Source organism: Hordeum vulgare, chromosome 3H (genome assembly GCF_904849725.1).
Source record: "Hordeum vulgare subsp. vulgare chromosome 3H, MorexV3_pseudomolecules_assembly, whole genome shotgun sequence".
Taxonomy (NCBI): domain Eukaryota; kingdom Viridiplantae; phylum Streptophyta; class Magnoliopsida; order Poales; family Poaceae; genus Hordeum; species Hordeum vulgare.
In genome coordinates this window covers 596,487,026-596,559,114 of record NC_058520.1, presented here as the reverse complement: position 1 = coordinate 596,559,114, position 72,089 = coordinate 596,487,026, and the positions used below count along the sequence as shown (strand labels likewise).

General features: G+C 45.6%; 1 protein-coding gene and 1 pseudogene across 5 annotated transcripts; both read left to right on the top strand.

Moving 5' to 3' along the window:
* Positions 1-29,492: 29,492 nt before the first annotated feature.
* Positions 29,493-36,288, top strand: LOC123445490 (7-dehydrocholesterol reductase). 5 transcript variants are annotated; one of them, XM_045122480.1, is made up of 14 exons: positions 29,493-29,748; positions 29,921-30,146; positions 30,243-30,298; positions 31,539-31,641; positions 31,726-31,791; positions 31,968-32,081; positions 32,259-32,385; positions 33,740-33,840; positions 33,965-34,090; positions 34,175-34,239; positions 34,356-34,437; positions 34,521-34,603; positions 34,748-34,848; positions 35,999-36,288. In XM_045122480.1, exons 1-13 carry the CDS (start codon positions 29,609-29,611, stop codon positions 34,812-34,814), a joined length of 1,356 nt encoding a protein of 451 aa, XP_044978415.1. In that variant the 5' UTR covers positions 29,493-29,608; the 3' UTR covers positions 34,815-34,848; positions 35,999-36,288. The 5 variants fall into 5 exon arrangements, with proteins under 5 accessions (XP_044978415.1, XP_044978417.1, XP_044978414.1 ...); XM_045122482.1 differs by having other exon boundaries at positions 35,947-36,288; XM_045122479.1 differs by having other exon boundaries at positions 35,943-36,288.
* A 597-nt stretch (positions 36,289-36,885) lies between these two features.
* LOC123442176 lies at positions 36,886-63,805 on the top strand (annotated as a pseudogene).
* Positions 63,806-72,089: the final 8,284 nt, after the last annotated feature.

Below are 72,089 nucleotides of genomic sequence, written 5' to 3'. Positions count from 1 at the left end.
TGATCTCGGCCTTCTTGATCCAGCAAGAGAGACGGAGAGGTAGATGAGTTCTCCGGCAGCGTGACGGCGCTCCGGAGGTTGGTGGTGATCTGATCTCGGCAGGGCTCCGCCCGAGCTCCGCGGAAACGCGATCTAGAGGTAAAACCGTGGAGGTATGTGGTCGGGCTGCCTTTGAAAAGTTGTCTAAAATCAGCCCTAATTGCTCCATATATATAGGAGGAGGGAGGGGAGGCTTGCCTTGAGGCTCAAGGAGCCCCAAGGGCTGCGCACCAAGGGGAGGAGGAGTCCTCCTCCAATCCTAGTCCAACTAGGATTGGAAAGTGGAGTCCTTCTCTCCTTTCCCACCTCCTTTTTTTTCTTTCTCTTTGATTTTCTATCCTTGGCGCATAGGGCCCTCTTGGGCTGTCCCACCAACCCACCAAGGGCTGGTGCGCCACCCCCAAGGCCTATGGGCTTCCCCGGGGTGGGTTGCCCCCCCCCCCCCGGTGAACACCCGGAACCCATTCGTCATTCCCGGTACATTCCCGGTAACTCCGAAAACCTTCCGGTAATCAAATGAGGTCATCCTATATATCAATCTTCGTTTCTAGACCATTCCGGAAACCCTCGCAACGTCCGTGATCTCATCCGGGACTCCGAACAACATTCGGTAACCAACCATATAACTCAAATACGCATAAAACAACGTTGAACCTTAAGTGTGCTGACCCCGCGGGTTCGAGAACTATGTAGACATGACCCGAGTGACTCCTTGGTCAATATCCAATAGCGGGACCTGGATGCCCATATTGGATCCCACATATTCTACGAAGATCTTATCGTTTGAACCTCGGTGCCAAGGATTCATATAATCCCGTATGTCATTCCCTTTGTCCTTCGGTATGTTACTCGCCCGAGATTCGATCGTGAGTATTCGCATACCTATTTCAATCTCGTTTACCGGCAAGTCTCTTTACTCGTTCCGTAATACAAGATCCCGCAACTTACACTAAGTAACATTGCTTGCAAGGCTTGTGTGTGATGTTGTATTACCGAGTGGGCCCCGAGATACCTCTCCGTCACACGGAGTGACAAATCCCAATCTCGATCCATACTAACTCAACGAACACCTTCGGAGATACCTGTAGAGCATCTTTATAGTCACCCAGTTACGTTGCGACGTTTGATACACACAAAGCATTCCTCCAGTGTCAGTGAGTTATATGATCTCATGGTCATAGGAACAAATACTTGACACGCAGAAAACAGTAGCAACAAAATGACACGATCAACATGCTACGTCTATTAGTTTGGGTCTAGTCCATCACGTGATTCTTCTAATGACGTGATCCAGTTATCAAGCAACAACACCTTGTATATAATCAGAAGACCCTGACTATCTTTGATCAACTGGCTAGCTAACTAGAGGCTTGCTAGGGACAGCGTTTTGTCTATGTATCCACACATGTATATAAGTCTTCATTCAATACAATTATAGCATGGATAATAAACGATTATCTTGATACAGGAATTATAATAATAACTATATTTATTATTGCCTCTAGGGCATAATTCGAACAGTGAGGAGGTAAAAGACTACGTCCTGCTTTGTGTTGTATTGATGGAGTTTCGATTACAAGGAGGGCGTAACTCGCCAGACCTAGCACTCGATGATTTCTAACCTGCCCTCTTCTTCCCTGGGACTCATCTTTATATATAGGTCGAGTCCCTAGGGTTTACAAGGGTCCTTTCCTTTATACAAACCGTGATTCTTACGATCTCTAAGTCGCCACCTTTCCAAGGTTTGGAGGCCTTCTCTGTCATGGACTCCTTCCGGAAGTCGTAAACCGCCATACAACCTTCGGTCCTACCAGGCCAAGGCCCGAACCATATTTTAGATGAATCGCCAGATTTGGTGACCCGGCCCAACTAGGGCGGGTTATCAACAGATAATATCCCCAACAATAGTCTTCGAGGGGTGCTTGGATCTGGTAATTTTCCCAGACTCACAAGCACCGCAGAGGTGGTCCTTGAGGAATTTGACTGATTCGATGCCAATGACATGCTTCTTCTTCGCCAGTGTGTGCAAGTTCCTCATGCCTGCCATGACCAAGTCTTCGATGCCATAGCCACTCTTCTGAGGTTTTTGCTAGTAAGCAAGTGGCTGGTTGAGGACCTGTAGAGAAATCAACAATGTACAAATCCCCTCTTCTAACACCTTCGAAGACTTTGGATCTGTCAAATTCCATGATGACAACATATCTATATTTTCCAAAGATAACAACCATATCAAGATCACAAAGCATTGAGACTCACATGAGGTTAAACCCAAGCGATTCAACAAGCATCACTTTGTCCATGTGCCTGTCCTTGGAAATACACACTTTGCCAAGTCCCAATACCTTGCTTTGTCAGCATAAGTGATTTGCTTCAGGGGTGATGGAGTTAGTGGCATATTCATGAGCAAGCTTTTGTCACCAGTCATGTGATGTGTGCAGCCACTATCAAGAACCCACTCAGTACTCTTGGGTTTTTTATCCTGCAGATGAATTAGTACAACTTACCATCTCATATGCTTCAGACTTGAAGAATATGATATCTATTTCATCAGATAGGAATATCATTATAAACGGAAATTATGAGGACGTGTGAAATGTTTTTCATTTCATCAGTGTTAGCTTGCGTCCTATCAAGCATTTTCCTCGGGTCTCCAGCAAATTCTTCAGATGATGATTTTCATCTAGAGACCTGAGGTGCAGAAGTGATTAGTTCAATTTCTTCACCACCCACATCTGAAGGGGTGGTAAAGAGTTCATCATCCTGAGCACCATATGAGAAAGGGGCATTGAAGCTAATGCACTTCTCTTTACAGTATGGGGGTTAAAGTACTCAAACGAATATGCAGAGAATTTATTTGAGGATTTATGAACATAATGATTTGAAGAATAATGCTCATATGCATATTCCTTGTACTTTTCCTGCATGTTAGAAGCATTAGCACGGGTACGAGCATAATTTTTACCAGTTGAGGATTTTGATCCTCTTGAAGACTTTTGTCCTCCTGAGAAATTTGATCTGGGGTTCAAATCTTCACAGGTGGTGTCATGAAGACATTCACCTGAAGATTTTTAAGGCAACTTTTGGGGACCCAGATTTTCCTCACGGGTGGTCCATTCCTGCAGTTAGTTCCAAGATATCGAGCAAATACTTCACCAGATTGATTTTTGAACAATTTATAGTTGGAGTCAAATGACTCATCTGAGGAATAGGATAATTCACATGCAAAGCCTGTTAGATTGGATGGATCAACAGGAGGCCCTTTAACAGCAACCCATGAGGTTTTGGGATATTGCTCAGGTTTCCAGTATGATCCATCAGCATTCAATTTCCTCTCAAAGGCAATTCCTTCTTTCCTCGGGTTCCTGTTCAAAATCTGCTTTTTGAGCACATCGCAAAGGGTTTGGTGCCCTTTGAGACTTTTGTACATGCCTGTCACATACAATTCCTTCAGTCCTGCATTTTCATCAATGACATTTGTGGTTTCCTCAAGTGAGGAATTTGATACCACGGGAGCAGTTGAAGAATTTGTAGCAATAGAAGCATTTGATGATTCTGGTGAAGAATTAGCAGTTTCACGTTCGATGCATTTCAGACATGGAGGAATGAATTCAGCCTGAGCGGCACTGATCTGTTGAGCGAGTAATGAATCATTTTCCATATGAAGATCATCATGAGAAATCCTCAGCTTCTCAAGATCAAGTTTCCTTTGAACAAATTCATAGGAAAGTTTCTCATGATCAGCGAGGAGTGTGACATGACGATCTTGAAGATTATCAAATCTGGACTGAAGACTTTTCATATCTTCAGTGAGGATTTGGGTAAGATTCATTTCATCATTCAACAGATCATCGCTTCTGTCTAGCAGTTTCTGAAGCTTTTCTAGGGCAGTTTGTTGTTTAGTAGTAATGATAGCAAGTTTACTGTAACTGGGTTTTTTATAATCATCAGGTTCACAGTCACTTGAATCAGAAGAGGAAGCATCATTCGGTACCTTTGAACCTTTTGCCATGAAGCAATAGGTTGGAGCGAAGTCATCAGCATAGTCATCAGTGTGGATGGTGTTATCATTTCTTCAAGGTTGAAGATTGACTTGCTGACAAATGTGGTTGCAAGTGCAAGACTAGCCTGTCCAGATTCTAAGTCTTCATCGGAACCCTCCTCTTCATCACATTCCTCGGATTCTGCCTCAGAATCCATTTCTTTGCCAATAAGTGCCCGAGCTTTTCTGAAACTAGTCTTCTTGTGCGATTAGGACTTTGAGGATGTGGATTTTGAAGATTTCTTCTTTTTCTTCGAGTCATCAGAACTTTCATCCTTGTATTTCTTCTTCTTTGATTCCTTCACCCAACGAGGACAATCAGCAATGTAGTGACCTGATTTCTTGCATTTGTGGCAGGTTCGTTTCTTGTAGTCCTCAGATGAAGATTCTGATTTCCTCATATCTCTTCTTGAAGATTTACCAAACTGACCACGTCTTGTAAACTTCTGGAATTTCCTCACGAGCATTGCAAGCTCCTGTCCAAATTCTTCAGGATCACCAATGCTGCCATCCGAGTCTTCTTCTTCGGATGAGGAAATTGCTTTGGCCTTCAGTGCACGAGGTCTATAATAGTTTGGTCCATACAGATCTCTCTTTTCTTCTTGTTGGAATTCATGAGTATTGAGTCTTTCGAGTATATCAACAGGATCAAGCATCTTGTAGTCTGGTCTTTCTTGAATCATCAGAACCAAAGTATCAAATGAAGAATCCAAAGATATTAGCAGTTTCTTCACAACTTCATGGTCAGTAATGTCTCGAGCTCCTAGTGCTTGCAGTTCATTTGATATGTCATTGAGCCGATCAAAGGTATCTTGGCAGCTTTCATTGTCAAGCCTCTTGAAGCAATTGAAGAGATTGCGAAGAACATCAACTCGAGAATCACGCTGGCTTGATACTCCTTCATTTACTTTGGACAACCTTTCCCAGATTAGTTTTGCTGAGCCCAAAGCACTCACTCTACCATATTGACCTTTGCTCAGATGGCCACAAATGATATTCTTCGCTTGAGAATCAAGTTGCTTGAATTTCTTCACATCAGCGGCAGGGACAGTAGCAGTGATGATAGGGACACCATGTTCCACAATATACCAGAGATCATTGTCAATAGCTTGTAGATGCATCTGCATCTTGGTCTTCGAGAAGGGAAAATCCTTTCCTTCGAAAGTAGGACATCCTGCTGTAACCTTGATCATGCCTGCAGTCGACATAACTAAAACTCCAGGTGGTCAAACCAAAATCACACAGAACAAGGGAGTACCTCGCTCTGATACCAATTGAAAGTGTGTTATATCGACTAGAGGGGGTGAATAGGATATTTTTAGAATCTCATCACTGAGGAAATTCCTTTTGAGGAAATTCCTCACTGATGACTAACTTGTAGCGGAAACAGCAAAGGATCAGGGGTGCAAAGTATCACTAGAGCAGTTTTCACAATGAAGAATATGAAAAGCAATTTGCACAGTATGCAGGCACAGAGAAAGCAGGCGAGGATTAACTCGCGTTAAGAATTTGGGGTTGAGGAATTTCAGAGAAAGTCTTTAGCAAATTCTTCAAACAGTGACAATGAAAATCTTCAACATACAATATTGAGGAATTGAAAGAGTTGAAGAAATAGAACTCGTATCACAATGAAAACATTGGTTGATGACCCAGTTCCAACTGTTGTGTCAGTTGTACGTCTGGTTTGGAGTTTCTTGGTATTGAAACCAAAAGACAGACAGTCCCGGGACACATAGTCCCTACCATATTCTCCTTGAGCTAAGGACACACAGTCCTCGCCCAACACTCGTGGTAAGTCTTCAGGGCAGACTTCCAAACCCTCACAAACTTGGTCACCCGACGATCCACAATTGACTGCTGGATTGCTCTAGACCATGACACCTAACCATCTGGAGGATGCACAGTCCTCAAAGGTAAAAGGCTTCGGTTCCACACAGGAACTACTTCTTCAGTGATGCTCAATCACTTGGTTTTTGGTTTGTGGTTTGGTGTTTGGGGTATTTCCTCACTGATGATTTACTCTCGAAGACTCTGAGGAATTTGGGTTGCTCTTATGACAAGTGTCAGTTTCTAACGGAGCAGCCAACCAGCTAATGGTTGTGGGGGGCTATTTATAGCCTAGGATCATCCCAACATGATTTGACATTAATGCCCTTAAATAATATGACCGTTGGTGTGGATAAGATCAGTGATGTGGCACGAATTGCGGTAACGGTCGGGACCCTCAACTGTGAGAGTCCTCATGTCTCTCATATTCCTCACTTGAGGCTTTTGGTAGGATTAGGCTTGGGTTGAGCATCATGAGGAAATTCATTCCGAAGTGTTACCTCGACCCCCTTTAACAGTACGGTGTTCCTATGACTCAAGAGTGAAGAAAATAAAATAGAAAGAATAAATATTCATGCTTCAAAGTGTTCAGATTGATTTTCCTCAGGACACACCGAATTCCTCATCTTCAATATCTTCATGAGGAATATCAATTTCATCGCAATTTCTTCACGATTCAATTCTTCAACAGAAGACCAATTTCTTCAGCCAAAGATATACATTTTTAGGGGTCGATATTCATCGAATATTTCAAACTTCTTAGCGACTTGTAGATCCTGTGTACACTCATGAACACATTAGATACTTAACCTATAAGTCTTCAAACCACCAAAATCACTAAGGGGCACTAGATGCACTTACAAGTTGTGAAGCAATTTCTACATTGTCTTAAATGTGTACCAAACTCGCAACTCAGATATTCATCTCTACGGTCATATCATAGACATTTCATCCTCTTGTAATGACGATCTTCAACTTCACTCTAAATTACTTGAACCTTTCAATAATTCAGACTTGTCTTTCATCAAGTAAATATACTAGTATATACTCAAATCATGTGTGAAGTAAGAACATAACGATATCCAACGCGTGCCTCGGCACTCATTGGACTACATACATCAAAATGTATTACTTCAAATAAGTTACTTTCTTGTTCCATCTCACTACAAAACGAGGCCTTCAGTCATCTTGCCCATGTGGCATGATTTGCATGTCTCAAGTGATTCAAAATCAAGTGAGTCCAAACGATCCATCTGCATGGAGTTTCTTCATGCGTTTACACCAATAAGCATGGTTCGCATGTCTCAAACGATTCAAAAATGAGTGAGTCCAAAGATCCATTAGTATGGAGCTTCTTCGTGCGTTTTACACCAATATGACTCAAGCGGCAGTGCCACAAGTAAGTGGTACTATCATTACTATTTTGTATCTTTTGGCAACAATATCATGAACATGTGTATCACTACGATCGAGATTCAATAAACCATTGAAGGTATTAATTCAAGCAAATAGAATAACCATTATTCTCTTTAAATGAATAATCGTATTGCAAAAACACGATCTAATCATGTTCATGCTCAACGCAAACACCAAATAAAATTTATTTAGGTTCAACACTAATCCCAATGATAGAGGGACTGTGTGATGTTTTGATCACACCAACCTTGAAATTTCTTCCAACACATCATCACCTCGCCTTTGCTAGCATTCGTTTATTCCGTAGCTTTTATTTTGAGTTACTAACACTTAGCAACCGAACCGGTATCTAATACCCTGGTGCTACTAGTAGTACTAGTAAAGTGCACATCAATATCATGTATATCCAATATACTTTTGTCGACTTTGCCAGCCTTCTCATCTACCAAGTAACTAGGGTAGTTCCACTCCAGTGATTGTTCCCCTCATAATAGAAGCACTTAGCCTCGGGTTTGGGTTTAACCTTGGGTTTCTTCACTAGTGCGGCAACTGGTTTGCCTTTCATGAATTATCCCTCCTTACCCTGGTCCTTCTCGAAACCAGTGGTTTTACTAACCATCAACACTTGATGCTCCTACTTGATTTCTACCTTCGCGGTGTCAAACATCGTGAATAGCTCAAGGATCATCAACTCTATCCCTGATATGTTATAGTTCATCACGAAGCTCTGTAGCTTGGTGGTAGTGACTTTGGAGAACTATGTCAATCACTATCTTATCTGGAATATCAACTCCCACTCGATTCAAGTGATTGTAGTACTCATACAATCTGAGCACATGCTCAACGATTGAGCTTTTCTCCCTTACTTTGTAGACAAAGAATCTTGTCGGAGGTCCCATACCTCTCAACACGGACACGAGCCTGAAATCTCAGTTTCATCTCTTGGAACATCTCGTATGTCCCACGACATTCGAAACGTCTTCAGCGCCTCAATTCTAAGCCGTTTAAGCATTATGCATTGAACTATCATGTAGTGATCAAAAACGTGTATGTCAGATGTTCGCAATATCCACAGACGACGCTCGGGGTTCAGCACACCGAGCGGTGCATTAAGGACATCAGCCTTCTGTGCAGCAATGAGAACAATCTTCAGTTTACGAACCCAGTCCGCATAATTGCTACTATCATCTTTCAACAAAGTTTTCTCTAGGAACATATTAAAAACATTAGAGCTACAACGCAAGAAACAACATAATTTGCAAAGAACTTTTGACTATGTTCATGATAATGAGTTCAATTAATCATATTACTTAAGAACTCCCACTCAAATTGACATCCCTCTAGTCATTCGCGTGTCGCATGATCCAAATTCACTAATTCAAGTCCAATCATCACGTGAGTTGAGTTTAGTTTCAATGGTGAACATCTCCATGTTGATCATATCAACTATATGATTCCTGCTCGACCTTTTGGTCTCTTGTGTTCTGAGGCCATGTCTGTACATGCTAGGCTCGTCAAGTTTAACCCGAGTGTTCCGCGTGTGCAACTGTTTTGCACCCGTTGTATGTGAACGTTGAGTCTATCACACCCGATCATCACGTAGTGTCTCGAAATGACGAACTGTCGCAACGGTGCACAGTCGGGGAGAACACAATTTTATCTTGAAATTTTAGTGAGGGATCACCTTATAATGCTACCGTCGTCCTAAGCAAAACAAGCTGCATAAAAGGATTAACATCACATGCAAATCACAAGTGACATGATATGGCCATGAACTTGTGCTTCTTGATCTCCATCATCAAAGTACCAGCATGATCTCCATCGCCACCGGCACCACACCATGATCTCCATCATTGTGCTGCCATCGAGGTTATCGCACTAACTATGTTGTTACTACTAAAGCTACAACTAGCGATCACTAGTAGAAAATGGGTCTTTCGGTCGAAGCCCAAAACCATATTAGCCCCGGTTCAAACTAAAACCGGGACCAATGCCACGCATTGGTCCCGGTTCGAGCCGCCAGGCCCTAGCGGGGCAATAGCACCGGTTCGGTTCGACGCATTAGCCCCGGTTCGCGCCAAAAACCGGGGCTAAAGATCCAGCGACTGACACGTGGTGTTCCTCGGTGGTGGCAACCGTTCATATCCCCCTTTAGTCCCAGTTGGTGGCTCAACCCGGGACTAAAGGTCTGACACATGGCCTGCCGTAGTGGTGGCAACCATTGGTATCCTGCCCTATGGCTCATGCCGGTTGCCGTAGCATCGACGTGCAAGTCGATATTTAACTATTACAACACGATCATCTCATACATCCAACATATCATATCATGTCTTTGGCCATATCACATCACATGCATACCCTACAAAAACAAGTTAGACGTCCTCTAATTTGTTGTTGCAAGTTTTGCGTGGCTGTTATGGATATCTAGTATGATCGCATCTTACTTACGCAAAGCCACAATGGTGATATGCAAGTTGCTATTTAACCTTCTCCAAGGACTGCCTTAGTTAAATCCGATTCAACTAAAGTTGAAGAAACATGCACCTGCCAGTCATCTTTATGCAACAAGTTGCATGTTAGTCGAGTACGTGCATGAAAAACACTAGGTTTCTTGGTCTGAGAGTGGGGCAATGAAGCTAACCCAGAGAAGATTAAGGCTATTACTTCCTTATCTAAGCCAGTATGCATCAGCGCTTAGCGGGATGCATCGCAGCCCTGAGCCAGTTTATATGCCGGCTAGGCGAAAACGCGATTCCGCTTTACCATATGATGAAAAAGACTGACAACTTCGTGTGGAGTGATGCTGCTAATGAGGCTTTCGAAGCGCTTAAGAGGTAGTTGGCCGAGGTGCCGGTCTTGGCGGCACCGATCGACAAAGAGCCTATGCTCCTGTACGCGGGGGCTAATAATCGGGCCGTCAACATGGTAGTGTCGTGGAACACAAGAAGGCATGGAAGGAGTACCCAGTCTAATGACCTATTTTATTATGTTAGTGAAATCTTATCAGAGTCCAAGCACAGGTACCCACATTGGCAGAAATTAGTGTTTGGAGTGTTCATGGCTGGGAGATATCATCCAGAACAGAGAAGCTACATGCTGGATTGCTAAGTGGGCAATTGATCTTGGGCCTCATTATTTGAAATGCATGCCCCTGTCTGCTATCAAGTCTCATGCATTGGTTGATTTCATCAATGACTAGACAGAGTTACAAGCACCTGAGGAGAGGCTAGATAATACATACTGGACAATACACTTTGATGGATCCAGTCAATTGGAAGGCTTGGGGGCTAGAGTTATCTTATCTTTCCCACGAGGTGACAAATTTTGCTACGACCTACGACTTATGTTTCCCTGTACTAACAATACAGATGAATATGAGGCTTTATTACATGGGCTCTGCATAGCTAAGAAATGAACTTAAGCCTAGTGAGATGTTTGGGCGACTCACACCTTGTTACACATTGCTGCGGCAACAGACAACAGTGCCAGAGATTGACACGTTGACAGAGGCTGGGCTTGCGTTGGTTTTTCCCTTGAAGAGGAAAGGGTGGTGCAGCACAGGAGCAGTAAGTATTTCCCTCAGTTTGAGAACCAAGGTATCAATCCAGTAGGAGAATCTCGTCAAGTCCAGAGTACCTGCGCAAACACAAACGAGTTTGCACCCAACGCTATAAAGGGGTTGTCAATCCCTTCAAGATTGATTGCAAAGTGAGATCTGAAGACGAAAAGTGCAACAAAGTAAAAGAGTAAGGCTGAAAATATGGTGTGGAGTAGACTTGGGGGCCATAGTGTTCACTAGAGGCTTCTCTCAAAATAGCAAATATTACGGTGGGTGAACAAATTACTGTCGAGCAATTGATAGAACCGCGCAAAGTCATGACGATATCTAAGGCAATGATCATACATATAGGCATCACGTCCGAGACAAGTAGACCGATACTTTCTGCATCTACTACTATTACTCCACACATCGACCGCTATCCAGCATGCATCTAGTGTATTGAGTTCATGACGAACAGAGTAACGCCTTAAGCAAGATGACATGATGTAGAGGGATAAACTCAAACCAATGATGAAAAACCCATCTTTTTACCCTTGATGGCAACAACACGATGCATGCCTCGCTACCCCTTCTGTCACTGGGTGAGGTCACTGCACGGTATGAACCCAAAACCAAGCACTTCTCCCATTGCAAGAATCATAGATCAAGTTGGCCAAACAAAACCCACAACTCGAAGAGAATTACAAGGATATGAAATCATGCATAAGAGAGATCAGAAGAAACTCAAATAAGATTCATAGATAATCTGATCATAAATCCACAATTCATCGGATCTCGACAAACACACCGCAAAAGAAGATTACATCGAATAGATCTCCATGAAGATCATGGATAACTTTGTATTGAAGATCCAAGAGAGAGAAGAAGCCATCTAGCTACTAGCTATGGACCCGTAGGTCTATGGTGAACTACTCACGCATCATCGGAGAGGTCATGGTGTTGATGAAGAAGCCCTCCATATCCGAATCTCCCTCCGGCAGGGCACCAGAACGTGCCCCAGATGGGATCTTGCGGAGACAGAAGCTTGCGGCGGCGAAAAAGTACTTTCGATGATCTCCTGATTTTTTCTGGAATTTATGGGAATATATAGGCAAAAGACCTAAGGCAGGGGAAGCTCAGGGAGCCACAAGCCTGGGAGGCGCGGGCCCCCCTGGCCGCGGCTAGGGGGCTTGTGGGGTCCCTGGAGGCCCCCTGACTTGGTTCTCAAGCTTCCCGATCTTCTTCTGTTTCGGAAAAAATCTTTTTGGAAGTTTAGTTCCGTTTGGACTCGGTTTAAAATCCTCCTCCGAAAAGGGTCAAAAACATGGAAAAAACAGGAACTGGCACTTGGCACTGAGTTAATAAGTTAGTCCCAAAAAAGATATAAAAGGCATACAAGACATCCAAAGTTTGACAAGATAATAGCATGAAACCATCAAAAATTATAGATACGTTGGAGACGTATCAAGCATCCCCAAGCTTAACTCCTGCTCGTCCTCGAGTAGGGAAGTGATAAAGACTGAATTTTTGATATGGAATGCTACCTAGCATAGTTGTCCTTTGTAACTTCTTTCATGTGACATGAATGTTCAGATCCGTAAGATTCAAAACAATAGTTTGCTATTGACATGAAAACAATAATACTTCAAGCAAACTAGCAAGGCAATCATGAACTTTCAAAATAACAAGGCCAAAGAAAGTTATCCCTACAAAATCATATAGTCTGGCTATGCTCCATCATCCTCACACAACTAATTTAAATCATGCACAACCCCGGTATTGGCCAAGTAATTGTTTTTGCACTCTTACTTTCTCAAACTTTTTATAACTATCACGCAATACATGAGCGTGAGCCATGGATATAGCACTATAGGTGGAATAGAGTGTGGTGGTGGTCGTGAGACAAAAAGGAGGAGATGGTCACATTGACTCGGCATATCAAAGGGCTATGGAGATGCACATTAATAGATATCAATGTGAATGAGTAGGGATTGCCATACAAAGGATGCACTAGAGCTATAAGTATGTGAAATCTCAAAAGGAGAACTGGTGGGTGTGCATCCAACTTGCTTTCTCACGAAGACCTAGGACAATTTTGAGGAAGCCCGTCATTGGAATATACAAGCCAAGTTATATAATAAAGACTCCCACTAGTATATGGTGGTGACAAAACTAGAGGCTCTCAATCATGAAGAACATGGTGCTATTATGAAGCACAAGTATGGAAAAAGATAGTAGCATTGTCCCTTCTCTCTTTTTCTCTTTTTTTATTTGGGCTCTTTGGCCTCCTTTTTTTATTTCCTCACACGGGACAATGCTCTAATAATTATGATCATCACACTTTTATTTACTCATAGCTCAAAGCTTAGAACGATGATGACTCTATAGGAAATGCCTCCTGCAGTGTACCGGGATGTGCAACGATCTAGCTTGGCGTATGACGTTGAAACATCTTGCTAGCTATCTTACGATCATGCAATGGCAATATGAGAGTGACGGCACAAGTCATGAGACGGAACGGTGGGAGTTGCATGGCAATATATCTCGGAATGGCTATGAAAATGCCATAGTAGGTAGGTATGGTGGCTGTTTTGAGGAAGGCATATGGTGGGTTTGTGTACCGGCGAAAATTGCGCGGAACTAGAGAGGTTAGCAATGGTGGAAGGTGAAAGTGCATCTATACCATGGACTCACATTAGTCATGAAGAACTCACATACTTGTTGCGAAAGTTTTTTTAGTAATCGAAACAAAGTGCTAAACGCATACTCCTAGGGGAAGGGTTGGTAGGTGTTAACCATCGCGCGATCCCGACCTCAGCACAAAGGATGACAATCAATAGATCAATTATGCTCCGACTTCATAACATAGAGGTTCACCATACGTGCATGCTACGGGAATCACTAACTTCAACACAAGTATTTCAAGATTCACAACACCCTACTAACATAACTCTTAATATTACCAAATCCATGTCTCAAAACTAATTGAGAGGAATCAAGACATCTCTTTCTACTCAATGCACATGAGGATGGAGGTTTTTGTATCCTCTCTGGGTACCTATCACCTTTGGGACTATTTTCATAGCATAAGCCAACTACCAAGTCACGCACCGTCGTGCTCTAAAAGATCTAAGTGAAGCACATAGAGCAAAATTATCTAACTCAAAAGATATAAGTGAAGCACGATGAGCATTCTAGCAAAATCACGATGAGTGCATGTATCTCTCAAAAGGTGTGCAGCAAGGATGATTGTGACACAACAAAAAGAAAATACTCCTACGATACAATACGCTCCAAGCAAAACACATATCATGTGGTGAATAAAAATATAGCTCCAAGTAATGTTACCGATGGATTGAAGACGAAAGAGAGGATGCCTTCCCGGGGCATCCCCAAGCTTAGGCTTTTTGGTGTCCTTGAATTTGGCTTGGGATGCCTTGGGAATCCCCAAGCTTGAGCTCTTTCCACTCCTTATCTCTTTGTCCATGAGAACATCACCCAAAACTTGAAAACTTCACAACACAAAACTTACACAGAAACTCGTGATAACATTAGCACAAGAAAACAAACTACCACCTCTTTAGGTACTGTAGCAATCTTGATTTCTATTTATATTGGTGTTGGGCTACTGCATTGTCACTTTTCCATGGCTGGTACCCCCAATACTATCCATAGTTTCATCAAAACAAGCAACCAACTCAACAAAAACAGAATATGTCAAAAACAGACCAGTCTGTCGCAATCTGTATACTTCATATACTTCTGGTACCTAAATTTTTTTGAAAAATTACGAATGCCTGGGAAAAAGGCATATCAACCAGCAGCAAAAAGAATCAACTCAAAATATCTTTCTGAATAAAAATGAAAAATCATCTCGTGAGCGAAACGTTTCTGTCTTTTTCCAGCAGGATCAAACAACCATCACCAAGACTAGTCATAAAGGTTTTGCTTGGCTCAAACACAAAAAGAAACACAAAATACACAATCATAAAAGAATTATGATGGTGTAGACGCAACAAAACAGAAAGAAAAAATATAAATTCATTGGGTTGCCTCCCAACAAGCGCTATTGTTTAACGCCCTTAGCTAGGCATATGGCGATAAAATCACGTACTGTCGTCTTTAGTGCTCAAACCATAAGTAGCCCTCATCATGGATTCATAAGGCAATCTTATTTTCTTTCTAGGAAAGTGCTCCATGCCCTTCTTTAAAGGAAATTGAAATCTAATATTCCCTTCCTTCATATCGATGATAGCACCGATAGTCCTTAGGAAAGGTCTACCAAGAATAATAGGGCATGTAGGATTGCAATCAATGTCAAGCACAATGAAATCCACGGGTAAATAGTTCCTATTTGCAATAATAAGAACATCATTGATCCTTCCCATGGGTTTCTTGACAGTAGAATCCGCAAGATGCAAATGAAGAGAACACTCCTCAATCTCATTAAAACCCAGAATATCACATAAAGACTTTGGAATCACAGAAACACTAGCACCCAAATCACACAGAGCATTGCATTCATAGTTTTTGATTTTGATTTTGATAGTAGGTTCCCACTCATCATGAAGCTTTCTAGGGATAGATACTTCCAATTCAAGTTTCTCTCCAAGAGATTTTATCATAGCTTCGACGATACGATCGGTAAAGGCCTTGTTTTGGCTATAAGCGTGTGGAGAGTTTATCATGGATTGCATCAAGGAAATGCATTCAATCAAGGAGCAACTATCATAATTTAATTCCTTGAAATCCAAAGTAGTAATTTCATTACTGCTCAAAGTTTTAATATCTTCTACTCCACTTTCAATGCTTTTAGCATCAAGATAGATGGACTCTGAATCATTGGGGCGTTTTTCAACCAAGGTGGATTCATATCCAGCCCCATCATCATTAGGTTTGACACAAGAAAACAAAGATTCAATGGGAGTCACACCAAGCACTTTAAGATCTTCGTGATTCTTATCACGAGAACACGCCTTTTTAAGCCATTCATGTCTAGCACGTATTTGGGCGGTTCTTTCTTTGCTCTCACTCATGGAAACACGCATAGCTTTCAAAATTTCATCCATATTGATATTGGGAGGAGCACATCTAACTTTCAAAGCATCAATATCACTAGACATTCTATCAACGCTCTTAGCCAAATCGTCAATTTTGAGTAGTTTTTCCTCTATGGACGCATTGAAAATCTTTTGCGAGTTCATAAACTCTTTGATATTACTCTCTATATCAGAGGTAATCTATTGTAATTTCCATGAGTATTGTTGTAGGAGTTGCCAAAGTTACTAGAGGGGTTACTAGGAAAAGGCCTAGGAACATGGTTTCCTCTAAAAGCATTGTTGTTGCCAAAATTATTCATACCAACAAAATTAACGTCCAAGCTAGCGTTGCTACTCTTAATCAAGGAAGACAAGGGCATATCGTTAGGATCTAAAGGAGCACTTCTACTAGCAACCAAATTCATTAACTCATCCATCTTAGCACTCAACGAGTTAATTTCTTCTATAGCGTGTACCTTCTTACTAGTAGGTGACCTTTCAGTATGCCACTGAGAATAGTTCGTCATGATATCGTCTAGGAGTTTTGTGGCTTCTCCTAACGTGATTTCCATGAACGTTCCACCTGAGGCGGAGTCCAAGATATTTCTAGAAGCGAAATTCAAGCCAGCGTAGAAGATTTGTATAATCATCCAAAGACTCAAGCCATGAGCGGGACAATTTCTAATCATCAATTTCATTCTCTCCCAAGATTGTGCAACATGTTCATGATCAAGTTGCTTAAAATTAATGATATCATTATGAAGAGAGATAATCTTAGTCGGCGGAAAATACTTGGATATATAAGCATCTTCGCACTTATCCCAAGAATCGGTACTATTTTTGGGCAAAGACGAAAACCAAGTTTTTGCTCGATCTCGCAACGAGAAAGGAAAAAAGCTTCAATTTAATCACATCATTATCCACATCTTTCTTCTTTTGTATATCGCAAAGCTCTATGAAGGTATTAAGATGGGATGCAGCATCTTCACTAGGAAGGTCGGAGAATTGCTCTTTCATAACAAGATTCAGCAAAGCGGCATTGATTTCGTATGACTCCGCACTAGTGGCGGGAGCAATCGGAGTACTAATAAAATCATTATTATTAGTATTTGAGAAGTCATAAAGTTTGGTGTTTTCAGTCATGGTGACTTCAGCAAGCAAGCAAGCACACAAGCGAACAAAGAGCAAGCGAGAGAAAAGGAGAACAAAAAAGCAAACGAAAAAGGCAAAAAAAATTGTAAATTTTTGTTTTTCAGAAGCGGGGGAGAGGAAAACGAGAGGAAAAAAGTAAATGCAAGAGATGAGTTTGCGACACTTACTTGGATGAGTTCTTGACTTGATCCTCCCGGGCAACGGCGCCAGAAATTCTTCTGCTGCGGCAACAGACAACAGTGCCAGAGATTGACATGTTGACGGAGGCTGGGCTTGCATTGGTTTTTCTCTTGAAGAGGAAAGGGTGGTGCCGCACAAGAGCAGTAAGTATTTCCCTCAGTTTGAGAACCAAGGTATCAATCCAGTAGGAGAATCTCATCAAGTCCAGAGTACCTGCGCAAACACAAACGAGCTTGCACCCAACGCTATAAAGGGGTTGTCAATCCCTTCAAGATTGATTGCAAAGTGAGATCTGAAGGCGGAAAGTGCAATGAAGTAAAAGAGTAAGGCTGAAAATATGGTGTGGAGTAGACCCGGGGGCCATAGTGTTCACTAGAGTCTTCTCTCAAAATAGCAAATATTACGGTGGATGAACAAATTACTGTCGAGCAATTGATGGAACGGCGCAAAGTCATGACGATATCTAAGGCAATGATCATACATATAGGCATCACGTCCGAGACAAGTAGACCGATACTTTCTGCATCTACTACTATTACTCCACACATCGACCGCTATCCAGCATGCATCTAGTGTATTGAGTTCATGACGAATAGAGTAACGCCTTAAGCAAGATGACATGATGTAGAGGGATAAACTCAAACCAATGATGAAAACCCCATCTTTTTACCCTTGATGGCAACAACACAATGCGTGCCTCGCTACCCCTTCTGTCACTGGGTGAGGTCACCGCATGATATGAACCCAAAACCAAGCACTTCTCCCATTGCAAGAATCATAGATCAAGTTGAGCAAACAAAACCCACAACTCGAAGAGAATTACAAGGATATGAAATCATGCATAAGAGAGATCAGAAGAAACTCAAATAAGATTCATAGATAATCTGATCATAAATCCACAATTCATCGGATCTCGACAAACACACCGCAAAAGAAGATTACTTCGGATAGATCTCCATGAAGATCATGGAGAACTTTGTATTGAAGATCCAAGAGAGAGAAGAAGCCATCTAGCTACTAGCTATGGACCCGTAGGTCTATGGTGAACTACTCACGCATCATCAGAGAGGTCATGGTGTTGATGAAGAAGCCCTCCATATCCGAATCCCCTCTCCGGCAGGGCACCAGAACGTGCCCCAGATGGGATCTTGCGGAGACAGAAGCTTGCAACGGCGGAAAAGTACTTTCGATGATCTCTTGATTTTTTCTTGGATTTATGGGAATATATAGGCGAAAGACCTAGGGCAGGGGAGGCCTAGGGATCCCACAAGCCTGGGAGGCGCGGGCCCCCCTGGCCGCGGCTAGGGGTCTTGTGGGGTCCCTGGAGGCCCCCTGACTTGGTTCTCAAGCTTCCTGATCTTCTTCTGTTTCGAAAAAAATCTTTTTGGAAGTTTCATTCCGTTTGGAATCCGTTTAAAATCCTCCTATGAAAAGGGTCAAAACATGGAAAAAACAGGAACTGGCACTTGGCACTGAGTTAATAAGTTAGTCCCAAAAAAGATATAAAAGGCATACAAGACATCCAAAGTTTGACAAGATAATAGCATGAAACCATCAAAAATTATAGATACGTTGGAGACGTATCACACATCAGGTTTTGGGGACATCGGATTCTAAAGACTCGCTCATGGCGGTTATCGACAAGCAGTGACTAAAATTGTTGGTCACTTTAAAGGATATCAAGTGGATCACATTGACCGACGACTTAATGAGGCGACGGGTGAATTGTCCCGGCTAGGTTCTCAGCGTAAGCCGGTTCCTCCTAATCTGTTCCTAGATGTGTTGCATAATCCTTCTGTCAAAATTCCTTCAGAAGAGGGTCTGGCTATTCCAGACCCAGAAGAGCAGTTGGTGGCGTCTCCACGAGCAACTCCACATTGGACATTGCCTTATCTGGTATATTTAACTGGAGGTGAGCTCCGAGAGGAAGAGCTACTCGCCCGACAAATCATCTGACACTCTAAGTCCATGACTATCATGAATGGCGTGTTACATCGGTGCAGTGTAATTGGTGTGTTCCAACGTTGTGTTTCCCTTGATGAGGGCAGGGAGATTTTGCACAAATTTCATGCAGGAGATTGTGGTCATCACGTCGGGTCAAGATCTTTGGTGGCCAAGGCTTTTCGACATGGTTTCTACTGGCTGTTGGCTCATGCTGATGCAGAGGACATTGTTCCCAAGTGCGAGGGTTGTCAGAATTTTGCATGACAAGCTCACGTGCCAACTCAAGAGTTATGGATGATTCCAATAACTTGGTCGTTTGCGGTTTGGGGGCTTGATATGGTTGGGCGGTTCAAGAGGTCCAAAGTTAAAAAGACTCACCTTTTGGTAGCAGTTGATAAATTCATCGAGTGGGTTGAGGCAGAGCCATAAGAAACTGTGAGGCGGCAACTATTGTTCAGTTTGTGAAAAAGCTGATATTTCATTTTGGTTATCCTCATAGTATCATCACTGATAATGGGACAAATCTGTCTAAGGTTGATATGAAGAAGTTCTGTCAACATGAGCATATCTAGGTTGATTCTGTTGGGGAACGTCGCATGGGAAACAAAAAATTTCCTACGCACACGAAGACCTATCATGGTGATGTCCATCTACGAGAGGGGATGAGTGATCTACGTACCCTTGTAGACCGTACAACAGAAGCATTAGTGAACGCGGTTGATGTAGTGGAACGTCCTCACGTCCCTCGATCCGCCCCGCGAACAATCCCGCGATCAGTCCCACGATCTAGTACCGAACGGACGGCACCTCCGCGTTCAGCACACGTACAGCTCGACGATGATCTCGGCCTTCTTGATCCAGCAAGAGAGACGGAGAGGTAGAAGAGTTCTCCGGCAGCGTGACGGTGCTCCGGAGGTTGGTGATGACCTTGTCTCAGCAGGGCTCCGCCCGAGCTCCGCAGAAACGCGATCTAGAGGAAAAACCGTGGAGGTATGTGGTCGGGCTGCCGTGGAGAAGTCGTCTCAAATCAGCCCTAAAACCTCCGTATATATAGGTGGGAGAGAGGGGACCTTGCCTTGGGGCTCAAGGAGCCCCAAGGGGGTCGGCCGAGCCAAGGGGGGGAAGGTCTCCCCCCCCCCCAAACCGAGTTGGACTTGGTTTGGTGGGTGGGAGTCCTTCCTTCCCTTCCCACCTCCTCTTTTTTTTCTCTTTGATTTTTCTTCCAATGCGCATAGGGACCTTTTGGGCTGTCCCACCAGCCCACTAAGGGCTGGTGCGCCACCCTCAAGGCCTATGGGCTTCCCCGGGGTGGGTTCCCCCCCCCCCCCCGGTGAACTCCCGGAACCCATTCGTCATTCCCGGTACATTCCCGGTAACTCCGAAAACCTTCCGGTAATCAAATGAGGTCATCCTATATATCAATCTTCGTTTCCGGACCATTCCGGAAACCCTCGTGACGTTCGTGATCTCATCCGGGACTCCGAACAACATTCGGTAACCAACCATATAACTCAAATACGCATAAAACAACGTCGAACCTTAAGTGTGCAGACCCTGCGGGTTCGAGAACTATGTAGACATGACCCGAGAGACTCCTCGGTCAATATCCAATAGCGGGACCTGGATGCCCATATTGGATCCTACATATTCTACGAAGAACTTATCGTTTGAACCTTAGTGTCAAGGATTCATATAATCCCGTATGTCATTCCCTTTGTCCTTCGGTATGTTACTTGCCCGTGATTCGATCGTTAGTATCCGCATACCTATTTCAATCTCGTTTACCGGCAAGTCTCTTTACTCGTTCCGTAATACAAGATCCCGTAACTTACACTAAGTCACATTGCTTGCAAGGCTTGTGTGTGATGTTGTATTACCGAGTGGGCCCCGAGATACCTCTCCGTCACACGGAGTGACAAATCCCAGTCTTGATCCATACTAACTCAACGAACACCTTCGGAGATACCTGTAGAGCATCTTTATAGTCACCCAGTTACGTTACGAAGTTTGATACACACAAAGCATTCCTCCGGTGTCAGTGATTTATATGATCTCATGGTCATAGGAACAAATACTTGACACGCAGAAAACAGTAGCAACAAAATGACACGATCAACATGCTACGTCTATTAGTTTGGGTCTAGTCCATCACGTGATTCTCCTAATGACATGATCCAGTTATCAAGCAACAACACCTTGTTCATAATCAGAAGACACTAACTATCTTTAATCAACTGGCTAGCCAACTAGAGGCTTGCTAGGGACAGTGTTTTGTCTATGTATCCACACATGTAAATGAGTCTTCATTCAATACAATTATGGCATGGATAATAAACGATTATCTTGATACAGGAATTATAATAATAACTATATTTATTATTGCCTCTAGGGCATAATTCCAACAGATTCTTGATAAGTTTTTATATTTACAAGACCAGACTCAACACATAGACATGAGCTGGCCCTTGGGGGCTACAGGGATATATACAAGACAAAGTAAAAAAAGTCGACTATACCTCGTATTTTCTCTTCATCATGTTAACCAAACTGGCTTCCATATCCCGGCTTGTAGTGAGGCGGCTAAAATAACCGGCGTGCAATTCCTCAGCACCGAAATCTTCATAATTGGGCAGTTCAAGTTTGCCTTTCCCTTTATCAAGCAATGGCGTCTCATTTTTGGCGGCAAGTTTGGTCAGCATAGTGGAGTATTCCGGAGCTGTGTAACCCATCCCACTAATGTTAATGTGATCTTCATTCCTCCCATGAAAAGGAGCATCTTCAGTTGCAACACGAGGACTAGGAAGGTTAAGCTTCAGCATCCATGGCTTCAGAGCTTGCCATACTCGGCTTCAGGGTTAAGCTCAACATACTTGGTTGTATCTTCTTGGTCGTCCGGTTGGTCTTCAGGGTGTTAAGTATGAACTTTAGGAGTCACCAAAAGCGGGTCTTCCATCTCAGGGATTTCAGGGTTCATGGATGAATCGCCAATCTTCCTTTTCTTAGCCTTGGCCCTCCAAAATAAGACAACAGAAATGAAGCATGTGTAAAGACGGGTATGGATAAGCAATATGTGATACAAAGCAAATATTTACCCATGATTGATAACAAGGGGTGACAACTTTATGACAGTTGAGTCGCCTGACAACGGCGGCGACTCCTGATAATTGGAATTAGAAGGTGTAAGAGGTTGCCGGATAAGGACAACTTTTGGAAGAAAAGAAGTTGGACTGTGAGGCACCTCATTCTGTCGCTTGCGGGCGGTTGACTTGTTGGATAAGCCGGTAACTAAGTCACCAGAGCTGCTCCAAGTATGGTGCCTTGTTTCATGCGAGTTTTCTTCAAAATAAAATTGGGATCCAAGTAAGCATCTGGGTGAGAAAATTTTACTTTCCGAATGACCCGCCTTGTTTTCCTTTGAGACAAGGATTCCGAGCTGAATGAAACGGTAATTACCTCAACATCTTCAGCCCATCTTGATTCATCATCGCCCTGGAAATCAGAGGCATCAACAAGTATAATAAAAAGATGAATAGAGGAGCCAAGTTTTAACCTCTGATAGTATGTTAGTGGTTGGTGATTTGCTTCTAGTTGGCGGGGTTTCTGCACCCACCTTGTTTTTCTTCTTGCTGGGGGCGGGTTATGGCTTAGTTGCCGAAAGTTTCCTTTTCTTGCTCCAGAATGGAGATTCTGCCTGCAAAGTCAACGATAAGAACAACGAATAAGCTTGGGAGTAAAAGAATTCTGTAAATCAGATACAATTGTCAAAGATTTTTACCGGAGGTGCCGGGTTAAGAGCATAGAAGGGTCTCAATCCAGTTTTATTGCAAACTTCTTATTTTTCTCCCAATAGCTTCTTTACAATTCGGTTGACATCATCATGTTCCAAGGTTTCATTGATGTATCTTTGGGCGTCATTTAAATTGCTAGAATATTTATACATTAAGTCGTCTCGTCAACTCAATGGAAAAATCCACCAAGACACCCAGCATCAGGTTAAATCAACCCTAGTCAATCGGCTGGAGAGTAAGGCCCTCACTTTTGGGTATATGGGGGCGAGTTGAGCACGTTCTTCTGTAGAAGCCTAGCCTGAAACTTCAAAGGTCATGGGGAGACGGTGAGGTCTATAACCCGGTAGAGGATTTTCATCAGTCGGGGTCGTGTTCCGACAGTAGAACCAAGTTTTAACCCATCCTTTGGGGTGGCTTGGCAAGTTAGCTGCAGGAAGGGACAATCTCTTCGCCTTTGAATGGAGATTCCATAGAGTTCTAGACAAAGGCCATCGGGACATTCCGTTTGGCGGTTGAGACAGAAGAATTCTCTAAAGAGAAGGATGATAGGTTCCATTTGCAAGTACACTTCGCAGAACACTTGGAATTAACATAGGTTGGATATGGAATTGAGAGCTAAAATCTTGCGCGTGAAGATTGAAAAAATTCAAAACACCCTAGAAGAATTTTGAGCCGGGGAGAGAAAACCCCCAGTAAAGGTGATCGATGAATACCGCTACTTCTCCTTCGCCAGGTTGAGGAATGTCTTCTCCTACGACAGCCCACCAACCAATTATTTTTTAGGAAGCAGAAGGCCTTGGTCTACATAATCTTTAAGTATAAAGATAAGGAACTTGAGAAGGAACCCTGTTGCATGTGTTGGGTTTTGACATGATGAGTCGCCTGAATAAAAGGAAGAAGATGAGGAAGCATAAATGACGGGTTATTTAAGGAATCAGTAACTCGCTTAAAAGAGTTGTCTAGTAATACAACAATGATGAAGGGCAAGCCGGATTAAATGTTTTTGGAAAGTAAGCCATTTTCCCTGACCAGTCGACTCCTAAGTGAAATAGTTTTCATATATATGGCAAGTCTCAGCCACAAGATAAGCCGGCAAGTCATAAGGGTGTCTTATAATATGAGGGCTTTCTGGTTTTCGCTAAGTGTGAAAATAACAAGTTTCTACCAAGATAGCTATAATTACAGATCTACAAATGGTTGAAAATGAAAGGTAATTACTAAACCTAACGGAGAGGTATTGAAGCACCAGCAACCTAAGTTTGCATATTACCAAGGAAGATCTAAATTTTGCTATGTATAAAATGGTTTTGCTGGTCATACCGCCCTATTTCTGCGGGAAAGAGTATCAAAACTATGGTCGAATGAGGGATGAGGTTAAGGGGGTGATAAACTCCGACGAACAAATGTAGATCTAAGAAGGAAAAGATGATTTACTTGACAGTTGCAGGGAGCGGCGGAGATGCTTGGTTGGGCCCTGACAGAAAAGGGGCGACGCCGTGGTCCAGGAAGGGGTGGTCGGTGATTGAAGAACTGCAGCGGCAGCATGGCCAAGTTATGAGCTCGAGGAATAAGAAAGGGGCAGACGAAGTTAAAAAGAAATGGGAGCCCCCCACATGTATTTATAATGAAAGGACCGAAGTCTAACAGGTAGGCGCATGAATTAAGGAGGCACACTTAAATTTTGGAGCTCGCAACACCTCAATTTTTTTGGTCAAATGGGTATCCACAAAAGATCTGTTGTGATGTCATCATTAGTTTCCTAGATGATATAGGAGTGATGTCATGGATCAAACAAATAAAAGCATATGTCTAGAAGCATCAATAGCAAGTGTTTTGTAACCCGGAGAAGAGGCACATGTGATCAGAAGGTAAGCCACCAAATTAAGGTGGTGGAGATTGACATGGATAAATTCAAATCAATTTGGGGGTTAATGTTGGGGATAAAACCCACCGATACAACCCGCCCTACTGGGTCGGGTCACGAGATGGCGGGTCACAGGCGGAACGTCGTATAGACAAAGGCGTGAGGAGACCAGGACGGAAAGACGGCTTATCCATTAAGCTGCCCGGTGGCCCAATATTCAAGACGGCGACTCAAGGCCCAAGAGGTGGAAGGTCGCCTAGAGTTTCCTTGCTCGGGAGGCAATGCGAGTTAGAAGCATATCCGGTCATGAACCGTATCACACCTCAGACCCTTGTAAGCCCAGGGCCTCGACCTGTATGTAAAGGCGAGTCCGTGAGGTCAATAGGCTTAAGTTACAATCAGTCAATAGCTAGGTCAAGCGAATCCGCTCCCTTGTAATTGATCTCCAAGCAATACACACAAAGCAAGATGTAGGCTTTTACCTCGATCTTGAGGGGCCGAACCTGGGTAAATTGTGTCTCTCGATTCCGATCAACCCCGACAAGCTAATCACCTCGTTGCGATGGAATCACGTCTAAGCCCACACTCTAGGACATCTGTCGTGACAAAACCACGACATTAACGATCAGACAGACGTAGGCCCAAAACTAAAATATGCACACTAGTACATGAATTTGGACCCAAATTGGGGCCCTGACTTTTTGGGGGCCATGTGCGAGCGCATAGCTCGCACATGCGTGTCAACGGCCGTGAACCTATGCACTTTGCACATTCGGTTCAGGTGCACGTACAGAAGAAGACAGAGCATTGTGAGAAAGACAATTGAGGCTATCTCATTATAAGAGTAGATGGCATCACATGCATCCCCTTAGCATGGCAGCTAGAAAGAGCTTAATTCACCTAAATACCTAATAATTTTTGCCGCCTTTGTTCAATATAACATGAGGCTCTAACTGTTGGCAGAATCCTTTGCCTGCGATGTTAAATTGTCTTCACAAATATGACCATGGGGAGAACATATGGCATCTTCAAGGTAGTAGTCTATGTTGTACCGAGGGTCATTGACAACATGTTGAAAGGAAAAGTTTGATTGACAACAAGCCTTCAATATGAATGCCAAATTCACAAATCCTCCTTTTGACACTTTCGAGCACCTCTCGATGAGCTTGAGCCTGACATTTTAGTACAATTCGCATACTTTCGAGCACCGTTCTATCGAGGTACCTCTAAGATGAGATGATGACCTGCAAGTGCACAAGGTCTAGTTGTAGCTTTTTCGAAGTAAGAGCATTGATCACAGATGGAGCATATGAATCAATCATTTGTCTCTTGTAGGGTTCAATAGCAATGCCCGCAAGTTAAATGAAATTCTAATCAATAGTAATATGGTGAAGGTGGTGTACCAAACAGTAAAGTAAAGTACTGAAAAAATAAAGTAAGAAGAGAAGTGCTTGAAAGTTGTTGAAATGGATAGGACTAAGGCATTCTCGAGGAGTCATGATTCTCCACTAGTGCGTGTCCAATACGGGTGCTCTAAAAGTCACATTGGTTTCTTGAGGGTGAATATCTCGTGCTATGGGAGCACCTCATATTAGGTGCTCCCGCACAACCTCGACTGTCGGTTTGAGATCGAATGGGCAACATCACGGGATGTGGACCCAAGCATCATTTCTAGAATGCTCGGGGGGGTTTGCTGCTAAACATTCATGTTGGATTTGTCATTTTTTGTTTCTCAATGTGCATTTTGAATTTTGATTCGAAACTTTTAGGGATTGTACACTCATGTGATGTGAACATCCATATTTTTTCAAAATTCTTTAAAACATTTCAATGTGCTTTTTGAAAATTGGCAGCACCCAACATGAGGTGCTCCCATAGTACTGGATATTCTCCTGATTTCGTGACGAATTTCAAGCAGGATTGGAAAAAACGGCGTCATAGGGGCTGTTTGGTTCCCAACCACACTTTGTCACACTTTACCACATCTCACCTTAGGCAGCTTTGACAAAGTTAGGTGTGTGTTTGGTTCTAGCTACACCTAAGACAAGGTATTTTTATGAGTAGTAAACCCCACATGTTATAGACAAAAAAAGTATGGCAAGGTTCCCTTAGGCAAGCCAAAGTGTGATTAACATCTTGAGCAACTCAAGTAAGGCAAGTGTGACAAGTATGACAAAAATAATATGATAATATATGGCAAAGATAGTCACAATCCAAACAGTCCCTTAGAGCATCTACAGCCGGACCCCTCAAACCCCCCTCAAACGCCCGGACAGGCCGCCCGGTCACAAAAAATCGACCCAACCGGACCACTCAAACCCACCCCATACGTCTGGGCTGACCGACACCCCTCATATGCAGCCCAAATATAGAGCGGATATGGAGTGGTCTGGTCACGCTCGAGCACGCCCGCCTAACAGGCCCGACCCACCACAAACCCCACCACTGTCCCAAAAAAACCACTCCGGGCGCCTCGCTCTGAACCCTAGCTCACTCTCTTCCCCCGTATCGTCGTCTCCCTCTCCAAGCCCGATCTCATCGAGTAGAATGTCGAGTGTCGGCAGCTGCTCCGACGATCTAGCCCTCCGCATCACCTTGGAGCTGTTCAAGGAGGAGATCGACGACAGCTCCGAATCTGGAGCTACACCGCCGCTCCCAAGACCGTGGAGTGCGGATGCCGGAGCTGGACCCTCCTGGTCCGCGCACAACTCTGGCAGGGCTGCACAGTCCGCACCAGCAGTGTGCCGTGTCCTCCCCCCGTCGGCCTCTGCTCCACATGGGCGGCGTAGGGGCCTAGTGCCCGCGCTGCCAGTTAGCACCCACACGCGCACTCCAGAATCGAAGGCGCGCGCCACCCATTTGTGAGAGGCAATGAACACTAGGACGGGGGGGGGGGAGTAGAGCAGTTCGCGCGCCGCCACCGCGGGATGCCGGCATTCGGATAATTCGGTTCGGATTCGGATTCGGGTAACGGGTTCGGGTACCCAAACACCCAGGGTGATCCGTTTGCCGCAAATCTTATGTTCGTTTGCTTCCGATTTTATTGTGCGATGTTAGATCACGTAAATTATTTCGACGTGCATGTGTAAAATGGTGTATGGACATAGGGCGCCGGATATGGGATACGTGGATGTGGAGAAAGAAATTTGAGGCGTGACCGATCAGTGTCCGCGAGGAGCGAGATTTGTAAGATCCAGATGTTGATGCTCTTAATATTTTCTTATCCATGTCTCAAGCCTAAGAATGAATGTGGAGCCGACACATGGCACGAAACGGCCCCATCTCCACAGGCCAGCCACCAAGCTAAGAGATCTGGCTCGTACTTGTGTACGTATAGCAAGGAGCTATACACCACTCGGCTCCACAAGCAGTCGAGCACATGAATTAATTACACGCCACGCCACCCTTTTCCTTTTCGTCCGCGGGAAATGGCCACGCGAACGTCTTGTGGCGGCTGTCACTCATGGTCCCTAACGCTACAGCTCATAAGAGCAAACCAACACAGCTACCTTCGGGTCATCCAGACACAAAAAGTTGATCCAACGAGATAACTTAAATGGATGCGCGTGTCCGTATGTTGTCTGTTTATTGTCTGCCTTGACCCAAATCTAACGCAAATATGAGAACAAATGGGTACGAAGCGGACAGAAACGGACGCTCTCGTCAACGGTCTGCTCGTGTCCGGTCCCACCTATCAGTGACTGCGTCCCGAGCTGGCGTCTACCTCCACAACGACTGTGAGGAGGAGCGAGGCCACATGCGCAGGGGGTTGCCACGCTCACCGGCGAGCCCCTCCTGCGCAGACCGCCACCACACTCGTCAGGGGGATCTCCGTTGTCGCCCTCATCGGCGAGCCCCCCTGCGCAGGCCGCCGCCGCGCTCGCTAGGGGGATCTCCGTCGCCGCGCTCATCGGTGAGCCCCCTACGCAGGCCGCCGCCGCGCTCGTCAGAGGGATCTTTGTCGCCGCGCTCATCGACGAGCCCCCCTGCGCAGGCCGCCGCCGCGCTCGCCAGGGGGATCTCTATCGCCGCGCTCATCGGCGAGCCCCCCTGCGCAGGCCGCCGCCGCCGCGCTCACTCCAGGCCCTCCTCGCCGCTTCGGTCGGGCGCCCTCACGTCCTCCTTCTTCCTGGCCCCGCGCGAGGGACGAGGAGGGACGAACCGCTGGTTGCTGCAGAACAAGTGACGCCGACAAGAAGACATCTTTGGCGGAGGCGTGGCAGGGCGGATCTTGTGTCGCTCGGGTCCCGAATCTCAATGAGCGTAAGGGCACGGCGGCGCGAGGGAGGAGGAGGGGCGTCACGAGGAGGTGCCGGGCGGCACGGGGAAGGCGGGACGCATGGTCTAGCTGTTGTCCACTCTGTCCGCTTTTATGTTCGCGCGTTGGATGCCCGTCGTATCCACAAGTGATCCAAACAAACAAAAGACGAACAAAATCTGTATCCGTTTGGGTCATTGCGTTGGAGTTGCTCTAACCTCCGCATATGCCTCTAGTACCCGTACGAAAATGGCCGGACGGCGAAAATCCGACGCGCCGGGCGATCCGACGGCCCAGGAGCAACCCCTCGACGTGGCCGAGCCGCTCTCCACAGTCTCGTCGTCGCCGTCCTCGTTTTAAAGAAGTGCACGCACACGCAAAGATTCTTTTTTTTTTCCTCCCGACGACAACGACGACGGCGGCGGCGGTGGCCACAGATCCACACATCCTCCTTAATAAACAATCGGCACCCCAGTCCACTCCCCCTCCACGCGCGCGCGAGATCGAGAGGACCAGGCGCCATGGGGAAGCAGCAGCAGCAGCCCAAGCCGGCCCCCGCGGCGCCGCCGCCCCAGCCGTCCAAGACGGCGCACTCGCCGTTGTTAACCTACGCCTCCATGGTCACGCTCTTGTCCCTCTGCCCGCCCTTCGTCATCCTCCTGTGAGTCCCCTCCTCCTCCCTGGATCCGCCCCCTCGGTCCCTCCGCCCGAATCTACGCTCTGCTCCGCTGCCCGGCCAGAGATTTCTGCTGGAAGAACAGATGACCTGCTAGAGCATGCGTCCTGAATCTCTCTCTCTCTCTCTCTCTGTCGCTCGCTCTTGCTCCTGGCAGGTGGTACACCATGGTGCACGCGGACGGATCGGTGCTGCAGATCTACGAGCACCTCCGCGACCACGGGATCCTGGAGGGGCTCAAGGCCATCTGGCCCGCGCCCACCCTCGTCGCCGGGAAGATCATCCTCGGCTTCGCTCTCTTCGAGGCCGCCCTGCAGCTGCTCCTCCCTGGGAAGCGCTTCGAGGGGCCCATCTCGCCCTCCGGCAATGTGCCCGTCTACAAGGTCCGTGCCCGTGCTTCATTCCTGGGAGTCAACCAGACATTTCTGGTGATATATCAGACAGATACCTGCAGCTCATGCTTTCTTCTTTTGTCTCAGGCAAATGGTTTACTAGCATATGCAGTGACTTTGCTCACCTACCTAAGCCTCTGGTGGTAAGGCTACCTAATTTTCTCGCGCGGACTGGACTCACCTACTGATTGCCTTCGAACTGCATCGCTTGTCATTTTGGTGGTTTCTTCCTTGAACAATTGAATGACTTGTCTACTTGTGTGCACTTGCATTGGCCATTTGATGTTTCTGGCAGCGCTATGAGGAAAAACAATTATGATAGCTACTGGTTTTGGACATAGGCATAAATTTACCTACATTTCCTTGTCTGTTGCTTGTCCAAAAATAGTTAACCCAAAATTGTTAGACTCGGTTCCATGCGGCTTTCATGCTGTCCATATCCGTTAAATGTACCAAAATAGGAGTTATCACTAACCTCGCATGCCCAGGCACTCAGGCTCTCTAAACTTGGGCCAGTATGTTGCCCCAGGTCTTTTTTTTTTCAGTTTTCGGAGTTTGATCCCTTACGGCAGTAGTCAGAGATTGACGAACATGTTGCATGCTTTGATGCAGAAGACTATATATACTGTTTGATAGTTTCAGAAAAAGGCTCCTTAGTGTATAGCTGCGTGTTTGAGCGCTGCTACATTGCACCCAGGAGTTTGGAACATGATACAGAGTTGCTTATATCTTGGTTAAACGTTCGCTATAAACTATGCAATGGTGCCTGACAATGTTCAAGTAAGACTGGAAATGCATTTCAGATATCTGTGAAATCGTTTCAGGCTCCCTTTTTCTTCTCTCTCAAAGATGTTATAAGTCATACCTGTGATTCGTAAAATGTTTGCATGCCATATTTTTCTCTTTCCAACTTCTGTGTTCATGTTGGTATTAGTTGTCTTGCATATAGAGCAAAAACAGTGGAGCCTTTGATATTGCTGAACCTTGAATGTAAGGCTTTTTTTAATACTGATGATGGAGCCTTTGATATTGCTGAACCTTGAATGCAAGGCTTTTTTTTTATACTGATGCGTGTCGCATACATGTCATATGCTTCTACATTTTGTTACCATCCTGTACTTTCAAGATGATAGATATCCCCACCCCCCATATGGATAGGCATACTCATTTCCTGTAAACTTTTTGTCCATGCGAATGCTATGGACAAACATAACGAAAAAGAGGGAGTTTCTGAATTAATTGAGTTTGCTTTCTCTCCACGAGCTTATTGCAGGCATTTTTTATATATAAAATATGTGTTTGAGGCCTCTTACATTTTTTCCACTATATGTAGTTTGTACTATATTTTATATCACCAGTTGCTAACAAAAAAAAATGTTTCAGGTTTGGAATTTTTAACCCTGCGATAGTGTATGATCACCTGGGAGAGATATACTCTGCTCTGGTCTTTGGAAGCCTTGTGTTCTGTTTATTGCTGTACATAAAGGTGCTTATTTTATACTTCTTTGTTTGCCCATACGTATGTAATGTGCTTCCTTTGTTGACGGATGATTCATTTTTTTCATTTTAGGGCCATGTAGCACCATCTTCATCTGATTCCGGATCCGCAGGGAATGTGATAATTGATTTCTACTGGGTAAGTGCCATTAAATCCATATGGTATGTTCTTGCCTGGAGTTTGGTGCTGTTTCCTGTGGACCACTAGCACGGTGATATTTGACATTTGTCCTGCTTAGACTCTTAGGGCCTGCTTGGATTGAGGGGTAGAACATAGATTTTGTTGATTCATGTTTCAAACATGCACATTTTCAGGGAATGGAACTATATCCGCGGATTGGTAAGCACTTCGATATCAAAGTCTTCACAAACTGCCGTTTTGGGATGATGTCCTGGGCTGTTCTTGCTGTAACCTACTGCATAAAGCAGGTCAGAACATCATATATTCTTATGATGTACACTAGTCCCAGTCAAACACATGCTTTTGCACTGTTTGCTATCCAGCTTATTATATTCATTCACAAGTTATATTCTCTGTTAATACTATATATATTATAATGCGGCTATCTATTAAACTCTATTGATTCCATGAACCGCGTGATGCAGTATGAAATGAATGGCCGAGTTGCAGACTCCATGCTTGTGAATACTGCACTGATGTTGATCTATATCACAAAGTTTTTCTGGTGGGAGTCTGGATATTGGTGTACTATGGACATTGCACATGATAGAGGTATGCAGTTTATCATCTGTTTAATGGCAACATAGCCAATGTAATCATCATTTCTAGTGCAAATGTTGTATCACCTTTCCATTTGGCACCAATTCAACATGAAAATTCTGAAAACATTTGATGATATAACATTTGAACTTCAGTCTGTGTTAGAAGAAACAACGGATATGTATTCACAACGAATAGGATACTGTGTGTGTATCTTTTTTCTTTTAAATTTATCATTTTCCACATATTTACATAGTTTTTGTTACTGTTAACATGAAATTAAGAAGTAAATTGACAGGCTTTCTTGAAATCTCAGCCTAGTAGTATTGCAGCCTGAAGGGTGATTGCACTGGATATATGCTAGCCTATAATTGCAAGTATCTTGTTACATTGTACTAAATTTGAAAAGATAATTTTCTCCAGTTACCATCGTCCGGTTCAAAATTCTGCACGGATGTTTGACCGGTTTCAGTTTGACAACAACCAGAATTTGATATTATTATAAGTCTCGGCGCACCTCCTGGGGCGGTATTGTTCAAAGTCCATCAAAACCGTGTCAAACACAAGTGAAGGCATTGAGATGGTTATCTAACAAAGGCCTGGGAAGGCTCATAATGCCCTCCTTGCCAAGCGCTCTCAACAACTCTACAGTAGAAGTAAAATTCTTATTTACTAAATCAAATATCAGTGAAATTTAGTACGGAGTATCATATTTTTCAAAAGAATATACTGCTACAAAGTGAAGTTCAAGCCATGCTAATACCTTCTTATCAAGGCCACATCACCTAACTAAGACAAAATTAATAAAAAAACTAACAACCAAAGGTGGTTACTACTCCTGTCAGAATATATTGTCGCTTGTCAGGACAGGATTAGCATGTTATTGTGATTAAATTATGTGTTACTCAAATTACAGCTTGCAAAGGCGATAATTCAACTCTGCTCCCAGGCTCAGCTGCTCCCGCTCACGAAAAAAAATCAAAAGAACTACTAGAAAAATTCAAATAAATCCATTTTTTTTGTGTGGGAGATAATTTGATGCGCGAGGTCTGCTCCAAATTTCATCTTATTTGGACATCTGATCAGCTCTCAGCAAAAAAGACAAATCGGGTTAGAAAAGTTCGTGAACCGTTAACCTTTTTTACAGACTCAGATTTGTCTTTTTTTGCTGAGAGCTGCTCAGATGTCCAAATAAGATGAAATTTGGAGCGGACCTCACGCATCAAATTATCTACCACACAAAAAAAAACTGGATTTTTTTTGAATTTTTCTAGTTTTTTTTTTTTTTTTTTTTGTGAGCGGGGGTGCATTCTATTTTGGTCTGTCCAGACCATCTCTATTATTTGTCTGACATAATTTTCAACAGCTGGTTTCTACATTTGCTGGGGATGCTTGGTATGGGTTCCATCAATTTACACCTCTCCTGGAATGTACCTTGTCAATCATCCTGTGAATTTGGGTCCCCAGGTTATTCTTTAACATAACGTTTCTTTGATATACTTTGGTTTGTAATATTTTGATACTTTTTATCACTTACTTTACTGTATTCACAATTTTAGTTCTAACAGAATATTCGTTAATCCTGTTGCAGCTAGCACTCTCGATTCTCCTTGCTGGAATATTGTGCATATACATAAACTATGACTGTGATCGTCAGCGCCAAGAATTTCGCCGGACAAACGGGAAAGCCACAGTCTGGGGCAAAGCCCCGTCAAAGGTGGAAAATTTTAACCTCTAAAACAGCCAAAAATGCTTTCATGCTTGTTAGGCTGCTTATGCCTTTATTTTGGTGGAACTTCAGATTATTGCTTCCTATCAGACAACAAAGGGAGAAACAAAAACCAGTCTTCTCTTGACTTCTGGATGGTGAGTCTAAGATTCAGTTCCCTTTCTTCATATTATTCATGAAAAGAGAATTTTGTGATCATATATATGCGGAGATAACAGCCCTTCGAGCACACATCTTTTTCTATCCTGGATAGGTGGGGCTTTTCTCGTCACTTTCACTATGCCCCAGAGATCCTAGCAGCATTTTTCTGGACCGTTCCAGCTCTTTTCACTCATGTAAGCATGTCCTGGTTTTGTTATATTGCAAGTTTAATAAGTGATCATTTTATTAATTGTATTTTCTTTGGGCTTTCTTGCAGTTTATGCCATACTTCTATGTGATATTTCTGACCATTCTACTGCTTGACCGAGCGAAGAGGGATGATGATAGATGCTCAACAAAGTATGTAAACAATCCTCCAGTCATATGTAGCTAACATTGACAGAGGAACTTATCTTTAAATTGCTCGGACGCTTATTTGGTTAGTTTTCAGTTCTCTGGTTCTGTCCTTGATAGATTGCTCTTTTCTTTCTTGCTCTCTGAAAGGTACGGCAAGTACTGGAAGATGTACTGCAACAGAGTACCTTACAGGGTTGTTCCTGGTATTTACTGAATGGTGTACTCTGCAACTCACGAGAAGAAAGCAAGTAAGCTGCTGATGTGATTCTCTCCCGCTTCAGTGGCCTGGTACTATCAGCATTTGTGTAGTAATGATGTCATTAGCTTTGATGCGTGCAGTGGTAGCTTGTATGTACCCTTCACATGGGCCGTTCGTTGCTCTGCTACTATGATAGAGGGAATCGGGCGTAATCTTCTTCTAGTGTGTATCAAGCTTTTTCACATGATTTTAGTCTCTAGCAGGGCAAATGAAAATGAACTACTCTTATTATTGAGAGAGCTATGTTCTCTAGGTTTTTATTTTTAGAGAGAGAGAGAGAGCCATGTTCTCTAGTTTCACTTTGATGAGTACTCCTGAGCAACAGTATATTGATTTCGTAAACTATTGTTATGATTGGAAAAGCGGAGCCCTGAAATAATAATTTTTCTTGCCAAAACCAAGGATTTGTGCTTGCTAATCTTCTGATGTGGTAGCTGTATGTACTGAGCAGAGTCATACACGTATACATCCAGTACACCGATCAATGTACTGAGCAGAGGACCTGTGGCCTGTGGGGTATGAGCTCAGTGAGGCATGGGAAATGGACAATAGTATATCAGGAATTTGGGGTTTGCAGGCTCTCTCATGTACTAGTACAACTTCTATGGGTTCAGGGAGTATTAAGTCAGTATTAAACTCTTATGCACCGATTAAACATCTCTACTTCTTTTACAACAACTTGCTCATAGCTCTGTTGAAAAGGGCCTTTTCCTTGTACCATGGCCTTATCAAATTGGGCAATAAGTTGTGGGCTGTAGAAAATGCAGCCATGCAGGCAAGACTGATACAGGCTTTTCACTTGGCTTAGAGCATGGTTAATAGTACACTTATGCTATATGATGTTATCATGTCACCTATAATCAAGCTTATTGTCGGTAAATACAATAAATAGATATAAAGATTCTACTTTATTAATACATGATCCATTTTTCATTCTTATATAATGTCTAGGAGCACGTTGCTTCAGCTGGCTCTTATTCTGTAGTCGGCTCTCCTCTTATATCCACTTCATATCAGCATAAAATAACATTTCAAGTTTTGTAACCTGCTTACACAAGTTTATTGTACTTGCTCTTATGGAAGGAAGGTCGCTCTGGCATTTAAGCTACTGTGCATTCAAAAGTTGTTAACTTTGTCAGGCCTAAAACGAGCTGTCAGTGATTTTGTCACAAGTCAACTCCTCAAGATGCCTGGAGATATTTCCAACGGATTTCATTGTTGGCCGAGGTGATAGGATGAGGGGAAGAAAGGAAGAGCACAGCCACCGCCCGCGTTGCCCAGAGGCATCGTGGATCCGCTTTCTTCGTAGTAAGTTAGAGCATCTACACCGGGAGACAAATCCGACCTCTCAAAGCATTCGTGAACGCGTTTGTCAAGTTTTAAATAATGCATTCTACAACTAGATGTTTTAAATTAGAAACTTTAAATACATACTACTACATGTCATTTAAACTTAGTAATAAGTGGAACTCGTCCGGCTCCATCGTGTTCATGTCGTATTCATGTTCGACGGCTGGTTGCGTCCCTCGTAGTATCGGACCAGTTGCCGATGAGGTAGAATAAGACATAGGATACTAGCCGGTTCATGTGAGTCGAGCTTGCGCTGTCTTTCATGGCCTACTCTTACTTGTTGGAGCCTGTAACCCGGACGATGCCGGTGGACATGAGATCGATGACGAATTCTTTCTAGGAGCCAATGTCCACCACGAAGTGGTTGCGGGGCCCACATTGGTTCATCATATGGGCCGTCGGAGAGTGCGGCTCCGCCTCTCCAATGTCCATCACTAGGAAGGCCTTCGTTGCTTCTCGTGCCCGTTGCCTCGTACTACACGCACGCCGCACCATGTTTGTGTCCTCAACGCGTAACGAAAGGGTTGCACGTCTGCCATGACGCTCGGATGCCAGATGGATCACATCGCCTTCGATGAGGTAGCGACACCGGTTGTGTTGATGCAATGAATTCCCAACATTGCGAGTCCGAGCGTTGTCGTCGGGCGGCCGCCTCATGGGAGGTTGCACGTCTGCCATGACGCTCGGATGCCAGATGGATCACATCGCCTTCGATGAGGTAGCGACACCGGTTGTGTTGGTGCAATGAATTCCCAACATTGCGAGTCCGAGCGTTGTCGTCGGGCGGCCGCCTCATGGGAACGACGAAGCGCAAGCCGGATGAGCATCTCCTCCTCGGGGCCACGTGTGACCAGCTTGTGGTCGACGGATCTAAAGATGTAAGGCTTGGATCCGCTGCTCGCAAAGACGGAGACGATTGAAAATCGTCGGAGATGAGTTTGGATGGGGAAGAGAGTGGAGTGAAGTGGCTGGAATTTGATCGGGCGAACGAACGAGGATGAATATATATGTGCTCGGGCGGGCCAGCAAGGGCCAGGTCTGACGTGACGGATGCGTCCGGACGCCCCCATATCCACCTCATATTTGAATTGGATATTGTTAGAGTTTAATTAACATGTGTTAATTATGGGGTAATCTCCCCTTGTAACTGCCATCTCTCCCGAATAGATGCCTCTTCATTGCATCTCTTCTCCTTGTATATATATCCATATTCATCTAATGAAAGAGGATGAGGATTCATTCTAACACGTTATCAGCACGTAGTCTCTATACTGAGATAGACAGGAATGGGCGAGACGGCGGTTCCGCACAACGCCGAGGAGAGAAGATCTTCCGCGCCGTGCCCGCGCCCAGCTGTGCGCCCGCGTCGACGCCCGTCCGCCATGCCGTGGCTGCACTCGCCCGTGCCCGGCCATGCTCATCCGTGCCCGCCCGCGCCGTGGCCGGCAACACCAGACCTTAGCCGTCGCTAGCCGTGCCTGTCAGTGGCCATCCCTGACCGCGCCTACCCGTCTGCTCCGCCCAACGCCTGCGCTGCGCCCCGCGCACTCGCTTGCCTGCGCCCGACATCGCCAAGCCGTGGCCGCCCGCACTCCGCCAGTCGGCCGCGCTGAGGCGATGCTCTTGGATAACTGCCTGCGCGGCGACCCCTATCTCACCGCCGACCGCGAGGCAGCAGCCCTCCAATGGAGCCAGCAATGGCTCGGCCCGCAGGTCGTGGCACTGCGATGCCCTATAGCGACACGACTCTGGCGACCACCGGGCCCGAATCGCAGCTTCTCGCGAATGACATAGGCGAAGGCGTTGGTCAACAACCAACTACGCTTTGCTCGTGGCGGCGCCTGTCCCATCTCCACACGCCACGGCCGCTCATAGTGTAACGACCAAGATGCGGTCCTTTCCGATCTGGGGGTCGAGGCCCCCGAATAGGAAAGAAGCGCATCTAAGTGTTTTGCAAGCAAGTAAACATAGCACATAATAGTAAATAAAGTAGACAATCTGGGTTCAACTGTCTTCTTATTAATGATACAGAGTACAACGCAGATACAATCAATGTAGTTCCGGTACGGACTACAAAACAAGGAAAATGCTATGCTACCCGCTACAGGCCCACGATCACGACCACGGCTCAGTCCTCTGGATAGTTCACGTAAAGGCGATCTGTCTCCTCGTCGTACTGCCACGCCAGCTGGGTGCCGTCGGGATCATCTGCCTCTGGGGTACCTGTACCTGCTGGGAGTTTCAGAGGAATCCGTGAGTCACGGGGACTCAGCAATCTAAGACCTTGGTGCCAGACCTAGTCATGTTAATGGGTAAGGAAGGGATGAAGTGTTTCCGGCTGCTGCATCCTAAGATTGAATAAGTGGCTAGCTTACGCAAAGGGGAAAATGACAATGGTATATGCTAACGATCGAGAACACTTGATCAGAAAGTGATCCTGAACACCTACCTACGTCATACATAACCCCTCCGTGTTCCCGATCGAAGAGAGATCTTCGAAGGGACAGTCACGGTTACGCACTCAGTTGGCATGTTTATTAGTTTATGTTCAAGTTCTCTAATACCGGATGTTAACAAATATTCCAAGTTGCCACATAACCGCGGGCACGGCTTTCCGAAAAGATTAAACCCTGCAGGGGTGCTCCAACTAGTCCATCACAAACGAACACATGCCGCAAAGGCATCCTCTATCACGAATCTCGTGATCTCGTCGGATTCCTTAGAGGAAAACCTCAACTCTGGGGAAACCAAAGCTTCACCGGGATTCCGTGCGCAAGATACACCGCTAAGGCAAGACAAGACTAGCAGGACCTCCCGACGTGTCGACGACCCTGATAAGAGCCGCGTATCTCAGTCTCAGGACACGCCGGATGAGCGATGGTTACCACGCCAAAACTCCGAGTTGCCCCGGGGAGCGTAATAAGCTGCTCTGGTTTGGACCAACACTCATGAGGAGCACTGGCCCGGGTGGTTGATTAAGAAACCTCGGGGTAGCTATTCCCTATGCAGTTTATTATTAAGTGATTAGCAAATAGTACCAATGTTGGGTCTTGCCGGACAAGCCTTAACACTACGCGGTTTATCAAGGGGGTCCCCATAACAACCCCGAACGTGTTAGGAGCGATCAATATGGAATCAAACACCGGTAACCGGTAACTAAGGCGGCAATAACGGAACAAGACACCCGGCAAAAGGCTAGGCCTCCCGTCATTTACCAAATATATAGGTACATTAAATAAATAACAGAAATTAATATAGTGATATCAAGCTCATGGCAACTCATGAGTTATAAACACCTGCAACTAACAATGCTAACATTAGTAGCTGAGCAAGCCTACCTAGCCATGCAAATTTGCTAGGAAAGAGTAAGGTGTTTGGGCTCATGGCATATGAAGAGGCAATATATCATCAGTGGTAGGCAGCGAGCAATATGACGTGGAATCGAAACTAACATAACAAGTCTAGATATGGGATCAAGGTCATGTCATCTTGCCTGTGATATCCTCAGCTTGGAATGGTTCTGGATCGTTCTGCACGTACTCTCCTGACTCCACGTAATCGGTCTCCGCTCCCGGTGCTACCCAACACAAGAATGACAACCAATGAACAGCAGCACCAAGAAATGCAACATTCACATGATGCATGAGATGAAAGTTGAGCATGCACCACTATTTCTAACACTAGCACAAGCACGAATAACTACAACAAGTTCCTGGACAGAACTTTGCACTAAAATATTTGGACATGCATGGGAATGATATGAACAGATGCATCTCGTAAAAACGGTGCAAAACCATTTAAAGAACTTTGCAAACGGAGCTACGGATCAACGGGAATCAACGAAACCGATATGAAGCCCTACGTGAAGATTCATCACCACACACACAATTGGCACAAATCTGGTGTTCCCAGGTTGCCAAGACATATATGAACCCAACATGAATGAAATGGAGCAAGGTAGAACACTCCAACAACAATTAAACGCAAACTTTGAACAAAATGTCAAAACTACGCAATCTGCCAGTTTCTGCATCTTAGCTGTTTGAGAGCAACATGCAACATAGCTACAGGTCTTCAAACATGACAAATAATATATGTGGATGTTGCCAACCAAGAATACTACCATCTCCAGCAAGAATCACAGCAAAAGGAATTAAACTCTAGAAGATACAAGGCCACAAACTTTCCCAAAACCATCAGTTCTCAGGGACTTGGTGAAAATTCCTGCACCTGAGTTCTGAGCTTTTTGACAGCAATCAAAACACAATCTACTGGACTCCAAATGACTTGAAAATTGACAGGAAGCTTCACAACCATACCAGGTTCAAAACACTAGCACTGAACTAAGTCCAGTTCCCAACATAATGACCAGCACAACCTTATTTACAAGGGAAGAAAATGTTTCCAGCACTCCAGACTTAGTGAAATTTTCAGAGTTCAAAAATCTGGAATTTTTCCAGCCACATGCCCACTTTGTCTAGGCATAGTTTGCACACACATGTCCCCAAGAGGTGTTTGACACCACTATGGTGTTGAGCATAAACCCCTACAACTAGCACACCAAGACCCATGCCTTAGGCCTCCTTCTATACCATGGGAACAAGGCCCAAACTTTCAACAAAGTGCATATGCAATCCATAAGGTATGCTCCTAAGATGACAAGTAAATAGGAGAGTTTCATGTGCACAATGACAAAGTGACATGGGGGTTTGAACCCCATGTTTGTGTCATGCACATCAACAACACCAACACCCATATCACAATACTACTAGATTCAAGCACAACACAATAGGATTCTAAGCTAACAAGAGAGTATGCACACCTCCACATATGGGCATGTGATGGTGCACACTCTCACATGTATTCCACTTCTTTTACAACAACATCATGCCCTTAAACCTAAGGAAAACTAGAGGGGGTAAGAAACTAAGCAAGTAACTTGGTAGCATCAACTCTCAAACACTTTTAGTAGGTACCACAAGTGGTGTGCACTCACAACAACATCATCTCCATTCCTACACATGTTATGATGGCAATGAACACTAGGATAAGCTCTCACACACAATTATATGTGGTGGGGAGGGCACCCCTTCATCCACACACTTGCACAAGGCCACCCTCATGAGGGCAACTAGCACCCACATGCACTAGACTAGCAAGGCACCCAAGTGAGAGCACCAATATAAACACACTCTCACACACATCACACCTCAAGCACCATTTACAAGCACCTAGGCCCACACCACTACTACCATCACAATACTTCTCCTACTTCCTCAACAAGTGACATGGAAGGGAGGAACATAGGCATGGATTCACACCACTACTATCATCACAAACTACTCCTACACCTCCTACAATTAACATGGAAGGGAGAAATACATAGGTCAAAATATACTCTGAGCTGGACATGGGGTTGCTCACATAGCAAGGGAAAAAAAACTGCAAAACGGGAAAAAAAAGAACAAAAGAAAAAGAATTCTGGGCTGACTGGGATTCGAACCCCAGCCCCCTGATACAACAATACCACAACCCACCACTACGCTGCTGCTACGGTTGTCAACAAGAGAGGAGGGAATAGCAAGGTAAGTTGACTGCATGCCCTTTGATACGAATAAAATCAAAAACAACCACCAAAAGGCGCCGAGGGGGGGACTCGAACCCACGCCCTCCTACAGGCGCTAGAATAAGCCAGCACTACACTACCATCGGGCTACGGATCGGGAACTGGTTAGAGCAGCAGGTAAAAATAGTAAAACACTCCTCTCGCGAGAAGTATCCCGCCGGCGGCCGGAGCCGAGGACGCTGGCGGCGCCACTCCCGGCCACCACCGGCAGGGGAAACCGTCGGCGGGGCCCGCGGGACTCCCGGGGGATCCATTTTTGCCCTGAGCACGGGAGAAGGAGCACCCTTGGCTGCCTTGAACTGCAGCGGCGTTCCTGCTACGCTGCAGTTCGCCTGGGAGCACGGGACAGAGAGCTTGACGGGCCTCCCTGCTAGCGCTGCCGCGCTGCACTACCGACGACGAGGGGGGGTCCCTCTGGTCACGCGCTACCGTCGAGGGAAGGAGGAAGCCCCTGTTACCACCCCTACCTCTAACAGCAACAACTAACACTCGTACTCTGCACGTACACGCAACAACAGCCCCCTGACGAACGCCGGCAGGGAAGACGACGACCTCGCCGCGGATCGGGACCGGACTGAGGAGGAGGAAGCACTGGGCGGCGGGCCTCACCTTGGGGCGAAGAGGGGGCGCCGCACAGGGCGGAGGACGCCGGAGGCGAAGAAGAGGAGCCGCGCAGTTCGCCCGGTTTGCCCAGAAGACGGGGACGAGCTCGACGGGGGGGGGGGGGGGCTCGGGGTCCTAGCGCCGGGAATGGGACGCGGGGAGCCGCCCCGAGCCCCCGGACATGGCGCCCAGTGCCGGAGACGACGGATCGGCGGTTAGACGGAGGAGGCGCTGCACCCTCTCTCTCTGCTTTCTCTCAGAACTTACCAGGGAAGAACGAGGGCACGAGGGAAACTGGCGGCGCTGGGGAGGAAAGGAGAGGGAACCCTAGGGCGGAGGAGGAGGTCTCGGGCTCCTTTTAACGCCTCGGGAGGCGAGCTCGAGCCGCTGGATCGAGAAGAGGGCGATCGGGAGGTTGAGCGCGCGTCGTACAGGAGGTGACGTCGGGAGGAAGAAGGAGCGCTCGCCGGTGGGCTCTATCGCCAGGGAAGTCCAACTGGGCCAGCACGGGAGAAGGCTTGATGGGCCAGGGAAAGCATTAGACACCCAGGTAGTTTAACCAAATATAACAACAGAGGTAGGAATGCTTTCAGGGAAGAAAAAATATTACCCAAGAAAAATACTGGGATAAAAATTAAAAGGAAAATCCTGCTAGACACAAAAAATAATAGCCCAATAGGGAAAAATAGGAATGCAATATTTGGAGATGTTCGAAATAAATGCAAAACAGTAATTAACCTACTGTTTTGTATTTATTTGCACCACCAAAATCAAAGAATCAAATCAGAAAAATTGCACCCCTTCATAAGCAATTTTTATCTACCCACTAGACATTTTAGAAACATCTTTGAGAAAAAGGAATTTTGACAAGAATAAAAATAGGAGGGGAAAAGGAGTTTGAAAGCAAGAGCTTAAAAGACTAGCACTCACTCTTGCATCACACGCACCATTATCACATGCTCACAAGGTAGTGCAAAACCCCCACTTAATCCTAGCAAGATCACATGCACTCACAACACCACAACGCTACTCCCATTAGACTCAAATGCAACATGATCATGGCATGCAATCCTAAGTATGGCAAGGAATGATATGTGATTCATGCATGCAAGGGAAGTAAGCACTAGGGATCACACCTGGATTCATGGCACAAAATGATAGCATCAAGATATCTGACAAGGTGGCCCCACATGGAAGGTTACAAGAAGGGAAAGTTCTACACTTGGGGCACTACAAACTCTCCCACACTACAAAGAAGATCTCGACCTCGAGATCTAAGACTGAAAGAAATCGGGAAATTCGGAACGGAGGTGATCCTCGCGTTCCCACGTAGCCTCTTTATCGGAATGGTGTGACCACTGCACTTTGAGAAACTTGACAGACTTGTTACGGGTCTTGCGCTCAGTCGCCTCGAGAACCGCAACTGGATGCTCGCGATAAGAGAGGTCAGGCTGGAGATCGATATCCTGAAGATGCACGGTGCGCTCGGGGTTCTTGAAACACCTCCGAAGCTGAGAAACATGGAACACGTCATGGACATTTGCAAAGGTTGACGGAAGCTCGAGCTGGTACGCGAGGTCACCCCTCTTGCCAACCACTCTGAACGGACCAACGAAACGAGGCGCAAGCTTGCCTTTGATGCCAAAACGCTGCATACCCTTCATAGGCGAAACCTTGAGATAGACAAAATCATCAAGCTCATACGACATGTCACGGTGCTTGCTATCATAATAGCTCTTCTGACGGGACTGAGCTGCTCTGAGGTTGTCGCGAATGATCCGACACATCTCCTCAGCTTCTTCTATCATATCATTGCCAAGGATCTGACGCTCGCCTGTCTGGGACCAGTTGAGCGGAGTACGACACTTCCTGCCATAGAGGATCTCGAACGGAGCCTTGCCAGAGCTAGCTTGATAACTGTTGTTATATGACAACTCCGCGAAAGGCAGACAATCCTCCCACTTCATGCCAAAGGAGATAACACAGGCTCTCAGCATGTCCTCAAGAACTTGATTCACCCTCTCAACTTGACCACTAGTCTGAGGATGGAACGCTGTGCTGAAGCGGATCTTCGTGCCCATAGCCGACTGAAACGAGTCCCAGAACTTGGAAGTGAAGATACTCCCGCGATCTGATGAGATCATCATGGGTACACCGTGCAACGAGACAATCCTCGAGGTGTACAACTCTGCCAGCTGAGCTGCTGAAATGGACTCCTTGATTGGAAGGAAATGCGCCACTTTACTCAATTTGTCGATGACGACGAAGATAGCGTCATTGCCCTTCTTGGACTTTGGAAACCCTGTGACAAAGTCCATCTCAATGTGATCAAACTTCCACTCGGGAATCGGCAACGGCTGCAAGAGGCCCGCTGGTCTTTGATGTTCTGCTTTCACCCTTCGACATACATCACACTCATTGACAAATTGAGCAATTTCACGCCTCATACGGGTCCACCAGAACGACTGCTTCAAGTCATGGTACATCTTGGAACTTCCCGGATGAATAGAAAGCAGAGAATTGTGAGCTTCTTCCATGATCACCTTCCTGAGATCACCTTTCGGGACGACAAGGCGGTCCTCGAAAAACAAAGTGTCTCTGGCATCCACAGTGAAACACTTATACTTGGGAAGGCTCTTTCCCACACCAATCTTGACCTTCTTCACCATAGTATCAAGTAGCTGAGCTGCTCTGACCTGATCTTCCAAGGTAGGAGAGATCTGAAGGTTCGCCAGAAAACCCTGAGGAACCAGCTGAAGATTGAGCTTCCTGAAAGACTCAGAAAGACCCGGCTGGAGAGGTTGCAGAATCAGACTGTTGCAATATGCTTTCCTGCTCAATGCATCTGCCACAACATTTGCCTTGCCTGGCGTGTACTCAACACTCGGATTAAAATCCTGGAGCATTTCCACCCAACGTGTTTGTCGAAGATTCAAGTTAGGCTGAGTGAAGATATACTTGAGGCTCTTGTGATCGGTGAACACTTCAACCTTACGTTCCAACAAGAGATGTCTCCAAGTCATCAAGGCGTGCACCACAGCTGCTAGCTCGAGATCGTGCACAGGATAGTTCTTCTCCGCAGGCTTCAGCTGCCTGGAGGTATAAGCAACCACCTTCCTATCTTGCATCAAGACTGCACCAAAACCCTGAAGAGAAGCATCGCAAAAGACCTGGTACGGCTTGGAATCATCCGGAGGAGCCAATACCGGAGTGGAGGTAAGCTTCTCTTTGAGTGTATCAAAAGCCAGTTGACACTCTGGAGACCACACATACTTGACACCCTTCTGAAGAAGACTAGAGAGCGGCTTGGCGATTTTGGAGTTCTCAACGAATCTTCTGCAATATCCGGCAAGACCGAGAAAGCTTCGAAGCTGCTTCACATTCTGCGGAGGTTCCCATTCAACAATGGCCTGAACCTTGGACGGGTCAACCTTAATGCCCTCGGCAGAGATAATATGCCCAAGATACACCACTTCTTTCAGCCAGAACTCACACTTGGAAAACTTGGCATAAAGCTTGTATTCTCTCAGTTTATCAAGCACCAACCTGAGATGTTTCTCATGTTCTTCCTCATCCTCAGAAAAGACCAGAATGTCATCGAGATAAAGCAAGACAAACTCATTCTTGAATGGCGAGAAGATATAGTTCATCAATCGGCAAAAAGTCAGAGGAGCATTAGCCAGACCAAAAGACATGACCGTATACTCATATGAGCCAAAACTGGTCCTGAATGCCGTCTTCGGAATGTCTTCCTCACGAATGCGAATCTGATGATAGCCCATCCTGAGATCAAGCTTGGAGAATACTTTAGCACCTTTCAACTGCTCGAACAACTCATTTATGTTCGGAAGTGGGTATTTGTTCTTGATTGTCTTCTTGTTCAATGGGCGGTAATCGACACACAGTCGTTCCGTGCCATCTTTCTTCTTGACAAACAGAACACCACATCCCCACGGAGACGAGCTTGGTCTGATCAAACCCAAACGCTCCTGCTCATCGAGTTGTCTCTTGAGTTCCTTCAACTCTTCTGGACCCAGCTTGTACGGCCGCTTGCACACTGGCTCTGTGCCTGGCTCAAGCTCAATGACGAACTCCACTTCACGGTGCGGAGGCATCCCTGGCAACTCTTCAGGAAACACGTCTTGATATTCGCAGACTACCGGAACTTGCTCAATGGGATTGATCTCACCCTTTTCATTCAAGGAGAACAAGCGGACTGTGTCATCGCGCGCCGCGAATATAATCACATCTTCCGACGAGTGGGTCAGCTTCACTTCTTTAGCTTCACAATCAATTGATGCCTTATTCATGGCCAACCAGTCCATACCAAGGATCAAATCAATGTCGGACTTGCCCAAGACAATAGGAGACGCCAGGAAAGCATAATTGTCCATCTTGATAGAAACATCCGGAACCCTCATAAACGAACTCATGCGCATGCCCGGAGAAACCACACGGAAGGGACTATCCAAATGAATTGCAGGAATATCATGCTTAGCTAAGAAAGGCTTGGATATGAAGCAATGCGAAGCACCAGAATCAAACAAGACTTTAGCAGGAAAATCATTGACTAGGAGATTACCCATGATCACATCCGAAGAATTCTCTGCCTCAGCTGCATTCACCATGTTGACTCGAGCTGATCTGGGGTTGAACTTCACAAGAGCGTTGCTAGGAGGTTTGCCTGGAGGAGGAGGCGGTAGACGGAGCTGAGAAGTGCATTTGTTGGCATAGTGACCCTTCTGCCCACATTTGTGACAAGTGACCTCTGTTGGCTGCCGGAACTGAATCTGAGGAGGCCCTTGCTTCTGCTGCTGATATCTCTGTTGGAATCCGGGGTTGGGTGGGCGGGAAGAACCACGTCCACCTGAGTGCTTCGGCTGCTGAGAGTGCCGAGGAGGAGGAGGAGGAGAAACCCAAAACCTCTGTTGCTTCTGAACCACCTGAGTCGAAGAAGAGCTGGAATCTCTGAAACGTTTCTTGGAGTTCTCCACCCTGAGCAAGGCTGCCTCTGCTCTGAGAGCTAAGTTATAGAATTTGTCAAACTCCTCAGGATCGTGCAAAGCGAGTGCTAACTGCAAATCCTCCTTCAAGCCACCCCTGAACTGGTATATCTTGCTCTTCTGATCCGGAACATCCTGCAATGCGTAACGGGCCAGCTCGTGGAACTCAACATTGTACTTGTACACAGAATTGCTGCCCTGCTTCAAGCGCCTGAACTTCTCACGCATCTCCTCAACAAAATTGGAAGGAATGTAGTGGGACCTGAAGTCACGACAGAACTCGTCCCAAGACATCACCCTGCCACCTCTGGAGTCCTTAAGCTGCTGCCACCAAATAGAAGCCTGCCCCTTCAACTGGAATGTTGCAAACTTGACACAATCCTCTGGACGAACATTGCTACACTCAAAATGCTTGTTCATATCACGGATCCAATCTTCCGCATCAAACGGCTGGTCGCAAGAAGTGAACGTCCTGGGCTGGTTTGACAGGAACTGACTCAGACTAGCGAAGTGATTGCCACCTTGCTGGAAATTGCCTTGCTGATGATTGGCTCTCTCCTGGATCAACTGTAACAGCATCTGAGTATTTGCATTGGTAGCTGCCATCATCGCCTGCCAGGCCTCTGCAGGAGGAGGCGGCGGCGGTGGCGGAGGAGGAGGTGGAGGAGGCATATCCTCACGCGCTGGGGTCTGACGAGTCGGTGGAGCCATCCTGAAGACGGACAGCATATTAGTCCACAGAATATTTGAAGATAAGCTGAATCAAAAGACAGAATATCTGAATAGAACTTAGCATTGCACTCGAACAACATAGCAAGAGTGCATTCTCAAAGTAACAGACGACAAAATTCCGATAAGGCCACAACGAACAAGTGTGAGCTAGAACTGCTCGGAACAAACATATGATCGAGATTTCCCAAACCTCAATCAAGCGTCCGTAGGAAGATAGCCCTATAAGATACTACCAGATATCCCACCTATGAATTCCCGAAAAACTGGGCATGCAATCAGGCACACGGATACAAGGAGTATTTCACACAACTCCTAATCTAAACCATCACCTGTATCACATCCTTCAACACACAACCAGCATCTCGGACCTTCGTCTACAACAGATCCTCGTGATCACAACGGTACAAAGTGTGGTAGTACCCCCGAACAATCTACACCAGTACTGGGGACGTCGGGGTTAGCTCACCACTACCCGTATTGAAGCAATAACGAACACCCTCCGTTCTTAGGTACTCAGAAATCTGAATGATGGCGATGTGCGCGATAATCCCTGGAGCTCAACTCCCCTGATACTTAGAGCAGATAGGAGGCACCAGGACCCGATTCCGTCACATCGAAATCATATAGATTTCGCAAACACCCGCGTGATCCTAAAAAAAAATTTGAGCGGGAAAAGGAGTAGAGTTAAAGATTTCCTAAGACGGAAGCCTCACCAGAGCAAAGAAGAGGAGAAAAATGAAACCTACTCTCCGATATAACTAAGACTCAAAACATCTACTAGACTCGACTCGGCCAAATACGATCACACAAAGGCTCCTATGGTCGTAGGGCTCTGATTACCAACTTGTAACGACCAAGAGGCGGTCCTTTCCGATCTGGGGGTCGAGGCCCCCGAATAGGAAAGAAGCGCATCTAAGTGTTTTGCAAGCAAGTAAACATAGCACATAATAGTAAATAAAGTAGACAATCTGGGTTCAACTGTCTTCTTATTAATGATACAGAGTACAACGCAGATACAATCAATGTAGTTCCGGTACGGACTACAAAACAAGGAAAATGCTATGCTACCCGCTACAGGCCCACGATCACGACCACGGCTCAGTCCTCTGGATAGTTCACGTAAAGGCGATCTGTCTCCTCGTCGTACTGCCACGCCAGCTGGGTGCCGTCGGGATCATCTGCCTCTGGGGTACCTGTACCTGCTGGGAGTTTCAGAGGAATCCGTGAGTCACGGGGACTCAGCAATCTAAGACCTTGGTGCCAGACCTAGTCATGTTAATGGGTAAGGAAGGGATGAAGTGTTTCCGGCTGCTGCATCCTAAGATTGAATAAGTGGCTAGCTTACGCAAAGGGGAAAATGACAATGGTATATGCTAACGATCGAGAACACTTGATCAGAAAGTGATCCTGAACACCTACCTACGTCATACATAACCCCTCCGTGTTCCCGATCGAAGAGAGATCTTCGAAGGGACAGTCACGGTTACGCACTCAGTTGGCATGTTTATTAGTTTATGTTCAAGTTCTCTAATACCGGATGTTAACAAATATTCCAAGTTGCCACATAACCGCGGGCACGGCTTTCCGAAAAGATTAAACCCTGCAGGGGTGCTCCAACTAGTCCATCACAAACGAACACAGGCCGCAAAGGCATCCTCTATCACGAATCTCGTGATCTCGTCGGATTCCTTAGAGGAAAACCTCAACTCTGGGGGAAACCAAAGCTTCATCGGGATTCCGTGCGCAAGATACACCGCTAAGGCAAGACAAGACTAGCAGGACCTCCCGACGTGTCGACGACCCTGATAAGAGCCGCGTATCTCAGTCTCAGGACACGCCGGATGAGCGATGGTTACCACGCCAAAACTCCGAGTTGCCCCGGGGAGCGTAATAAGCTGCTCTGGTTTGGACCAACACTCATGAGGAGCACTGGCCCGGGTGGTTGATTAAGAAACCTCGGGGTAGCTATTCCCTATGCAGTTTATTATTAAGTGATTAGCAAATAGTACCAATGTTGGGTCCTGCCGGACAAGCCTTAACACTACGCGGTTTATCAAGGGGGTCCCCATAACAACCCCGAACGTGTTAGGAGCGATCAATATGGAATCAAACACCGGTAACCGGTAACTAAGGCGGCAATAACGGAACAAGACACCCGGCAAAAGGCTAGGCCTCCCGTCATTTACCAAATATATAGGTACATTAAATAAATAACAGAAATTAATATAATGATATCAAGCTCATGGCAACTCATGAGTTATAAACACCTGCAACTAACAATGCTAACATTAGTAGCTGAGCAAGCCTACCTAGCCATGCAAATTTGCTAGGAAAGAGTAAGGTGTTTGGGCTCATGGCATATGAAGAGGCAATATATCATCAGTGGTAGGCAGCGAGCAATATGACGTGGAATCGAAACTAACATAACAAGTCTAGATATGGGATCAAGGTCATGTCATCTTGCCTGTGATATCCTCAGCTTGGAATGGTTCTGGATCGTTCTGCACGTACTCTCCTGACTACACGTAATCGGTCTCCGCTCCCGGTGCTACCCAACACAAGAATGACAGCCAATGAACAGCAGCACCAAGAAATGCAACATTCACATGATGCATGAGATGAAAGTTGAGCATGCACCACTATTTCTAACACTAGCACAAGCACGAATAACTACAACAAGTTCCTGGACAGAACTTTGCACTAAAATATTTGGACATGCATGGGAATGATATGAACAGATGCATCTCGTAAAAACGGTGCAAAACCATTTAAAGAACTTTGCAAACGGAGCTACGGATCAACGGGAATCAACGAAACCGATATGAAGCCCTACGTGAAGATTCATGCATCTGGAATTTTCAGAGTTCAAAAATCTGGAATTTTTCCAGCCACATGCCCACTTTGTCTAGGCATAGTTTGCACACACATGTCCCCAAGAGGTGTTTGACACCACTATGGTGTTGAGCATAAACCCCTACAACTAGCACACCAAGACCCATGCCTTAGGGCTCCTTCTATACCATGGGAACAAGGCCCAAACTTTCAACAAAGTGCATATGCAATCCGTAAGGTATGCTCCTAAGATGACAAGTAAATAGGAGAGTTTCATGTGCACAATGACAAAGTGACATGGGGGTTTGAACCCCATGTTTGTGTCATGCACATCAACAACACCAACACCCATATCACAATACTACTAGATTCAAGCACAACACAATAGGATTCTAAGCTAACAAGAGAGTATGCACACCTCCACATATGGGCATGTGATGGTGCACACTCTCACATGTATTCCACTTCTTTTACAACAACATCATGCCCTTAAACCTAAGGAAAACTAGAGGGGGTAAGAAACTAAGCAAGTAACTTGGTAGCATCAACTCTCAAACACTTTTAGTAGGTACCACAAGTGGTGTGCACTCACAACAACATCATCTCCATTCCTACACATGTTATGATGGCAATGAACACTAGGATAAGCTCTCACACACAATTATATGTGGTGGGGAGGGCACCCCTTCATCCACACACTTGCACAAGGCCACCCTCATGAGGGCAACTAGCACCCACATGCACTAGACTAGCAAGGCACCCAAGTGAGAGCACCAATATAAACACACTCTCACACACATCACACCTCAAGCACCATTTACGAGCACCTAGGCCCACACCACTACTACCATCACAATACTTCTCCTACTTCCTCAACAAGTGACATGGAAGGGAGGAACATAGGCATGGATTCACACCACTACTATCATCACAAACTACTCCTACACCTCCTACAATTAACATGGAAGGGAGAAATACATAGGTCAAAATATACTCTGAGCTGGACATGGGGTTGCTCACATAGCAAGGGAAAAAAAACTGCAAAACGGGAAAAAAAAGAACAAAAGAAAAAGAATTCTGGGCTGACTGGGATTCGAACCCCAGCCCCCTGATACAACAATACCACAACCCACCACTACGCTGCTGCTACGGTTGTCAACAAGAGAGGAGGGAATAGCAAGGTAAGTTGACTGCATGCCCTTTGATACGAATAAAATCAAAAACAACCACCAAAAGGCGCCGAGGGGGGGACTCGAACCCACGCCCTCCTACAGGCGCTAGAATAAGCCAGCACTACACTACCATCGGGCTACGGATCGGGAACTGGTTAGAGCAGCAGGTAAAAATAGTAAAACACTCCTCTCGCGAGAAGTATCCCGCCGGCGGCCGGAGCCGAGGACGCTGGCGGCGCCACTCCCGGCCACCACCGGCAGGGGAAACCGTCGGCGGGGCCCGCGGGACTCCCGGGGGATCCATTTTTGCCCTGAGCACGGGAGAAGGAGCACCCTTGGCTGCCTTGAACTGCAGCGGCGTTCCTGCTACGCTGCAGTTCGCCTGGGAGCACGGGACAGAGAGCTTGACGGGCCTCCCTGCTAGCGCTGCCGCGCTGCACTACCGACGACGAGGGGGGGGGTCCCTCTGGTCACGCGCTACCGTCGAGGGAAGGAGGAAGCCCCTGTTACCACCCTACCTCTAACAGCAACAACTAACACTCGTACTCTGCACGTACACGCAACAACAGCCCCCTGACGAACGCCGGCAGGGAAGACGACGACCTCGCCGCGGATCGGGACCGGACTGAGGAGGAGGAAGCACTGGGCGGCGGGCCTCACCTTGGGGCGAAGAGGGGGCGCCGCACGGGGCGGAGGACGCCGGAGGCGAAGAAGAGGAGCCGCGCAGTTCGCCCGGTTTGCCCAGAAGACGGGGACGAGCTCGACTGGGGGGGGGGGGGCGCCTCGGGGTCCTAGCGCCGGGAATGGGACGCGGGGAGCTGCCCCGAGCCCCCGGACATGGCGCCCAGTGCCGGAGACGACGGATCGGCGGTTAGACGGAGGAGGCGCTGCACCCTCTCTCTCTGCTTTCTCTCAAAACTTACCAGGGAAGAACGAGGGCACGAGGGAAACTGGCGGCGCTGGGGAGGAAAGGAGAGGGAACCCTAGGGCGGAGGAGGAGGTCTCGGGCTCCTTTTAACGCCTCGGGAGGCGAGCTCGAGCCGCTGGATCGAGAAGAGGGCGATCGGGAGGTTGAGCGCGCGTCGTACAGGAGGTGACGTCGGGAGGAAGAAGGAGCGCTCGCCGGTGGGCTCTATCGCCAGGGAAGTCCAACTGGGCCAGCACGGGAGAAGGCTTGATGGGCCAGGGAAAGCATTAGACACCCAGGTAGTTTAACCAAATATAACAACAGAGGCAGGAATGCTTTCAGGGAAGAAAAAATATTACCCAAGAAAAATACTGGGATAAAAATTAAAAGGAAAATCCTGCTAGACACAAAAAAATAATAGCCCAATAGGGAAAAATAGGAATGCAATATTTGGAGATGTTCGAAATAAATGCAAAACAGTAATTAACCTACTGTTTTGTATTTATTTGCACCACCAAAATCAAAGAATCAAATCAGAAAAATTGCACCCCTTCATAAGCAATTTTTATCTACCCACTAGACATTTTAGAAACATCTTTGAGAAAAAGGAATTTTGACAAGAATAAAAATAGGAGGGGAAAAGGAGTTTGAAAGCAAGAGCTTAAAAGACTAGCACTCACTCTTGCATCACACGCACCATTATCACATGCTCACAAGGTAGTGCAAAACCCCCACTTAATCCTAGCAAGATCTCATGCACTCACAACACCACAACGCTACTCCCATTAGACTCAAATGCAACATGATCAATGCAATCCTAAGTATGGTAAGGAATGATATGTGATTCATGCATGCAAGGGAAGTAAGCACTAGGGATCACACCTGGATTCATGGCACAAAATGATAGCATCAAGATATCTGACAAGGTGGCCCCACATGGAAGGTTACAAGAAGGGAAAGTTCTACACTTGGGGCACTACACATAGTGCAGCGGTTGGTGCCCCGCCGCGCGACTGATTCCCAGTGCATGGTCCGTCCTAGTGTTGAAGCGAGGCTGCGACGTCAGGCAAGATCCCCAGGCCCTTCAATGCGCATGCGCGGCGACCGACTGCCGGAGCCCCCACATAGGACAACAACGACCGGACCGAGCCTTTAACTGCTGCTTGCACAAGGTGCAGTGGCCAACGGCGCCCTCCACGGTTGCCAGGTCCGAGCGCGAGGCGCAGAAAACAACCCCGAATGGGCCAGCCTCGATCTCATGCCGCAAGGCACATGAGTGTTCTCTGGCATGGTTGCTCGCTGTCATGGCTTCTCCCTCAACGGATTTGACAGCGTGGCTGCTAGAGAAAAGCTAGACGAATCGATTGATTCATATGCAAGGCCACACCCACATGAAGCGATAGAGAACCTTATCTTTTTCCCCTTTTGCATTTCAGGCCTCATATTCTGCGTATTTATAGATTGCACTCTGTTATTTGCTATCTAGTCCTTGGACTTTGTTCAGTATGCAGAATGTCATTTGACTTATTTGTATTTTGCATTTAAGTCTCCATAAATTACAGATTAGCCCACGGTTTTTCCTGTGCAATGCAAGTATGAAAATAGGACATGTTCAATGTACTTGCTCTCTAGCAATTCCTACAACATGTTTCGTATTGCGATTGAGATTAAGTTTTTTCGCACAACAATATTGATTTACGATTGGGAATTTTCTTTTCTCGCAAAACAATCTCATTGCGATCGAGATTAATTTTCTCTCACAAAATATTAATTCACCTCGCTGAATTATCTTGCAACTTGCTACAAGATCATCTCATTTAATTTGAGGTCTATACAATTCAAGTTTTTCACTTGAGCATCAAGTTTGCAACATCATTACTATTCATTGCAATAGTAGTATATATCTGTTGAGTACTGAGATATATTCCAGATCTCAAGTTGATGTAATATATGTCCACATTTATCACGTGTCGAGATTAATTACGTCCATTTGCAATTGAAATTTTAATGTCTTGCAAAGATAATATGAGTACCTATGCAATACTATTATTTCGTTGAATACGAGATATTCCGGAATATTTCTATGATGTATCTAATTTCATGTTAAACACATGTTGAGATTAATACATTTTTTTGCAATTGAGATTTTCAATTTCTTGCAAATAGAATCAATTCATCTTCATTGAGCCTTTGGCTTGATACAAGCAAGAATTGATGTGCAAAATCCCAAGTGTTGTTTTTCAAATTGATGTTTTTGGGACCATAAGGTAGTGTGTAGATCTACTGCTTTGCAGATTATCACCACTACTGATAAAGCCTACATTTTGTCGCTTCGATATTATGTTTGCTTTACAAAGTGCTCTCCCACACATTTTACTAATTCACGACATAAGGCATTACGAGTAAGTATCTACTGATTTCATCAGATTATACTCTCACTGCTGCGAGATCTACTCCATTTTGGAGATTATCTTCAAGGTGTCATATTTAGCAATTTGAGATTCACACTAATGGTTTGAAGATAATTTCTTGGAATACCCATTGATTTTGTTAAGTTCATTACAACATCAACCATTATGGTCTTTAATTTACTAACCGTAAATTAATTATCTCTGGTTTACCCATAGCGGTAAAATATGGCTATAGAATTTGAGGCACTCGCCCTCAATGGCCACCATTGCCCTATCTGGGCCATAGACATCATGATCGCTCTTGTCTCTCGTAGGATAAAGTGTGCAATCCAGGCCTCTGGTAAGGATCACACCGCTAACAGAAAAATGGTGTCTTATATATCATAAGGCATTAGATTCAGATCTTAGCATCTGGGTATTATGTATTAGCAGTTCCTGGGACACAATGAACTCAAGGGAAAAGGCTTGAAGCTCACTTCAACCTTCAACCTGACATCACTAATGATGACGGGACCCTATGGGCATGGAGAACGTGTGGTTGATTATGCCTCAACTGACATGTTTGGAGACTATGAGTAGTCTCTCAATCTCTTGAGTGCTCAATATTTATTTATGTCCATTTATGATGTTGTATCAACAACATAAGTATTGTTGTCATCATATATTGTATATCACAATATATTGTATCAGCACTTTGGTACAAATACATTTATATGTATTATATATATCTGACTGTGATTTTCATATTGAGAATCTTCATGTCTATATATAGATTTCTACGGGCGTTAATCCAATGAAAAATGATATGTGCCTTGTGGACATATGCACCACAAACTCTATACTCAGGGAAGTCCAATGTTTTTCACTCTCGTTGAGAGAAAGGAGATACTTTAAAATCGCTAGACGCGATGAGGTATTTGTTGGCTCAACTCGAGCCATATTTACTATCCCTCTGGGTACTCGAGTAATGTCAGGATGCTTTATTGCTTCTTGGTTTAACTCGTACCCTACTAAACTATGGAGATATCCGTCAACACAGTTTCCATAGAGAAACTTATGATGACAATAAAGAGAAATGACTTCTCTTTACCATATGCAACGGATATGGCAAGCACATTCTCCATGTATCATCTGGATTGTACTACACATATTACACAGCCCGTAGCACATGTTGCGCCCAAGACAGTTCCCCAAAATGTCTTGTACATGACAAACTTGGCATACTCGCCTTGGTCATCGAGATATTGGGTTGAAACCGGGACTATCGGCAATTTCAATAGTTTATGATTATTATGATGCTAAATTCTAACAATATTGGATTTTATGTGTACTACAAGTGACACAGGGAAGCTAATTTTAAGGCTCACGCACCTTAAAATCTACGCTGAACCACCCAGACTCCTTGAACGCATCAAGTCAAGGTGAGTGGCTCTTCCCATCCATTGACTGGACCATTCAGGTATTCCATGGTTTTAAAAGACATATCTAATACGATTGTCTCAAGTGTGATTTATCCACATGAAACCATTGGCTCATTATCCTGACATCGATTTCAAGCAAATCGAATGGATAACATTGCAGAATTCTCCTTGAGTGCCTTCTCTATGATCCTTGGATTGAAGGTTAGCAATTTGTCCTATTTGTCTAGACTCAAAATGGTTTGGTAGAATCTTATCCAAAGAATTAAGCTCATTACATGATCTTTACTTTGGAATTGCAACTTACCAACTTTACGTTGGAGTCATATGCAGTTTTACACGCTCATGAGAGAACTGCATAATATTATTCCCCTCTATCTTTGATACGTGGAAATCTACCAAGTATTTCCCATCTGCGATAATTCGGTTGCATACCGATATCACCACCCGGCATACATCATTGGCCCCTCAACATATAGTTGGGATCTATGTGAGGAATAACTGTATTACCGTCAATACCTCAAACCCCTCACATGGGGAATTATTCAAGGCCAGTATGCTGATTCAATGAGGAATATTTCCAGGCATTAAGGGGAGAATTCAAGTACCATAAAGAATGCTAGGAAATTAGTGGAATGTTCAACACATTTCTGCCTCAAATTCACGTATTCAAAGATTTGAACCATGCGTTCAGAAGATTTGTAGCTTATTGCAAATAACCTGCCAGATTCATTTACTCGATATAAAGGTGTCATACAATCCTACGATCCTTTCAAAAGTACGCCTGAAAGAGTGGAGGTACCAACAAAAACCACTCCACTCCCCATTCGATGCAACAGGGGGAGATGTATGGCAAAAGTACATTAGGATTAAGCTTCTTGCAAGCAAGGATATCAAGGCCTATGAATCAGTAAATGCAAGTCAACTTCACATTGATAGACACCTAATGGGTGGTATACCCAGTGGACGGAAAACCTCCACCAACCCAGGTCATAGTGCACATAATGACTTGGACATCGGAATACCCGACTCAATCGCATTGGGAAATCGCGAGCAGTCACCATGGGTAACGATATTTACATCAACTATATATTGATATATAGATTCTGAACAAACATATAATCGAAAGTCTACCATTGTCGACATACATTTCTCAACTAGATTGCAAAACCTTGCAAATGATTCAGATCCAAAGACCATGGCCATGGCAAAGTGTGAACAACACTCGGACTGAACTCAAGCAAAGGGTATAATCTAGGTAGAAATGATCTTGCTCAGTAGTGAGAAGGTATTCATAAGAAATACCTACACCAGTTTTCTTCTGGAAACATAATTGAGAACAACGAGGTGGTGAAACATAGAGCAAGTATTGTAGCACAAGGGTTCACGCAGATACCCAACTATTCTCCAGAGGTGGAATCTCTTTCCGATAATTTATATCATTGGCAGTACATAATCATCTATCTTTGCAGTTAATAGATGTAGTGATCACATATCCATGTGGTTCACTAGATTCAGACATATATGATTGATTCCCGATGAAATCTTACTTCTGAATTGAAATGCAAATTGTAACATACATTGTGTAAAAATCAGTAAGTCACCATACGACTTATTGTTGTCGGTACATATGGTACAACCGACGTAGTGAGTTCCTTATGCATAAGGATTACTCCTACAATGATGATTATCCATGTTTGTATGTGTGCAATGACGACACATGGAATCATCTAAATGACGGAGTTTAAAATGAAGGATTTGGGAAAACCAAAATACCGCTCGTTGCTACAACTTGAGCACCTTCATTTATACACTATGGTATACTATGTTGTCTATATCCATAATATATTAGGGAAATTCATTATGGACAAATATTATCCATCCATAGCTCTCATGGTAGTTCATTCTCTAGACATAGACCAAGAGATGATGGAAATGAGATATTGGGACTCAACGTTCCATAATCCATTGGATCCACCAAACACAATTGGTTGGTACTCAAGAATATCTTTCGATATCTCCAAGGCATCAAACATCCTGTCCTGGGTTTTCAGTTTCACAGAAATGTGAGCACCGATGTTATTGGATACATCGATCAGATCCCCACTATGTCAGATCGTAGACAAGCTTAGTGTTCATACTAGGTGTGGTAGCCCTCTCATGAAGAGTCTTAAAAACATACCTCATGGCTACATCCACCAACCATTATCTCAAAGATAATGTTGCTTGTGTTGCCCGGATGCAAACAGGTTACGTAATAAGCAATATCGCTATATTGCATTTCTTGCAAATCAAATCATGTGACTGATTTGGTCACAGAATCTCTACCAACTTTTACATTCCAGAAACATGTTCATGGAATTGGCATGTGACGACCGGCTTCGAAATTTGCAAGAATCAGGGGGGAGTATCTTCCTGAATTGTTCCTGTTCAATGCATCATATTATACTCTTTTTCCCTCCATGAGTTTACTATATAGGTTCTCATGAAGGTTTTTAACGAGGGTTTTTGGAGGAGCCTCTAATCAAGATGATGATTCTGGATGGACAAGGATAGATTAGGGGGAGTGTTAGAGTTTAATTAACATGTGTTAATTATGGGGTAATCTCCCCTTGTAACTGCCATCTCTCCCGAATAAATGCCTCTTCATTGCATCTCTTCTCCTTGTATATATATCCATATTCATCTAATGAAAGAGGATGAGGATTCATTCTAACAGATATAAGGGATATCAGTCAGCCCGAACGTTTGATGTCCGTTTGAGGCACCCGGCTAGGTCAAAATTTGGTGGCCCACCCGATGTATGAAGTGGGTTTGGGGCGAGTAGTGTATCTTGAACAAATTTCTAATCGTTTGCCTTTCGAAACATAACTCGTATTAAATCGGTTGATCTAGGGATAAATGCATGCCTTGGAAACCAGAAGGGAGACACAAATCCCCTCACCAGAAAAAAAAGAGAAAAAAGAGGAAGGGAGAGACAAATGATTACAATGGTGAATACTACTAGTGCACTTGTGCTCATGGTCGTCATCATCATAGATTGGTGTCACATGTGTTGCACTCTTCCACTAAGACAGGCCAGACCAGATCGTAGCTCACCGGACGGGTTCATAGATACTTTCGTCGTTCCTAAATATATGATCTTTTAGATATTTCATTATAAACTAGGTACGGTATATAGACATATTTTAGAATATAGATTCAATCATTTTGCTTCATATATAGTCTATAGTGTAATCTCTAAAAGGTCTTATATTTAGAAACGAAGGGAGTAGATATCATGGAGGCTAAATTTCGTATTTTTACCTTTTTTAAAACTTGATCTAGATCTGATCCTAGTTTATAAAAAAATTAGGATCTAATCTTCTTTATTATCAGAGTCCTTGACGGTAGGGTATAACAACTTATCGTCGTGGTATATGACGATAGAAAACTTATCCACATCAGTAATACGGACATCTATTGCCAAAATATGATGATGGTAGCCCGTACAACCCTACCGTCAAGGTACGCGGCGGTAGGTGCGTACATGCATAGTGTTCGATACTTAAGAAAAAAAAAATCAACCTTACCGTCAAGGTCATTGACGGTAGACTGTTATACCGTGTCGCCATAGACTCCGACGGTAGGAAAAAAATCAGATCTTATTTTTTTTATAAACTAGGATCAAATCTGGATCAAGTTTTAAAAAAGGATCAAAACAAAAAAAGTTTTCATATCTTGGACGAACATCTCCTCCACGATTTCTTCCCCGAGAAATCTTGGAAAACTTGTGATCATCATTCAGTAGTGATTTGCGGCTCTGGCCGAGGCCGAGGGAATTCACGCGCGACGTAGGGCAAAAACCAGCAAACGTGACGCAGAAACGAGCACTCTCCTCCCGATAAGGTACTTGCCAGTTCTCCTCACCGGGGCTTGTACAGGCGTACCACCATGGGACGCACATGCCGCTGTTTCCCGTCACCAAGATCCCGTGTCCTCCTTGTTCACCGCCGGGATCCACCGGCCCTCGGGCTCGTCGAAGGATAAAATTCACTGTTTTGACCTTTTACCGAAAGTTAAGCCGGATTTGATCATAACTAGAATTTTTTTCAGATCTGACCCTTTTGCTACCGCGAGAGTCCTTGGCAGTAGGGTATAACAACCTACCAGCAAGGCCCCTGGCGGTAGGAAAATGGCCTACTGTCGGAGATGTTGGCGGTAGCGCATGTGATCCTATCGCCAAGGGGTCCTGCGGTAGGCACACGTGCGCACTGTGTCCGTAACTTGCAGATTTTTTAACGGTAGACGTGCAACCCTATCGCCACGGGCCTCGACGGTAGATTGTTATACCCTACCGCCAAGGGCTCTGGCGGTAGCAAAAGGGTCAGATCCGATTTTTTTCCCAACGGGGGTCAGACCCGGCTTAACTTTCTGTAAAGGGTCAAAACAGTAAATTTTACTTCGTCGAGGCACAACACCTTGGTCATCACCCCGAACACGAAGTATGGTATGCTCCCGCAAGTGTCGGGTGTGCTCACCATCGGAAGCTCGGACCGCCCCGGATCGTGGACTCCATGAGCACGACCCACACCGATTCCGCGCGTGGACGCACGCCGCGTCTTGGCCGAAGGCCGGTGAAGCCCCATACGACACCCAAGCGTCGAGCTCCGAGTGGACGCTCACTGCGTAGAAGGCGCCCTTACAGCAAACCAACCCGTGGTTGGATGGTTAGAGTGATATTCCTAGATCATCAGGATCTAAGTCCTGATGTTTGCATTATTTTTAGATTTCTAGACTAGTAAAAATATTTGTGCATTGCAACGGGTGAATAAAAACATGCTCAAGACCCCTCACGTGTTCTGCATCAAAGTTGTCAGAATCGCGATTTTGAATCGGATCGGAGCTCCGTTGCTAGGATCGTGAATCGTAGAATCTTAACTATCAGGATCGTAGAAACTTAGATTCTATGAGCAAAATCGTAGAATCGGAGGGTCTATTTTGAATCGTAAGATCTTCAGATTCTAAGACTTAAGTCATGATTCTGACAACTTTGTTCTGCATCATTCCAGCAATTTTATTTGCATAGGATGGCCCCAAAATTTATATTATTAAAAAACAATAAAGCAATGACTTGTTATGCTCCCACATTTATCAACAACAACATTTCTGCATTGGTAGTAGCAACTTTTACCTTCGATTATGTCTTCTATCTCTCCCTAATAATAAAGTATCGATGGCTTATGTCGTCCGTCGTCGGTATTTTTGCACAAAAGTCCCTCCGCTTCTGGGTATTCAACCCGTAGTTCCTATATAAGTGGATCTGAAAAAAAAAACGTTTCACGTTTACAAAATTCCGCTGACGCTCCTTATCCAGTGGCAGAGAAGGTCGCTCGTTGTCGTTATTCGGCTGCGCGTCAGAGGCTGCACGACAGCGTCCTCCCCTCCTCCTCCGCCCCCACCCACCCCCCTTCTCCTCCTCCCCTCGCCGCACGGATCCGTCGGCGGAGGGGTCTCTGGCGCGCCGGCGGCTCGACTTCGAGCGGGATCTGCTTTGAGCAGGGTCAACGTCCGGGGAGTCACGCCGGAGGAAGCGTCACGACGGGCGTTGGCTGCGGCGGGCGTGAGCGAGGCGAGGGATGGCGGCGCCGATACCAGGGGAGGACGGGGGACGTCGACGCGTCATGACGGCCGTTCGTTGCGGAGGCGCACATGGAGCGGGGCGCTGCGGGAGGGGATGACGGAGGCGGAGGGGGCTGCGTTGTAGGGGACGGTGCGGGCGGACGACACCTTCCCGGGACGGGCTCCAGGGGCCACCTGCACGTCGCTGGTGGCGCAGCGCGTGGCGGCGCTGGGGTGCGTGGTGTGGCCCATCATGCGCAGCTTCAGCAACCCGCAACGATACAAGCACTTCGTGCGCACCAGCGCGCTCGTGGCCGGCGACGAGGCCAGCGTCGGCAACGCCCGGGAGGACACCGTCGTGTCTGGCCTCCCGGCCTTCACCAGCTCCGAGCGCCTCGAGATCCTCGACAACGGTCGTCATATCCTCAGCTTCAGCATTGTCGACGGTGAGTACTGCCTCCGCAACTACCGCTCCGTATCCTCCATCACCGAGTTCCAGTCGGGCCCCTATTGCGCCGTCGTCAAATCCTATGTCGTTCCTGATGGCTGGCGACACAGTGCTCAACAGGGAAAAAATTTAAGTGGCGGGTTCTCTCAACAAGATGGCGCTGCGCTCATATTTTTACATTTCATCTTTATACCTCAAATACAATTATGTTCTCATCCTAATCAATGTGGAAACGTATTCAACATCTGGGAACTAGATCATAAGTACTACTCCAAAACTGGGAGTACTCCAAAACTGGGAGATTTCTCCGTTTTCAGCTTTTTACTTCAATTTTCATCTTATTTGTTACCATTAGTGTCTGCATCTAAGCTCTTTGGTCAAATTTTCTATTCATTACTTATGTATCCACATTCAATCTCAGACGCTGCATTAAAGTATGACTCTTTGAGATGCCCCCTTCCATTGCCTGTAACAATGAGTTTATTACTACTGCAGAAAATGGCCAAGCGAAGTTCGGTTCAAGCTAAGCATACAATTTCTGAATATGGTAAAGCTGGAGATAGAAAAAATATCACTTCTAATGCACCAAGTGGCCCTCTGCTCTGTTTCCTGTACAGCTGGTTACATTCCACCCAAGATCTATTCAGCAAACATGTTTCTTGTCTGGATTTGTAATGTGTGATATAATTCTACACGATAGTTTCATGGAAGTTGATTCACCTGGGAGAGCCGCGGCTGGGATTAGAGAATTATGAGGTGGTGTGTCCAAAGGAAGATCTGGTGTAAGCCCCAAAGATATCATAAATGCCAATGATACTGTGTCCTCTTATATAAGAGTTGCCTACAAACTAACAGATGTATGATTTGTGTGTTGGTGCTTATCAGCTTATACCATTGCATAGTTTGCATCGTCAATGATATAGCCTGCCTAGCATATGAGTTTCTTTGCTTGTTCATGCATTTTGCTGAAATGCAGTATTTGATCCTATGGATATATGAGAAAACTGGTTCATGTATCTGGAGTTCTCAAAATCCATCAAAGCTTGGTAGCTGGACTGGCTTCAGGTACAACATACGAAAATCACGTTCACTTCACACTTTAGCATATTTACTGAAAATGCAGGATCAAATTTAGGTTAGGACTTAGGAGGACAAGAATAAATATCATATATCCCTAACTGGCACCCTGAAGAACCTTATTTTTACTGGACCTTGCTGTTAATAGGTTCATCGTTTTTGTCACTAGCAGCCCCTTATTTTTGTTCCGTTGCAACGCACGGGCATTTGTGCTAGTTAATCTAAAAAGAACTATGTCTTCTATTCGTTTGCGTGACCATACAATGATCCTCGTAGTAATATGGTACCTATCAAGGAGTTGCTAACCAATAATGGGTCCATTTAGTTGTGCATTTTTTCTCCAAAACTCATTAGATCCCAACTCCCATACAACTATTGTTAGGTCTTGAAACACAAGAACTTAGATTTCTCACTTTAACGTGCAACACTACTAGGGAAAACCCTAGTAGTAGCGTGGGGTAATGACCTATTAGTAGCACGGGAATTCACGCTACTGCTACGATACTATAGCTAACTTTTAACAGTAGTGCGGGTCCTACAAGGAGTAAGAAGAAGAGAAATAATATTTTTATTAAGGGTCATTACAAGATGTACAAGATTATTACAATATCTTCTTCTTCTTCTTCATATTCTTTGTCTTCTTCTTCTTCATATTCTCCATATCCTCCCCCTCCCCCTCCTTCTCCTCCCCCCTCCTCCTCCTCCGACGCAGGGGCAAGCGGGGGATCTCCGACGCGGAGGCGAGCTGGCGATCTTCGGCGTGGCAGAGGAGCGCAGTGTTTGTTGGGAGTTTGCTAGGGAGGTTTTCAAAAAAATACCACGAGGACATCTTTTTCCAGACGAAGGGAGTATAACACTAAGCATAAAAGCAAGAAGCCGCGACACACCAAGTTTAAATGCACAATGATGGACAGATACACAGATACCACAGTCACACCAAACAAACTGGTACCTCCACTGTGGCCAAGAAGGTCAGTGATGCTAACACATGAAAGATGTAAAGAGAATCCGAGGTTGTCAGATGAGTAAAGATCTACTATTAGGAACAATGTCTGAGCGGACGGAGCAATACATAACTCTGATGGAATCCGATGAACTACAAAGAATATCGATGACTTAAAATATTAATCGAGAGTTACGAGACTTCAAGTAGAGGAGAATTTGTGGCGGGCGCGCTCCGAAGGAAGACGGAGGCGATGCAGATGAGCTCCGATGACGACGGTGCATGGACGAACTCGCTCGCAACTAGAAATGACAACGGGCTCGACAGTGGCACTCGAGATGAGAGGAAGAAGAAGAGGGTAAAAAATGAATCTGGAACCGTCGTCGTTTTCTCACGAAATATGCCATGGGTAGGCTAATCGAGGTGAGAGCAAGGCTGCCGTGGAGGATCCGAGACGGGATAGGGTACTAGCACGCGATGGTTTACCCAGGTTCGAGGCTCTCCCGAGAGATAATACCCCTACTCGTGCATGTATGTATATGAGGTATATTTGCAGTACAAGGTTGTTCCTGGAGCAGTACTGGAGAGGAGAGCCATGGGCTTCTGCCTCATACATGAGTGTGTGTGAGATGGGAGAGAGTGAGTCCATGATAGGATGAGAGGGCAGCCAAAGGGGGGCCTCCCATACGTGGTGGGCATGATGCCCTTTGTATGGATGTGTGGCTTAGTATGTAAGCTACAATGGGTAGCTTACATACTAAGCTACTTGGGATGTAAGCTACCATGGGTAGCTTACATGCAAGCTATATGTAGCTTGGAAGCTAGGCTATGCTTGTCCCTTGGGGCACTTTATAAACCAGCGCCCAGGGGACAAGTTACACTATAGAAGACACCGCCTGATGTGCGTACAGCGCACTGCTACCCCTCAACGGTGCACCGCCGAGGGGTATGGCCGTCCTGTCCGCACGTGTCCGATGGGACGCTGTAGCCGGCTCTAGCCAGCTGGCCGCGGGTGCGAGTAGGAGTAGCCGGCCCGGGCGGGCGGGCACCCCGTCCGAGTCGTCGCCCTTGGGGTACCCGGGGGTCATCCCCTCCGACAGTAGTCTCCGAGCCTCTAAGCGACTCAAAGAGACGGACGGAGGATTTTCGCAGTCGTTTGTTGTTGCAGAAGTTGTTGATGATGGTTGATTGCAGGCCGGGGACGGCGTGGTTTGCTTCCAGCGGGGCGTGCTAGCGCACCCGCTCGGTGTAGTCTTCGAGCCTTCGGGCGACTCGAAGAGTCGGGCAGAGGGTTTTTACTGTTGCTGAAGCAGACGGTGGCGTCGAGGATGTCGGGCGCGGACGTGGAGTCCGCCGACTGATGGGCGCGGGGTCGTGCCGGGCGCGGACGCGGGGTCCGCCGGCTGGTGGGCGCGAAGCCCTGCCGGAAACAAATGCGGGGTCTGTCGGCTGATGGGTGTGGGGCCCTGCCGGGCAGGGACGCGGGGTCCGCAGGCTGGTGGGCGCGAAGCCCTACCGGAAACAAACGTGGGGTATGCCGGCTGCTGGGCGCGGGGTCCTGTTGGGCGTGGACGCAGAGTCCGTCGGCTGGCTGTTTTCAGCGGGGGCGCGCAAGCACACCCGCTCGATGTAGCCTCCGAGCCTTCGCCTGACTCGAAGAGTCGGATGGAGGGTCTTTGTTGTTGTTGTAGCAAAAGTTGTTGATGTCGGCCGGCTACGGGCAGCAGCCGGCAAGGTTCTCACCGGTGAGGCTCCAACCGACTGGGATCCAGTCGGACGAGAGTAGCCAGTAGCCGGAAGCCGGCCGGGCTCCAGCCAGCTGGCGATGAGGGGTTCCCACGAAGATGATCATGCAAAAGAAAAGGTTAGTCGATGCAGACATGTCAAATATTTGGTTTTGGGAGTGGAAGTTTATGCAGAAGGTGCCGACTCGGTTTCGTCCGAGCCCCCTTAAGCCTTTTTCATGTTCTCTCCACTCTTTGGCTTTTGCTCTTGCTAGCCGGACAGCTGGGAGCGGGTCTGTAGCTGAGGCGAAGAGTGGGCCGTGGAATGGAGCGTACAGTACTTGTACTCTGGGAGCAGACTCGGCCGAGCATATACTCACAAATGAAAACACCGCGTCGCCCAAGCCGTTTTCTTCCTGGACGCTATTCGCATGTGGTGACCTCCAGCCTTTTCTCTCGCTAACCAGACAGACGCGATGCGGTGTGTAGCTGAGACAAAGAGTGGGCCTTTGGTACCGTATACGCTACTAAGCCGTCTCGTGGGAACGAACGTATCGGGCCAAGCGACCGGCCCCGGGCCAGACTAGCTGGCGCCGGGGTGAACAGTAAAGTAGCTGAAATAAATGCGGAGATGGCCCCCGAGGTTCGCTCGGGGTATTCTTTTTTGTGCGCGGTGTAGAAATATGCAAATGAAGAGCTCACATTGCTATTTTTGGCGTTGGCGAGGCGGTTGCTGTCGATGATGGCCGGTGCGGCTTGCAGCCTTTGTGTCCTTTTGCCAGCGGAGCGTGCCAGGGCACCCGCTAGGTGTAGGCGTCGAGCCTCTGGCGGTCAGCGGGTATGCCAGCATGCCGGAAGTCGAAGCAGACGGGCGAGCGGAGTCGGCGTGATGTCGAAGTAGACGGGCAAACTGAGTCGGCCCACCATCCGGTCACGCGGTGACGCACGGAGCCGACCGATCGAAGGCGCGGACGGACGGGCGCAACTAGTCTTTTTTTGGCCCGCACGTCCTTTGACTTCTCTTCATGAGCTGGTCCCTTTTCTTGTGCCAAGCTCGCTGGAGGAGTGCGGAGCGCAGCCGACGCCGGTTGGGGATACGAGCCGGAGGAGGGAGGCCAGCCGACCAGGGTGGCCAGCCGGCCGGGGAGCAGCCGGTAGCCAGCTGGGGAAGCGAGCGGGCGCAACAGGGGGAGGCTGATACGTCCATTTTTCATCATGCTTTCATGTTGATATTTATTTCTTTTTGGACTGCTATATTACTTGTGGTACCATATTTATGCCTTTTCTCTCTTATTTTGCAAGAATTATTTGAAGAGGGAGAATTCAGGCAGCTGGAATTCTGGACTGGAAAAGGAGCAAATACTAGTCCACTATTCTACACATCTCCAAATGCCCTGAAAATTTACGTGGATTTTTTCTGGAATATATTAAAAATACTGGGGGAAAGAACTACCGGAGGGGGCCCACCAGGGCCCCACAAGCCCCCACGCCGCCACCACCCCCCTGGTGGCGGTGGGCAAGCTTGTGGGCTGCCTGAAGGCCCACTAGCCCCCCTCTTTTGCTATATGATGCATCCTGACCTGGAAAAAAACATACGGGAGCTTTTTCGTGGTTTCGCCGCCGCCACGAGGCGGAACTTGAGCAGATCCAATCTAGAGCTACGGCAGGACGATCCTGCCGGGAAACTTCCCTCCCGGAGGGGGAAATCGTCGCCATCGTCATCACCAACACTCCTCTCGTCGGAGGGGAGGCATGTTCATCAACATATTCATCAGCACCATCTCCTCTCCAATCCCTAGTTCATCTCTTGTAACCAATCTTCGTCTCGCAACTCCGATTGGTACTTGTAAGGTTGCTAGTAGTGTTGATTACTCTTTATAGTTGATGCTAGTTGGATTACTTGGTGGAAGAGTTTATGTTCAGATCCTTGATGCTATTCATTACACCTCTGATCATGATTATGATTATGTCTTGTGAGTAGTTACTTTTGTTCCTGAGGACATGGGATAAGTCATGTTAATAATAGTCATGTGAACTTGATATTCGTTCGGTATTTTGATATGTTATATGTTGTTTTTCCCCTAGTGGTGTTATGTGAACGCCAACTACATAACACTTCACCATATTTGGGCCTAGAGGAAGGCATTGGGAAGTAATAAGTAGATGATGGGTTGCTGGAGTGACAGAAGCTTAAACCCCGGTCTATGCGTTGCTTCGTGAGGGGCTGATTTGGATCCACTAGTTTAATGCTATGGTTAGACTTTGTCTTAATTCTTCTTTTGTAGTTGCAGATGCTTGCGAGAGAGGTTAATCATAAGTGGGATGCTTGTCCAAGTAAGGGCAGTACCCAAGCGCCGGTCCACCCACATATCAAACTATCAAAGCAGCGAACGCGAATCATATGAACATGATGAAACTAGCATGACAGAAATTCCCGTGTGTCCTCGGGAACGTTTTTCCTCCTATAAGACTTTGTTCAGGCTTGTCCCTTGCTACAAAAGGGATTGGGCCACTTGCTACACCGTTTCTACTACTTGTTAATTGTTACTCTTTGCTTGCTACGTTTCACCTCGCTACACAATCACTTGTTACCGCTACTTTCAGTGCTTGCAGTTATTACCTTGCTGAAATCCATCTATCAGAGCCTTCTGCTCCTCGTTGGGTTCGACACTCTTACTTATCGAAAGGACTACGATTAATCCCCTATACTTGTGGGTCATCAACACTCTTTTCTGGCGCCGTTGCCGGGGGGTGAAGCGCCTTTGGTAAGTGGAAATTGGTAAGGAAACATTTTTATATTGTGCTGAAATTTATTGTCACTTGTCACTATGGAAACTCTTCCTTTGAGGAGTTTGTTCGGGGTATCTTCACCACGAACGGAAGCACGAGGAGTTGCTCCTCGACCTGAGGTACCTACTGAAAATATCTTTTATGAAATTCCTTTGGGTATGCTTGAGAAACTGTTGGCTAATCCTTTTACAGGAGATGGATCTTCACATCCACACTTTCATCTAATCTATGTAGATGAAGTTTGTGGTTTATTTAAGCTTGCAGGTTTGCCTGAGGATGAGGTAAAGAAGAAAGTCTTTCCTTTATCTTTGAAGGATAAGGCGTTGACATGGTATAGGCTATGTGATGATGCTGGATCATGGGGCTACAATCGGTTGAAATTGAAATTTCATCAAAAGTTCTATCCTATGCATTTAGTACATCGTGATCGGAACTTTATTTATAACTTTTGGCCTTGTGATAGGGAAATCATAGCTCAAGCTTGGGGGAGGCTTAAATCAATGCTATACTCATGCCCCAATCATGAGCTCTCGAGAGAAATCATCACTCGAAACTTTTATGCTCGGCTTTCTGATGAAGATCGTACCATGCTTGACACTTCTTGTGCCGGTTCTTTTATGAAGAAGGATATTGATCACAAGTGGAATGTATTGGAGAGAATCAAAGGCAACCCTAAAGATTGGGAGCTGGAGGAAGGTAAGGACTCAGGTATGAATTTCCAGTTTGATTGCGTTAAATCTTTTGTTGAGACAAACACTTCTAGAGATTTTAGCGCTAAGTATGGACTTGACTCTGAGATAGTAGCTTCTCTATGTGAATCTTTTGCTGCTCATGTTGATCTTCCCAAAGAGAAGTGGTTTAAATATCATCCTCCAGTAGAAAGCAACATAGCCAAAACCAATCTAGTTGAGGAGAAAATCATAACTTTTAGTGGTCCTGTTGTTCCTTGTGCTTACACTGAGAAACCACCATACCCTGCTAGAATGAAGGATTATTCTAAAGTTCCAACTGTGATACGTAGGGGTTACATTAGACCACTTGCACCCCCTGAGGAGATTAGAGTTGAACCTAGTGTTGCTATTATCAAAGATGTCTTAGCCAAAGACATAGACGGGCATGTTATTAAATTCTGTGAGGACTCCGCTAGAATTGCTAAACCTCACGCGAAAGACAAGCACGGACCTGTAGTTGGCATGCCCGTTGTTTCTGTTAAGATAGGAGATCACTGTTACCATGGTTTATGTGATATGGGAGCTAGTGTTAGTGTAATACCCCGTTCTCTCTATGATGAAATCAAAGATGAGATTGCACCTGCTGAGATAGAACCCATTGATGTCACTATCACGCTAGCTAATAGAGACACTATCTGCCCTCTGGGAATTGTGAGAGACGTAGAAGTCCTGTGTGGTAAGACGAAGTATACTACTGATTTCCTCGTCCTTGGTACTGCACAAGATAGCTTTTGTCCCATCATATTCGGTAGACCCTTTCTCAACACTGTCAATTCTCATATTGATTGCATTAAGCAGACTGTCACAGTAAGTTTCGAGGGTGTGTCTCATGAATTTAACTTCTCCAAGTTTGGAAGACAACCCCATGAAAGAGAGTCGTCTGGTAGAGATGAAATCATTGCTCTTGCCTCGATTGCCGTACCTCCTACGGATCCTTTAGAGCAATATCTGCTTGAGCATGAAAATGATATGCATATGGAAGAGAGAGATAAGATAGATAGAATTGTCTTAGAACAACATCCTATTCTCAAGAATAATCTGCATGTTGAACTGCTTGGGGATCCTCCCCCACCTAAGGGTGATCCTGTGTTCGAGCTTAAACAGTTGCATGATACTCTTAAGTATGCCTATCTTGATGAGAAGGAGATATATCCTGTCATTATTAGTGCTCTCCTCTCAGAGCGCGAAGAGAAGAAGTTACTATAAACTCTGAGGAAGCACCGCACTGCTATTGGATATACTCTTGATGATCTTAAGGGTATTAGTCCTACTCTATGTCAGCACAAGATTAAAACCGATCCTGACTTTAAACCAGTTGCTGATCATCAAAGAAGATTAAATCCTAAGATGAAAGAGGTTGTTAGAAAAGAAATATTAAAGCTTCTGGAAGCAGGAATCATTTATCCTGTTGCTCATAGTGATTGGGTAAGTCCAGTACATTGCGTTCCTAAGAAGGGAGGTATCACCGTCGTTCCTAATGATAAGGATGAACTAATCCCACAAAGGATTATTACCAGCTATATAATGGTGATAGACTTCCGAAAACTGAACAAGGCAACCAGGAAAGATCATTATCCTTTGTCGTTCATCGACCAAATGCTAGAAAGGCTATCAAAACACACTCACTTCTGCTTTCTAGACGGTTATTCAGGTTTCTCGCAAATACCTGTTGCACAATCTGATCAAGAGAAAACCACTTTCACCTGCCCTTTCGGTACCTTTGCCTATAGGCATATGCCTTTTGGCTTATGTAATGCACCTGCCACCTTCCAAAGATGTATGATGGCTATATTCTCTGACTTTTGTGAAAAGATTGTCGAGGTTTTCATAGATGGCTTCTCCGTTTACGGGTCTTCCTTTGA

Coding starts and splice junctions, on each gene's coding strand:
- LOC123445490 (XM_045122480.1), top strand. CDS start 29,609: ATGGGGAAGCAGCAGCAGCAGCCCAAGCCGGCCCCCGCGGCGCCGCCG. Junction 29,749..29,920: donor CCGCCCTTCGTCATCCTCCT/GTGAGTCCCCTC, acceptor TGCTCCTGGCAG/GTGGTACACCATGGTGCACG. Junction 34,091..34,174: donor GGGGCAAAGCCCCGTCAAAG/GTGGAAAATTTT, acceptor GTGGAACTTCAG/ATTATTGCTTCCTATCAGAC.